At 44.0% G+C, this 72089-nt stretch overlaps 1 protein-coding gene across 4 annotated transcripts; it reads right to left on the reverse strand.

Moving 5' to 3' along the window:
- Positions 1–11248: 11248 nt before the first annotated feature.
- Positions 11249–58197, reverse strand: SLC13A3 (solute carrier family 13 member 3). Of its 4 annotated transcripts, XR_014549178.1 has the most exons (14): positions 57896–58197; positions 41295–41560; positions 37943–38106; positions 35021–35087; positions 33220–33405; positions 32708–32833; positions 28296–28388; positions 22033–22137; positions 20652–20749; positions 19602–19714; positions 17421–17582; positions 15781–15918; positions 12783–13528; positions 11249–12589 (listed from the first exon to the last, which is right to left on the reverse strand). XR_014549178.1 is itself a non-coding variant. In XM_083618697.1 (13 exons), exons 1-13 carry the CDS (start codon positions 58004–58006, stop codon positions 13346–13348), a joined length of 1812 nt encoding a protein of 603 aa, XP_083474823.1. In that variant the 5' UTR covers positions 58007–58197; the 3' UTR covers positions 11249–13345. The 4 variants fall into 4 exon arrangements, 3 of the variants coding, with proteins under 3 accessions (XP_083474823.1, XP_083474825.1, XP_083474824.1); XM_083618697.1 differs by having other exon boundaries at positions 11249–13528; XM_083618699.1 differs by lacking the exon at positions 57896–58197 and adding an exon at positions 43881–44398 and having other exon boundaries at positions 11249–13528.
- Between the last annotated feature and the right edge of the window lie 13892 nt (positions 58198–72089).

Genomic DNA, 72089 nt, shown 5'->3' on the forward strand with positions numbered 1-72089 from the left:
AACAAGCATATTGGCTTTCTTCAATGTCCTTATTTATTTACTTCTGCCGTGGACAAACATTGCTATTGATGCTTTTTATGGCTTGTATATTATTTACGTTCTGCATTTCCTTTTACAATGGGAAGTTTCTTTGCAGCCTCACAGTATTTACTTTCAAGAAGACAGAACAGGAAACTTCAAGTTTCGTTAAGGAAGTGAAAGAAAGAAAGAAAGTTTTAGCTGTCCCATTAATTTTCATTATGAAAACCCCATTCATTCATTTAGTTATTCATTCAAATCGCATTCATTTTTATTCATTTGTATCATTCCATTTGTTTCCTATGCCTTTCAATGGGAGACCCAGATGCTCTTCTGCTGCCTGCAACTTCTGTGATTTCCATCCAACTGGCACAAAATATTCAGATAGTCTGCTACCTCTCCAAGAGATTTTTTTCACCTGTCAAATTTCAGCCAAATGGAAAGGGCTCCATTTTATAGGTGCGTTGAAATGGCATGCTAAAAGTGCATGCATGCATGCATTGGATATGCACACTTCTTCAAACACCAACACACAGGCAATCAGCTTTAATGAAGTGAAGAAAATATTCCTGGCACACATACATAACCACCAGAAAATCTGCAGCCCCATTACTCGCAATGGAAGGAGCAGAAGAGTGTGCCGGGAGAGAAGGGACAGGCAAAAGCTGTCCACATTCACCACTTGCCATGGGTGGGACAGAGAGCTCTGAAGTGGTGCATTGAAACTAGCATCACTCTATGGACAGAGGCCAGTGGAGCTGTCCATAGTGGGCAGAGGGACATTACTGACTCATCCAAGACACAGGACATCGGTGTTGGGTTAAAACAGGCCACAACATTTATCAATTACAGATATAAGCAAAGGCATTGGGTATGTATCTGGAATCAGCCAGCTTGCCTTCTGGTTGGTCAGTAGGCCGGGCCGACCTTTGATTAAGGGTCACCTTTCAACATACATCAAATCAGGACAATCCCTTCAGAACCACTATTTGGAAGGGTGCTATGACCCATCAGTCCCTGTGTGGGCTCCCAGACAGAGACATCACTTCCTGGACCCCTTTAGTGGCTCATCTAATCCCTCCCCCTCCCCCAAGTATGCCCCCCCAACTGCAAATAACACAGTAAGCACAAAAGAATAGGACAGATATGGGACTAGTAAGGAATGGCCTGGAAATACTCAAAGGAACGGTAAATAGGTGACTGAGTGAGGACTGTTTTGGAACAAAGAAAGGTAAAAAAAGGTAAAGGACCCCTGGGCGGTTAAGTCCAGTCAAAGGTGACTATGGGGTTGCGGCACTCATCTCGCTTTCAGGCTGAAATAGCCAGCGTTTGTCCACAGACAGCTTTTCCAGTCACGTGGCCAGCATGCCTAAACCGCTTCTGGCGCAATGGAACACCATGACGGAAACCAGAGCAGATGGAAATGCTGTTTACGTTCCCGTCACAGCGGTACCTATTTATCTACTTGCACTGGCGTGCTTTCGAACTGCTGGGTGGGCAGGAGCTGGGACAGAGCAGTGGGAGCTCACCTTCTAATTGGCAAGCCCAAGAGGCTCAGTTGTTTAGACCACAGCGCCACCCACAGAGCAGCAGAGGAAAACACTCAAGCCCTCTTTAGTCATTCACAAACTCTCTGTGAGAATTGTGCAAGAGGAAAAAGCATGTTCATCCCACCTCCTCCATTGCACCCCATGTCACGTCTGTAGCAAGGGAGCCTGCATGCCCCTGCCACTGTACACCTATGTATTGCTGTGGACACTTGATGGGTGACAATGCATGAGCATCTACTTGCAGATGGTCTTTATCAGGACACCTGTGTTGCCAGGTGTTCCAGGCAAGCTAGTGGTGCAGCTCTGCTCTCGAGTCATCACAAAGAACCGCCTGGTTATCTTTACAGGGTTAATTTCACTTTCCACGTTCTCTTTCTTCCACTCCTTACATCCCACATAAACTGTCTCTGCTCTAGGAGGAAACCAAGGCCACTGACTGAGTCACAAAGGTGACATTTGAAACTCCTTTGTAACTCTGGCATGTGTTTCTTTACTAGTGACAAATGAACATGACAGGCCCCATTTGTTTCAATTTTCCATTCATTTGGAATTAATACATTTGAAGTAGCTATGCATTTGCCAATGTACAGGCCAAACAACTTGGAAGAAAAATGCTGCAGAGGTAGGTGCAAAGTATAGTCAACCCTCCCCAAAGGAACGGCAATCTCCTTGCACCCCACAACTGCTCCAACCCCCCCAAATAACACCCCAGTTTCTTTCACCAGAATCATGCTACCTGCAGTTGCCATAGAAATTGTTTTATTGGGTACTTCTTGTGGGGATTTAGACAAAGACAAGTATGAAATGGGGAAGTGTAGTTTGTTAAGAGTGCTGAGCTCTCATGCAATTCCCAGGGAAGAGGAATGGATTGTTAACTAGTTCTTTTGACATATTTGCAGGCTTGAGATGGGGAGAATAGAAAGGGAGGTGGAAAACCCAAAGAGGGGAGAGCTAAATATTTTTTTTTAGAATTTACAGGCACTTTCAAGGGCAGGCAATTGCAATGGCTTCTCTTTGCTTTGTAAACACCCCTCTTTTTTATTAAAAAAAAAGGTTTTACTGCCATGAGAAGGCAGCAGAGATCCTGTCCTGATCATGGACCATTCTTGCCCCATCATGCATCTTAGGAAGGGCCCTTTCTCATGATTTAGCATCCTTTCAGGTGCATGGCAGAGGAGGTGGAATGGCTGTACAGCAGTGGTTTCACGCACACACCACTGGGGATGGGCAAATCTCTCTATTTCTCATTTTTCCAATCAGAAGTTCAGTTCTCCCCATTCCCACATTGTGGGGGGGGGGAATTAAGTGTTCATGAAAATTCATTAGCAATTTTGTGTGAATTTTGCAAAGCAGCTTCCCTAATAGCAGTGGCAGATTTGTGGCTTTCATATTTCAGAAGTGCCCTGTGCAACACTAAAATTTGATGGCCCCCCCCACCTCTCTCCTTCTGTTCCACATCATTTTTGTGGCTCCCTCTTTCCTCGATGCCCAGTGTGGATGAACCAGCCGCTCTCCCCTAAATCCTCCTCTGCTAATAGGATGCATTTCTGCATGTTATTTTCAGCAATATATGCATTTTTATTCACACTTTAACCTAGTATATGTACTTTTATGGACATTTATTGGCTGGAGAACTGCACTGAAAATTCAAAGGTGTGCGAATACTCAGGATGGCTGTGTATTTCGGCCAAGTGTGAATTAGGTAGATCTGCCTTTAAATGTCAACTGTATCAAAGCTCTAGTCCATCTCTGTGCCCAAGGGGACTGATGTCATGAGAATTAAGGTGACCTGGGAAAATTTTATTTCCCAGACTCCCGGGTGATTGCCACAGTGTTCCAGATGACAGGGAGGGAAGTTTTGCGCCAAACACCTCCGCTGAGAACTTCCCACAGCTGCTATCAGGTAAGTCAACAGGGAGGGGTTTCATGGTGTGGGGGTTTGTATGGAAGGTGCAGTTGACAGCGGATTGAAAGGGAGGGAGGGGGAGGCATAGGTATTCCATCTCTGATTCAATCCATACAGTAGAAGGCTATTGTGAATGGATATTGCTCTTGTCACAATGAAGGCTATTCCATTAGTACAATTTAGCAGGAGTGCTAGAAATTATCAAGATTTCACCTCTGTGGAACCAGTGGGGTCGCAATGGGGGGTGGGGGGCGGTACGCCCCGGGTTCCATGCCTGCGGGGGTGACAAGAATTCACCCCGCAGGGGCTCGTGGCGGCGCAAGCAGCAGAGCAGAGGATCCTTGCGCCGGCAGCAAACCGCTAAGTAGAGCGCATGTGCGGCGTCGCATGCATGCGCTGTACGTAGCAACGCCACACATGCGCTTTATAGCAGTTTGCCGCCAGCACCGTACGGATGGTGCCCGGATCCCTCCGGCGCTGCTACAGCCATGTTTGTGGCTGCAGTGGCGACGGAGGGATCCTGGCACTGTCCGTACGGCGCTGGAGTGGCGCCGGCGGCAAACCACTATACAGCCATGTGCGGTGTCGCTACCTATAGCACATGTGTCATACGTAGCGACGCCGCACATGCGCCCTACGTCGTGACGCCTGCCCCAGGTGTCACGACGCCTTCCTTCGCCCCTGTGTGGAACCATTTCCCCTGTCAAAGGTGTGTCCCAGGCTTGTGGTTTTGAATTAGAATGCTGCTCAACTTTATTCAATATGTTTTTTTGTTAATGAATTACTGTTCTCTTTGCTCACATACTCTGTCCTGCTGTGACATTTTTGTTCAGAGCAATTTCCTTTGCAATTTCTTTGGACATAAAACTTCCTTCGTGCTTGCTTCCACACCACCACCAAGCATCCCAGGCATTTTTTATTTTTTTAAAAAAAGCAACTCACAGGGAGTTGTCAGAGTCAGAACTTGACACGGCTGAGCCCCAGGAAGTGTTTTAAATGTCAGCTCCTGAAACAGCGATAGCAATGAAGAAAGTAATTCTGAACACATTCAGAATATTTCTAGATCATCATTACTGGGCAAGAGCAGCCAGCGCCCAACACCTTTGGATAAGGTTTGCAGGTCCAAGGATTTGACTTCGGGTTAGACTTGAAACCCAGCAGCTCTGTCATGAGGGGATGGAAGTCTCACAAAACCAGGCTGCTAAACATCCCCACAGACAAAAGGATGCATCAAGGACGGTTTCAAAAGAGCAAAATGAATCGATATGATTTCTCTTTCTAAAAAAGCATATAAGCAATTCCTGGTGGGTTCCCGATAGAATATGAATAACTTCAACAGAGTGAAAAAGGGTTAAATATCCACCAATCCAAGGTGTATAAAACCAGCCTACATGGATCATTCACTGAAACAGCTGGTTCAAAACAATGCATCTTTAAGCTAGGGACCATATTGCTACAGGATGTTGCACAAACCATGAGGCTAGATGGATTTTTAAAGGCTGGTGTATGTATGTGAGACAGATACTTATTTTGTTCTACTTGATCCCTCCTCTATAAAGGTGAGGAAAGGGCTTCAGCCCAGTGGGAGAGCACGTGCCTAGCATGCAGACAGTGCCAAATTCATTTCCTGACATCTCTAGGGTGACCGCTTATGCAATAGAGGAAGAAAAGGTAGTGATGGAGGAGGAGGATGTGGTAGAGGTGGAGAAGAAGAAGAAGCATCACCAAAAAAAGAAGGCATGGGTTTGCTTAAAATGTGCATGTGCTGATTAAAATGTATGCAAATTCGTAACTATAATATATAAATGGGGGCTGCAGCTGCTTGCCCCATCTCCCTTATCAACCAACCCCCACTATGTACATCTTACCCAACCCCTTACAGCTCCTTCAACACTCCTTCTACTTGCTAACCCCCTACCTGTTGCCAATCTCCATGCACTCACAGCTCACCCAAAATTCCTCCCTCCCCATCCCCACACAGCTCGCCCCAATCCCAAGACCCCACTTCTTTCACCGCCCACCCTACATTGCTGATAGAAATATGCATTTTGATATATTTGAAGGTGGCTATCATATCTCCTCTCCGTCTCTTTTCCAGGCTAACCATACCCAGCTCCTTCAACCATTCCTCACAAGGCTTGTTTCCAGACCCTTGATCATCTGGGTTGCCCTCCTCTTCACATGTTCCAGCTTGTCAATATCCTTCTTAAATTGTGGTGCCCAGAACTGGACACAGTATTCCAGGTGTGGTCTGACCAAGGTAGAATAGAGTGGAACTATGACTTCCCTTGATTGGGACCCTATATTTCTGCTAATACAGCCTAGAATAGCATGAGCTTTCTTTTGCTGCTGCATCACTGTCAGGTGGATGCCAGCAACTCCCACGGCTGGTTGTCCAGGAAAGTACAAAGACAAGGAATGTTTCTTACCATCCACTTTTTATTCAATATTCACAGAGAGAGTCTTTGGAACACAGCCTCTTTGATAATGACATTGTCCTGAGTGAATCTCCACCACCTCTATCTCTCCCACTCCCTCATGCATCATCCCTACTGAAAAGCACCCTCTGCCTTTGAGCTCTTTGCTCTCCTACTTTCAAGGCTTGCTGGGTTCTGGGAGGAAGAGGGGTCTGGAATGCTTTCTAAAGACACAGTGTCCATCAGCTGTCGGCATCCCCGGGGCTTCCTCTTCCTCTTCCCCCTCTCCCATTATTCCCCAACTTTCCCCTTCATCTGCCTCTGAGCTGTGACCTCCCTCAAATCCCTGTTGTAATTCTGAACTGTCTTCCTTTTCTCTGGAAGGGTCAAACTGGGGAAGCTGTCTCCACCATTCCTCCTCTGCCCAGCCCCTAACAATCTCCCTGTTAATCTCCTCATGTTAAGCTTGTGGATCGAAACTCTTGATGGATCCCTGCTCTCCCTTTGGATGGCTCTTTACACTGAACGTGGACTAAGAACCCTTCAAACAGTAAAGTGTCCCTTGCAGGAGGACATATGGCCGACCTAGACATCTCTAAGTAGGGCTGGAAAATAACCCAGCAGAGCTGCTGTCCTTCAGTGTGGACAATACTGAGTTAGATGCATTCATCGTCTTAGCTTAGCTTGATATAAAGCAGCTGTCTTCCAAGATTCCATAGAAAAAGCTCAGTACTTGCCATCCTGCCCATGGATACTGCTGCCAGGCTTCTCTGGCCTTTATGTGTCATCTTCACTTTATGTGGTTTTTGTGTCAAACACACCACTGAGTTTGACGCATAAAGGGTGCAGCTGTCCTCAGGCAGCCTCTCTTGGGGGAGAGGAGCAACTCTTGGGAAAACAGCAGTAGGTACTCAAGCATCTCTGGATCAAGACCACTGGGTTTTAAAGCATTTTGGTTCAGGGTGAATTAGTCGTATCCAGAAGTTCTAACAATCCTAATTTGCACTTTGTGAACCAAAGCTATGCTTTGAAATTCACACTTCTCCAAATTGTGATGCGGTTCTCCAGTCAAGAAGTGTGTGATATATATATGTGTGTGTATGTGTGTGTGTGTGAAAATAGTGTACAAAATGGCATATATTCAAACTGCATACAAAAAAATGCAAATGAGGAACAAGAAATATGAAAATGCATTTTTCAATGCAGACTTTTTAAAAAGAAAAAACTGAAATGATGTGAAAATGTGGCAGACTAACTTCAGAGTCAAAAAATGGGGGGGGGGGGAGGTTTAAATGGAGATTCATCGATCCCTGGTTGTAACCTGTCAGCTAAGTACACCACAAGTCAAGCTTGTGATATAGTCAATCACTGCTGATTGTGGAACATTCCCGCCCCCCCATACCCTACCATTGGATCCAGGTTCTATCCTTTATTGAGATTAACATTTACCTAGACTATTTCCCTAAAAGGTATTAGTTGTGTATGATAAATGTGACTTGGAGTAGATTTATTCAGTACCTGTGCCCTTTCTTCCAATGAACTCATTTATTCACCCTCTCTGGCTGATGACTAATGGAAAAGTTTGCACAGAAGACTATTGGGGGGGGGGGAATTGTAGATGTTAATCAGGAACCCCCATGGGTCCCTTCACAAAAAGGCAGAGGGGGAAAGCATGGATCTTTTAAAATGCTTCTTCCATTCTTTGCACAAGCCCTTGGTGATTTAACACAAAATCCTGATTTTCTGGAAAGGCTAATGCATGTGAATGAAACATTTGTTGCCAAGAGTTTAATTTCCATCTGTGTGAAGCAACTCTGACTCCCTGTGGCCAGATGTTGTTATTCCACTGCAGTGCTGCCGGCTGAATATGGCCAAAGCTAAAAAGGGCAGAATTTAGAGAGAAGACCTGCAAAGGAACTTCTGGGGAAATAATTTATCATGTATCAGATGCACCAATTCAGCATCCTCAAGACTGGCAAGCCTAAACGGGTTATACTTTCCCCCCTTAAACCCCCTGGTGGACAGGCAACTGGCATAGACCAAATGAGGAACCACAGTGGTACCTCGGGTTAAGAACTTAATTTGTTCTGGACATCTGTTCTTAACCTGAAACTGTTCTTAACCTGTTCTTAACACTGTAGCTAATGGAGCCTTCTGCTGCCGCCGCGCTGCCACCGCATGATTTCTGTTCTCATCCTGAAGCGAAGTTCTTAACCCGAGGTACTATTTCTGGATTAGCGGAGTCTGTAACCTGAAACATCTGTAACCCGAGGTACCACTGTATTGTGCAAATCCAACGCAGCTGTTAGACATTCATTCTGTGTACAGATTAATGTGTGAAGGAGCCATCAGCATCCAGCCAGCTCGACTGGCTTCCAACCAACCATTCAAGGTTCCATCTGAACAGGAGCCTAAAAATAGTACATTTTAACAATCACTATCTCGGCGTACTTCACTCTCTATTCCAGGGGCATTCGCAAACATCTTAACAGGGCACTACCATCCAAGTTCTGGTAGTGCAGCCTCCTTAAAAAGCTTCTCAGGTGTGACTACTTGCTTTAATATTCTCTGCCAAAATGGGACAACAGAAGCTCATCTGGACAATACACAGACATCCTCATCATCTAGCTCTGTTTGCCGCTGCATCCTTTGCTTTGAGAACCTTTGCAAAAGAGGATCCAGCTGGGAGGCTTTACAAAAAGCAGAGGAGCCTGTCAAATAAGCTTTGCGTCTTCCCATTATGGATGTCAGTCACGGCTACTATAATGTTACTGCTCAATCTGTTCCCAGTCAGGGCAGAAGCTCCTGATCCTTTGCACAGCAGCCAGAGCATTGACTCCATCTGGAACAATGGCATGGGGCTCGTGGAGTTTCTCCTCTGATGAGAAGACCCCAAGAAGAGCTAAGAGGGCTGCCAGGGGCAGGGTATGTTGTGGCTTTTCTTATGTCACGTGTAGATAGGCACATGGTGGTGTGGCAGAGGGCCCTGAATTATCTGGGTAATTGCATAATGAACACTGACGGGCACTTTATAAAACAGGGAGAGCTAACCTTTCTTGGCCCAAGGGATGCAGCTCCTCTTGGCCAACCCCTGGAGATGCATGTCGGCTGTGGTTGTGACCACTTTGCATTTCTGCCAGTGTGGTGTAGTGGTTAAGAGCAGTGGACTCGTAATCTGGTGAACCGGGTTTGCGTCTCCACTCCTCCACATGCAGCTGCTGGGTGACCTTGGGCTAGTTACACTTCTCTGAAGTCTCTCAGCCCCACTCACCTCACAGAGTGTTTGTTGTGGGGGAGGAAGGGAAAGGAGAATGTTAGCCGCTTTGAGACTCCTTCGGGTAGTGATAAAGCGGGATATCAAATCCAAACTCTTCTTCTTCTTCTTCTGCATGCACACATGAAGATGTCTGCCTCTTCAGCTAATTCAGACAGATATAAGAGGTTATCCCCCCCCTTTTCACTCATCAAATGATCAGTCTGATGGCTGGGGAGAAGGTGCTTCCCCCCCCACCAAAATTGGCAAGGTCTTGGTGGTGGCAGGAAATTAGGGGTGGGTGGACAAATCAGCTCCCTAAACTAGGGGTTAGTCACCCCCAGCATAAAATCAAGTCGTAATTCTTAATGTGCGCTCCGGGGTCAAAACAATGATAACAGCAAACTGGCATTTCCATTACAACTCAAATGCCTTATCCCTATAACCACTTTAGATTATCACCTAGGATTGGGGCGGATGTATTAAATCTGCTAAACAGGAGGTGTGTGTGTGTTGAATCATAACTTTGTGTTGTCTGCATGACAATTATTGGATTTTGATAATAACTAAAGTATAAGATTTAGGAGGGCTATAATCATACTACTTACAATACCCTCTTCCTGGATATATCTGCCTCTGCAGCTGTGCACTATTACCAGGCGCTTGGGCAATTGAGGGTTTGGAATGACTAAACAACCATTAGAAAAGGAAGAAAGAGAATATTCCCAAGTGAGAGTTAAAATGAAGTAGCAGTAGCAGGCACTGGCCACTGTTGAAGGACATACAAGAATCCTGGGGGAGACGGGACAAGACAGAAAGAAAGTTTGTAGATTTTCTGGTCTTGCCCCTGTGCTTTTAATTGTAATTCAAAAAGTAGATTATGTATGAATTGTAATTCATACACCCTATTCCTGGAAAATTATGCCTGCTTCCATTTCTGCTGCCCAGGGCATAGCGGCAGGGCTGGTCACACAAAGGTAGAAAGCTAATAGTGGCATCTGGTAGACATTGGGGCTAGTGGGGTGGAAGACATGGAGCCCAAACCACAGGTGTAGCCAGAACAAATAAGAGGCAGACCCAACTCTTTCTCATTTTGTCCCCATCCTCCTTCTCCCTGCTGCATTCTACAAAGGGAAACAATGAGACAAAGGTGTAGGAGAAAGCTGCCAGGCAGTGCTGCTCCCTCATCTGGTTCTAAGTAAGGACATAAGCTGGCTGGCTAAAAATAGACTGAGGCCCCCAATGGACCTGCTGCCATGCAACCCAAAATAGATATGGATACTTGCAAAGTTGCCCTAAAAGCTATCAATGCCACTATACACTTTAAAATACAATGGTTTCAATGGCTTGGCCAACTATCTACTCAACCCTATGCATGTTTATTCAGAAGGTCAGCATGATTTATGCTCAAGTAGTCTGAGCCTAGGGCTTGCCGATCAGAAGGTTGGCGGTTCGAATCCCCGCGACGGGGTGAGCTCCCGTTGCTCGGTCCCTGCTCCTGCCAACCTAGCAGTTCGAAAGCACATCCAAGTGCAAGTAGATAAATAGGTACCGCTCTGGCGGGAAGGTAAACGGCATTTCCGTGCGCTGCTCTGGTTCGCCAGAAGCAGCTTAGTCATGCTGGCCACATGACCCGGAAGCTGTCTGCGGACAAACGCCAGCTCCCCCGTCCAGTAAAGCGAGATGAGAACCGCAACCCCAGAGTTGTCCATGACTGGACTTAACGGTCAGGGGTCCCTTTGCCTTTACCTAGTCTGCATAGGATTACATCCTAAATTTTCCATTGGGATACATTTCTTTTTGAGTACTGTCTCCTGTAATGCTCATGTACCCATGACATTGTGCAGCAGGACAGACATAAGCGCCACACTTTCCCTAAGACTAAGAAGTGCAAGAAAGAGGATGATGAATGCATTGCATTTCCAATTCTCATAATGGTGAGGCTTGGGCAGCAAAGAGTGATCTTAGTTGATGATGCTTAGTTGATGATGCATTTTTTGTGCGCTTGGCTTGACCTCTGGTTACACTTGTATCCATGATGCAATTTTAATGCGGTTTTCAAAGCAGCAGCAACTGTGATTAAAGAGAAGGAGAGAGAGGGAGATGTAGATCTAATGGCTGTATTCACCAGCTGTGGTCCAGGAACAGATCCTGAATAAGGCAAGGCAGCAGAATTACAAAGCCACTGAATCTTTCCTTCTGCATCACATCAAGAATTCGCTTTTAAGCCTCCTCCCCAGCCCCAGCCCCAACGCAACTTCCAGTGTCGTATCTTTCAAAACATGCTTTCAGCAGTGATATTTCATTAACAATAAGTCCATTTCTTACAAACACACACACAGCGTCAAAAGGTAGAATTTGCATTACAGAGGTGATTAGAATCACTGTCCATTTACAAACACTTTCATTGAAAGTACCCAAATAATCAGTTTTATATAAAAAGAAATCAAAGAATCAACCCCTCCCCCCCTTAAATCCCAACAATAATAATCCTCTGGAAATGTCCACTAAATTAGCACATCTCTTGTTGGCATGCGAGTCTCCACAGTTTAGACTTTTAAGGTTTGCATAGTTAAGACCAATACAGAGAGACATATTTCACACAGCTAAGGGTGTACATTCACACCACTTATCCACAATTCTCAAGTCAGCATCAGCAGCTGAGTGACTTGCATTTATCACTTCTACAACCCTTCAGACTTCTACCACCATTATATAACTCATCCTCACAACAACCCTGTGAGGTAGGTCACAACCCTTCCCATTTGTTTGTGGCTGCTAGATGGTGAGCTGCCTTAGAGTGAAAGATTAAGCCCACTCAGGATGAAGACAGATGTAACATTTAAGAGCGGCGGTGTCAGTATAGAAGTGCCCTCCTATGGGCAGTGTGAACACACGTCTTTCTGTCCCAGAATGACCTCTGAAAAGCCAAGTTTGTATATTTGGTATGATTTAGTTCTGAACATAGGCAAAGCTACTTATGGAGAGCACCTACTGGCTAGCACCTGTGTTGTCACCAATATACTTCTCTAGAGTAGTCATTCCCACTGTTCTTACTTCATTTTTTGTAAGCTGTAGAATGAATACAGATAGGTCTAAACATATGTACCACTTTAAAATGAGGCAAGCTTATAAGCTTGGATCACAGTGCCGGGGAAGGATCTGCTACAGCCATGGTTAAAACGTCAGCCTTCATCCCAGTGAATTTTCATCATTCACCTGCAGTTCTACTGCTATATAGTATTTGGATTATGTAGTATTCTACAACATATGCATTTGGGATTGTTTATCACTGATATCTGGGTGGTTTATTGCTTCTGCTTATATTCAGGTTTTACATTGGTTATTTATTCCATTGAAACATAGTTTCATATTGTTTTGTATCCTTATATGTGAATTTCATTACTAATTTATTCTTCTTGTCATTCATTCTTTGTTCCATGACCTGAATATTTTGTATGTCTTATTGAGGGATCTTTCTTTTGGTTTATCACTACATGCAAATGGTACCCTGTACAAACTCCAGCATCTCCACCTACGACTGAGAAAGACCTTGACTAAGACCCCAGGGAGCTGCTGCCTGTGAGACAATACAGCAGCAGACAGATTATACTGAGGTATCTCTCTCTCATTCTCACTCAGTATAAGGCATCTTCCAATATTCCATTGGCTATAGGGGCATTTTGTGTGAGTAGTCGGGCTACAGACCACTATAGGCAGATTTTAGGATCATGGCTGTACAAGGTCTAACAAGACATGACGTTTGAATAATGGATATGATCTGATTGGGTATAATATGTGTATTAATAGTGTTCCTGACTTGGCAGTTTTTCCACAGAATCCACTGCAGCTACTTGCAGAGGGCTTGCAGTTCACAGTCACTGTTTATTTACACACAGTGTCCTAGGATTCACACTCAAAGGGTGGAATTAAATGCAGCACTAAGGTCTAAACCTACCTAAGAACTGCCTGATGGGAGGTTTTTGGCATGAAAGTGGAGAAAGTCTTCCAAGGCGCAAAATAATTATCCAGTGAGTACTCATGAATATTTATAAAAACAAACATAAAAGGAACATGGCAGTCCTGTATAAGGGGGGGCATCAACGACGCCATCACCTGTGCGTTCTTGTACTTTCTGTGGATCTAATTCAGTGCCCAAATTTGAAGGGGGAGTGCTCCTCCCGCAACAAGGTTGTTCTGTTCATAATTTGCTCATTGAGTTTAGAGTGACGTTCTGCACATCCACCAGCAGGGTCGTGTTTTCTGAATGGATGTTGGCCCAGTCAGGGAAGCTGCCCAGCTGAAAGATGCTCGTGGCCCAAGTGTTGATAGCCAGACTCAGAAACAAAACTCCCATCAGATTCATAAGCAGACCCGTCCTTGCCTGTGGAAGAAACCCACGAGGGGTGAAACAGATTTAGAGATCATGATGATCTGTGGCATCATAGAGCCCAACCCACTGTGTGATGCAGAAAACACAGCGCTTTCCAAAGTGGCTGTCCAAAGACTTCTGGGGAGGGAGAATCACAAGCCTTCTAAGTAATCGGTTCCATTGTTGAACTGTCAAGAAGTTTCTCCGAACAAGCCTCTACCCTCCTGTAAATTCATTAGAGCTAAACCTGCCTTCTGGGTGAATGGTTTTGTATAATGGAGAACAATGCATTGGGGTTTACAAATCACTCCTTTTTAAAGAAAGAGAGAGCCTGCTTCAAAGGGAAGCTGGTAAAGCTGCAAAGGAGATTTTGACAGGTGGGTGTCCCCCCTACCTGTCTTTGACCGTTTAACTAAATTATAAATGTGCATTCTATCTCTCCTAAGGTAGTATGTTGCAATTTCTTCCAACCTTCCTTCGTCTAGGCCTCTTCCTGAATGAAAAACCATCAGTAAAATTGTTCTAAGCATGTTTGGACAAATAATTCATACCTAATCAGAGAAGTCAAGAAAATTCTAGTGCTGGAATTTCATGCTGTTTCAAAGTCTGATAACAGGACAGAAATGTAACCAATGAGCATATGAGTGTACTACACATTTTAGGTAAGAGTAAGTGAGAAGATGTAAGTTCTTCTGCAATATCTGGTGGTGATCTGCTTGGAAAAATTTCATTTGGAATAATTGGTAAATTCCTGTTTTCCATCTCTTTTTAAACAAGGCTTTGGTTAGTTCATACCCTCAAGCCCTGGAAACTTGAAAACAAATGAAGAGTGACAGGAGCCAGGGGTGAGACTGCAATTACTTGTTAGTTCTCTGCTGGAATCATGTTCTTTGAATAGAATAAATATAGAAGCTTGCCAACAAACACGAGGATTAACTTTTCCATTGTCAGCCCTCACATTCGTGAGCAAACCTTATTGAACCTTAAAAATTGAAAATTTCGTTCACACCTAATTCCCAATTTCTTCTGTAGTACTGAAAAACTGCTATGGGTGCTTCCAGGGGGGTGTTTATTGTGGCATCAGTGCTCCTCATGGATGTAAGTTTATTGCAGTGTCCAAATGATGTCATTGGCATCAAAATGCCAGCCTGAATCTCACCCCACCTCCGAAAAAAACTGGAATTACTCTTTCCAGGTGAAATCCATTATGGCTTATTTGTTTAGTTATTTACCAAGCCTGTTGACAGGGTCCTGTTGGCAATATCTCACCTAACCATTTACAATGTTAAGCCCCAATTTGAAAGTACCCTTGGTCTTAGACACATATGAGTGCTGGCACTTTGCTGCTGAATAGGCTCCTACTCAGGCCTGCACTGAATGTTCGTCACAGCGAAACATTCAGGGTTTTGTTTTGTTCTTTTTTTCAGGGTGCGAGAAGAAATTCTCCCAAAGTTCAGGGGCAAATTTGGGAAGAACTGGTGGACCATAGCCCCTGGTCTGTTGTGCTTTAAAATCCAAGGCACTGCCCTCACTGTAGATTGAGCTGAGAGATTGGTAGCCTGGCTGCCATTTTGTAAACAAAGTTGAGAGGACGTGGATAGCGAACTAAGTGACGGAATTTGCCCCTTCTCACTTCCTCTCAGCTCCACTTTCAAAATGTTGTCAGGCAGCTGAACTTGCTAATGCCACCCACCCACAGCTAAGCAATTCCTGCAGAAACAAACAAACAAACCTAAATTTTAGTAATATTCTGCCCACATTTTGGAAAGGAATGAAGACTTTGTGAAAGTGGTGGCAGGGATGTGTTCTTCATCCAGTGTGCGTCTACAGTTGACCAGACATAATTTGGTGCTAACTTACTGCTGGAAGACCCAACAGTAATTTACTGTGACTGCAGCAGGAATAAACAGTTTGATCTTTTGATGACGTCCATCCTCCTGGGCACAAATAGTTGGATAGGGCATGCCACATTAGATATGCCATCACTTGCGTGAATGCAAGTAAGGTGCATGCCTTTTTATTATGTAAATAGCAGCCAAAGGGAAACCAGAACCCGACTGAAGCTGCTGTTTGCATCTCAAGGGATGCCTCCATTGGAACCAATGGGAGCTTCCCCTGAAATACAAATAGTTGCTCCTGAGAGGGGCTGTTTTGTGGAAGTTTGGCAGGGGGGGAGAGTTGAACACCCTTTCCTCACCTCCATGGCCTTCTCCTGCTCTAGATAATTAAGCTATTGATCGTGATTACTATGTAAAATTACTTACCATATCTTTAACCAGTAAGTGCCCAGAAGCAAAGGCAATTGAATTTGGGGGTGTAGAGACCGGAAGCATGAAAGCAAATGAGCATCCTATGGTTCCTGGTATCATTAAGTAGAGGGGATGCACTTTCAGACGAATGGCCTTAAAAAAAACAAAAGGGTGCGTGCATTATGATTTATTAGCTGAACTGTAAGCATCTCATGAGATTCTTGAAAAGACTGCAAAGAAGTTTTTGTGTGATCATAGTTTCTTCTGAAAGCTTCCACTAGATTTGGCATGGGAAACCTTTGTCCCTCCAGATGTTGCTAAACTACAGCTCCCATCAACCCTTCCCATTAGTCATGATTGCTGGGGCGGATGGTAGTTGCAGTTCATCTGGAAGGACAAAGGTTTCCCAACACCTGCTCTAGATGATCCTGGTAGAACATTGCTGGACCAGGAATGAGGAGCCTGCATCTTTTTCAATGTTGCTGGACTACAACTCCCATCATCCCTGATTATTGGCGATGATAGCTGAGGCTGATGGGAACTAGTGTCCAAGAACAACTTAAGGTCCGCAGTGTGGGAGTAATAAAAGGCTAGGGAGGAGTAAAGAAGCTGTGAGCTCCTCTCCAGCAAGCTGCATGTTTGTGTGGTCCCAGTAAACCAGAGTTTGGTTTATCGTGTTGTGTGAAACAGGCCACTTGAGATTTGTTTTCCATCATCACACACACACACACACAGAGAGAGAGAGAGAGAGAGAGAGAGAGAGAGAGAGAGAGAGAGCCTTCTTGAAATAGGCACAAGGAGTCTTATTTCTGGCTATCTGAATATGGGGAATTGTGGAAGAAAGCCCAATCATAACACAAAATCCTATTCAGCTGAGTCCAGAAGTTTCCTCAGGCAGAATAAGCAGGTCAGAAGAGGGCATGTTGTTCACTGAGAATAGTACATGTGGAGTCTGTGGGTTCAAAACCTGGCTGTCCGCCTTGAGTTGTCAGCCTAGTAATATTTTTCAGAAGTAAAGCTGAAAAGTACTTTTGAGTGTCCCACTAGTTACTCCACATGGAGTTGTTGTTAATGAGGGACAGAACGCAGAAGAGAAACCAAATGTACACCGCCTTGAGATCTTCGAGTGAAGGGTGGGATGTAATAATGATGATGATGATATAGGCCAACCTTCCTCCTACCACCCAAGATTAGGGTAAGCCATGAGTTCAACTTGCTAAGGAGTACCTCATATCTAAAGAGTTATTTAAAGAGTCTTCTACTCGAAGGTGTCCTCTATTTGAAGAGCTGTGCTGCCCAAGTCCAGTTCAAAGAACCATAAGAAGAAAGAGCAAGAGGAGCCTTGAAGTTGCCCATTAGCACTTGGATAGCAGACAGAACAGGCGTGCTGGTCACCCAGGTCAAATCTTCCCCGCTATGGTGAGATTAATTTCTATTTACATTATAATAATTTATGTCTAAATCTGCATCTATACATATAAATCAACATATATAAATTACCTATATATATTTCTCTCTCTCTCTCTCAATAGCAGCAATGGCCACTCTACCCTTAACTTAGTATGCTTGGTTGTTTGGCCGTAATAATAAACATTCATTCACATTCATACCTTTAACTTAACCCCTTGGTTGAAAGGTATGCATATGCCCCTTACCAGTTCTGCCAGGACAGGCAGGAAGATTATGATTGTGGCTGTATTACTTGCAAATTCTGTGAATAACGCGATCACTGCTGTAATGAGAATAACAGCTACAGCAGGAGGGAGGTTCTCCAGAGGGTCAAGCTGGCCTCCAATCCAGACAGACAAGCCAGACTCCTATAGCAGGGTAGAAAAATTATGTGTTTGTTAAATTTAAAGCCCACCCATCCTCTTAAAGGAGCCCAGGGCAGCAAATACACCATAGTTAAAACAACATGATTAAAAAATAAAACGACATACTAAAAACAAACATATAAAAACAATCACAGTTTGCACAAGTGATTCTATGATGGCTGATTCTTTCCTGTGTTTTTCAGCTCTTGTCATGAGATGATAACTCAGGAACAGATCATTTCACTTGCAATTGAAATTTAGCCTCCCCCCAGGTGCCATTTTAATACCCAAACTACCACATATATGCTCCATACATGGCAAAATCTTCCTTAGCACTGGCAGTATGGTACCACAGCATAGGAGAGCTTCCTCTACAGTAGTTTTGTCATCTTGTATGAGCTGTGGGACATTTGTCCTCTTAAAACACAAATGAAATGAAAGCCAACTCCCATGACCATTTTTGAAGCTGAACATTCACCACAAGATGACTTTCTCTTCAAATGCTATGTGGTGAATTTGGCCTTGTGAGGATACTAAGATTATGGCCACATCCTGGAAAACCCTGGTTTTGTAATGTTTCCTAGGATGACAAATTGTGAAAACACTACTTGGCCACTTTAGCATGTCAAAATGAGCAGGAAAACCAACTCACCACATCTGAAAGTATTGCTTGCTTTAGCACTTAGGCCCGAACTACACATTACATTAAATGCAGTAGTCGTCTGTGGGACTTATCTGATCTGTCAATAGCAGTGCAGTGCAAACAGGCTGGTGGGATTGACTCTAGTCTTGATTAAAATCACCCCCAACAAGCTATCATTTACCACAGGAAGAAACCTCCACTTGGGTTGAAGTAGGCCACAACATTTTAAGTAGACTTTGGCGAAGGCATTGGGTATGTATCTGACATCAAACAGCCCACCAGCTGGCAGATGAGAGTGCTGAGCTGGCCCTAGGTTGAGTGTTGCCCTATGATGTAGGTCAAATCATATTTCGGGTCCGCTGCCACAACCTCACCTCCAGGCAGCCTCCTGATAGGCTCATTTGAAAATGGTCCCCGGTCAGCTGACCCATGGCCGTGGTGGGAAGAAGCAAGCATTCCCTCAACGACCATTGATGTAAAATGGCTCTGGGCCACACTGCAGCTATGCTGAGCCCACAAACCATCACTTCTCAAGATTTCCAGGTAAGCGGCCATTATCCAGAACATTGTGTATGTGTGTAAGAATGGTTAAAAAAAGAGAGCTGGTCATGCTCCGAATTAGTCACACACATGAATGCAAACATGCGTGCAAAGTGGCATGTAGCCTGTTCTGCAGTAATCAAGCATCATGAATTGCAATGATGCTGTCATGGAGCCAAAGTCTGGAGCAGCTTAGCAATAAAACACCTGGTTTCAGAGAAGTTAACTCTTTAATTCAAAGAAACCAACATAGCACAGGTCTTGCCCCAAGGAGACAGTTGCGACGACTGAAGCTCCCTGCGTTCTCACCGCTCTTGAAAACTCCTCCCCCAGCTCCTTCCCCAGGAACCTAAGGCTCCTTCACCTTATCTCTCTTTGCTCTGCCCTCTTCATTCCTCTCAGTGTTCTGGGAGACCAGTGAGGAGGGGAGCTGGTCACAGCAGGAGGGGGAGGCCCCCTGGCTTCTTCAGCAGCCTGACCCCACTCCTCTCCAGCCTCTGCTTCAGCTTCAGATCCTGGACTGCCCTCTGCCCCAGCCTCTTCCTGCTCACTAAACCCTGTTGCCTCTTCAGCTTCTGTTGCCTCCTCCTCCCAGTCTGCTCTCCCCCTCTTCTCCCTCTGACCACTCATTGTTGTCCCACCAACAACCCCCTGGCTTTGAGCCTTCTTCCCCTGGGGGTTCCCTTGGGGGTCCCCCAGCTAGTGCCTCCCACCACTCCTCTGCATCCAGCCAGTCCGTGACAGGTGCCCTAAAAAACAACAACAACCCAGTCCCTTTAGAAAAGAAGGAAAGTGATGCATTATTATTATTTTTTACAGGCTGCATTCTAACAACATACCTCACATCCTTTTGCCATGGCAAAACCTCCTCCAAGCAATAGGATTATATTCCATGGTACACTTTCTTGGGCTTTTCTCCAAGTCAGCAAGGGCTGGTTCTCTGTGTTCGGTGCTAGACAAAGAGGTTTGTGAACATTGAGAGAGATTAGCAAACTTTGTGATCACAGCCTAAGGCAGGGAGGGGGAAGCAGTGGCCCACCAGACGTTGTGGGACTCCAAGTCCCATCAGACCCAGCCAGCAAGGGGAATGGTTAGGGATGATGGGAGCTGTAGTCCAGCAACATTTGGACATCCCCCTCCCCCTTTCATTTGCACTTTGGATCTAAGTTAACTGCAACGTTAATTTTCTACTCGCAGCTCAAAGATTGTGAGATGTATGGTAAAGGAAAACCCAGATCTCATCCATAAAAGGTCATAAAAGGATTTTTTTTGCAAAGCAAGGTACCCTATTTCACAAGAGAGGCCTTATTAACACATGAAGGCTGAACAAGAGATAGCTTCCACTTTTCTCTCTTAACCCTTCATAGAGCTATTCCTTGCAATTGCTCAAGTCCTGATATGGTGTGCTTTTGTTGAACAGCAAGCAAGTCACATAGTCTTCCAGGTTTTTAACTTCGTCTCTGTACCAATGTTCCAGATGTCTGTGAGCACACTGGTTTATTTCATACCATGAAGCACTTCACAGGCAGAAAAGATACCACCAGGGACGTATAGATGGGAGGCAGATGGTGTTTGGTTAAGCAGGGAGAGAATCTCCCAATCAGCACCAGAAAAGGATGAATATCTGTGTCCCTTTTCTAAAAAGAAAAGGGGATGAGTATTTTAATGCTTGGTTGGGACCCATTGGGACATCAGCAGCCAGCAGATGAGTCTTATTCCTCTGCTCTCTTCCTTGTAAGATTGTTCTCTAAGCTCCTCTATGGGTGAGTCATTCAGGAAATGGTGACCTAGTGACCCTGTACCTAGTGCTTGTTGAAGGCTAGTTTTATAGTCAATTCTACAGAAAGCAGAAGAACTGGGTCAAAGGGTTTCAAAAGCCAGAAGCTTACCTTTCAAGTCAAACCACCATTTAAGGGACGGCTTTTTCGATGGGAAGAAGAACAATATTGTCACTATTGTGACTCCAGTAACAGCATCGGTGACAAACCTAAGAGGGAGGGAGGGAGAATTTCAAGAATAAGTGTTGGAAGAGAAGAAACATTTGTCAAAGGAGACCAAGGTCAGTGACTTTGCTTGCAGATATCTCAGACTCAATTCCTGGAATCACCAGGGAGTGCTAAGAATTACTCTGGGCTCGTCCACAATTCTACTCCTCCCATGCCTAGAAAACACAGCTCCTAACAGCTTTCCATTTGTCCCAAGCTTTCTAGGTAATGAGTGATGTTGCCTTTGCCCACTGCCTTCCCCCAGAAGACTTGCTCTTTAGTGCTAAATCGGAACAAACAGCAATCTGCAGAAGGCCCAATTGCCATTGGTTCCGATTCAGTGCTAAACCGTAGGTTTCCTCCGGAGGAAGCAGTGGGTCAGATGGAAGTGTGAATGCAACTCTCTGTGTCTGAAACCCTGGAGAGCCACCACAAATCAATGTGGACAATACTGAGCTTGATGGACCAATGGTCTGACTCAGTGCAAAAGTCGTATTAGTGGCTTAAACCATTCTAGAGGTTGATTCCCCCACTATGTTTCAAGTCATATTTACACATGACTGTACGCACCAGAGAAAGAGCAGGGGTGTCTTCACCCAAGGCACATAACCTGTTCAGTTTCTGCTGTCATCTGCACATGCGCTCCCAAATGTACACACCTCAGCTTAACTGTGATGTGAATGTGGCCTTGAGTTCTCCATTTGGATTGAAGCTGGTTTGTGGGGAAATGCACGGAACAGCAGTATTTTTCAAGAAACTACAGGGTAGCTCTGCATCTTGGGTAATATGATGCAAATTCAGAAAAACAGAGGTGGGAGCACACCAGAGCCAGACTAAACGGCAATGTGTACACAGCCTGAGGCAGCTTCTATGTCCCTATCTATCTTCAGATACACTCACAATTTGTAAATCTGTTTTTAATCTGTGAGTTACAATCCTAAACTAGGCAACTGTTCTACTAGAAAACTAACTGTAAGCCTTGAAAATGCAACCTGAAGAGAGAAGCAAGAGAAAGCACATGTCTCTCAGGAAGGTTAACCAGCTTCAATTTGACTATTGATAGCTGATGGATTGACTACTGATCAAAGAGGCCCACAACCACAACCATCTCCCAAGCTTAGGGGACTGGGAATACTATGTCTGCCCCAGGCAAAAAAGAAAATCTGAGAGAATCCCTTGAGATGAACATTTAAATGAAACATTAATGCTGGTGGGGGGAGTTTTGTGTGGAAGGCGGGATGGAGAACAAAGGCCCGACAGAAATATACAGAAATAAATTTCTTACCCTGGTGTGAACAAGCTTGCCCAGCCTGGGATGAACTTAGGGTCTCTGGAGAATAGCAGGATTGCGAATAAGCAGAAAAGTACAAATACTGCCTGTTCAGCAAACCTGTAGAGGAAGGAAATGCAGTGAGTCATTGTAATGAAGACATCATTTCCCCCAATCTTGCCTGAGGATGAGCTCAACTGTGACCAGTAGGTGGAAATCTGAGGAAGGCTAGCAGTGTTGCGCAGAAAAGATCAAAAGGGAATTTTGATTGTTTCAGAACAAAATGCAGAAGTGGCCTTGGGCTAGATACACATTTCCAAAATTAAAATATAACCCAAGAGGCAGCAAATTTTCTATTGCTAAAGTTCATAGAGGGGAATTGTAAAAGATACATAGGAGAAGATATTTGTGTTTCAACATATCTCCACAGGCATTTGGGTTAACAACTTGGGCCTCCCATGTTATAACTAGTAAATCATGCAATAAGAAGAAACACATGGTTGCTCAACTTGATTGTGTGGTGTGTGTTTTTTACAACGATGAATGTGATAGAAAGCAGAAGAGTGATCATTTGTGGGAGGTTTCAAGATTCAATGACCACAGACTTTAGCCCATTTCAGGCGCGCGCTCTCTCTCTCTCTCTCTCTCTCTCTCTCTCTCTCTCTCACACACACACACACACACACACAGAGAGAGAGAGAGAGAGAGAGAGAGAGAGAGAGAGAGAGAGAGTGGCAGGGACAGAGCCTGCCCCCTTTCCTGGCTGCCTTAGTTGTGTGTGTGTGTGTGTGTGTGTGTGTGTGTGTGTGTGTGTGTGACATTCTAACCACAAACAGAAAATCATGAAACAATAATTTGAAATCTCAATTTTTGGAAGTTGAGGACGGAATAGGATGAGAAAGATACCTTATAATGGGGCATCATTAAATTGTACTCTTCTCTTCCTGGTTTTACATAACAAGAGAAGGTTAGGAACCAAATTACAAAGCGAAACATTAGATTTAAGGAACAAGAGATACATAAACCATTTGGAAGAAATCTGGAGTTGCTAATCAAATTGGCCACGGCTGGTTTAATAGACTTTCTGTGCTCTTAGAATGGAAAAAAGGGCCTTTGATTCTTACAATGATATTTCGCAGGTTGCTGGTTTATAGTGACATGAATGCTTCAGTGGACACTAATCTTTCATAATATCCACCAACGGTGAAAAGTGCTTTTCCCCCAGATATGTTCAGGTTCACCCGATTTCTTTATTTTGCAATAGTTACGTGATGCTTAAAAAAATAATAATACAGCAGTTTGCAAGGGGGGGGGGGGAGAATGCAACCTTTGTAACTGATAAAACAGAAGAACAAAATCAACAACTAAAATCAGCCTGCAGCAGTTTTATCAGATAATAGTCTCAAAGACTATCAGATGAGTTTTTGTTACTTTTCTAAAAGTAGCCAATGATAGTAGCCAAGCATGCCGCCTCCCAGAGGGGTTGGGGCAACTGGTAAGAAGGTCCTATTCTGAAGGTCCACGACTGGATAATTAATTGATGGAACTATGAGCAGGATCTGTTTAGCAGCTCTCAAAGGGCAGGGAAGAGAGGATGCTCTGCTTGTACTCCACACTCAGATTGTCTAGGGCAAGTGTGGGGAATCTATAGCCCCCCAGATATTGTTTAGCTACAGCTCCCATCCGCCCTAGCAAGGACAACTTTATTAAGGCATAAGCTTTTGTGGACCAGTAAACTTGTCAGCATCTTAAAAAGCAGAGACATCACCTTGCCAACAAAGGTCCATATAGTTAAAGCTATGGTTTTCCCAGTAGTGATGTACAGAAGTGAGAGCTGGACCATAAAGAAGGCTGATCGCCGAAGAATTGATGCTTTTGAATTATGGTGCTGGAGGAGACTCTTGAGAGTCCCATGGACTGCAAGAAGATCAGACCTATCAATTCTTAAGGAAATCAGCCCTGAGTGCTCACTGGAAGGACAGATCCTGAAGCTGAGGCTCCAATACTTTGGGCACCTCATGAGAAGAGAAGACTCCCTGGAAAAGACCCTGATGTTGGGAAAGATGGAGGGCACAAGGAGAAGGGGACGACAGAGGACGAGATGGTTGGACAGTGTTCTCGAAGCTACCAACATGAGTTTGACCAAACTGTGGGAGGCAGTGGAAGACAGGAGTGCCTGGCATGCTCTGGTCTATGGGGTCACGAAGAGTCGGACACGACTAAACAACTAAACAACAAAACTTGTTATAGAGATGAACGCTAGTCCATGAAGACTTACGACACAATACATCTGTCAGTTTTTAGGCTGCCACAAGACTATGGTGATTGACAGGACAGACTGGTCAGCAGTAAACAGTGTTCACATCAGTGAACACAACAAACCATTTCACTGATGCTAGCAAGGAGACTTAACTAGGTCTACAGCATCCGGTTATTTGTGAGTGCTCAAATACAGTAACAGCTAATGAAAGTGCCATTTTAAGAAATGGTTAGCACCGACTATATCTGAAAAAGAAAGGACTGGTTAACACTAAATGATTTAGCCCATAAAGATTTTAACAGCCATTTAATTAGAAATGCATTATTTAAAGTCTGGAGCAAGTACAAATCAAGACTGGAGCCAATGATACCATGGTGGCTCTCACCTCTAGAAACCCATGCCATGGAAAAACTAAACATGAACAAGGAATGGGCAACATATAGAGATTTGATAATGGAAGATCAAGGTAAATTAAGAATAAGACCATATGAAGAAATAAGGCATTATGTCTCCGACAGATGGCAACATATACAATTTGGAAGTATCTTTAATTCGGACTCGAAGGAAGGCTTCGCTAAAGAGAATTCATTAATGTATGAAACACTATTTTTAAAAAAAATACTATCTAAAATGTATAACCTTTTGCTAGATCTGGACCTGACTGACGAGGAAGTGAAAGAGACAATGATTACATGGGCGCAAGACTTTGGCCATACAATATATTTAGAGCAATGGGAGAAGCTTTGGCAGGAAAATATAAGATTTACCGCCTGTAGTACAATAAAAGAAAAATTCATCAAAATGTTCTACAGGTGGTATTTAACACTAGTCAAATTAGCAAAAATTAGCAATCCCCACGGAGAGCCTCAAGGTCCATAAATAACAACACCCTTGTGGTCCCAGGCCCTAAGGAAGTTAGATTGGCTTCAACCAGAGCCAGGGCCTTTTCAACTCTGGCTCCGGCCTGGTGGAACGCTCTGCCTCATGAGACCAGGGCCCTGCAGGATCTGATTTCTTTCCGCAGGGCCTGTAAGACAGAGTTGTTCCGCCTGGCCTTTGGCTTGGAGCCAATTTGATTCCCTCCCTCCCTCCCTCTCTTTCTTTTTTCTTTTCCTTCTCCTCCTGCGATGAGGCTACATTTTAATATTTTAATGTTCCATTATTTTAATGTTGTTTTTTATTTTTGTTTTTAAGTTGTAATCATTCATCTTATTTTTATTATTGCTTGTAAGCCGCTCTGAGCCCGGCCTTGGCTGGGGAGGGCGGGGTATAAATAAAAAATTATTATTATTATTATTATTAAAAATCTATAAACTGAAATCCAGCCTATGTTGGAAATGCAACAAGGAAGCTGGAACAACAATGCATATGTGGTGGAGTTGCACCCCAATTAAGTACTTCTGGGGAGAAATACATGAGGAGTTGAAAAAAATGCTTTAAATCCTATTAATGAAAAAACCAGAGGCTTACTTACTGGGCCTATTAGGAACAGAAATACCGAAATTAAAAAAAAGAATTTTCTTATATGTGACCACTGCAGCTAGGATAGTAATAGCATCTAAATGGAAAGCTAAAGAGCTACCTACCAAGGAGGAATGGATTCTTAAATTAAACGAATATTTAAAATTGGCTAAATTAACAGCATCTATATGACAGCAGTCAAATAAAAAACTAAAAATTGAATGGCAACGCTTTGACAAAATACTGCTCTTAAAAATACATGCTAATATGCTTAGACTAAGAATGTAAATGCATCAAAACAATAATCTATCAAAGAGATATATATGTATATAGAGAAAATAAAAACAATCAGAATGCAGTGATAAGGGTAAAATTGATTCCAGACAAGACGAGTAGCGGTTTGAGGGACGCTAAACAGGGTGGTGGGTTTGTTTTATTTTGTTTATGTTTTTTTCTTTTGAGATATTGTATAATGATTTAATGTATAATGATTTAATCTTTCTTTTCTGTTATGTATTATTTCTCTTTCTCTTTTCAACTGTGTGACAGAAAATCTAAATAAAAAGTTCATAATAAAAAAATTAAAAATAAAATGCCGGCTTTAATGTGATATGCAAAAACAAAACAAAACACTAAATGATTTAGAAAGCCAAATCCTCTTAATTTCCCCCTTGCAATCTGCATGCAACTTTTCTATCTCTCACAGAGACTACATAAATGATCATTCATGACATCTTGTCATGGACTGATTGGCTGCAGAGGAATGGTGGGAGGAAGCATGAAAGAAGGCTCAGATCTGAGGGATTGGTGGTGGAATAATGATGAGTGGTCAGAGGGAGAACTGAGAGAAGACTGGGAAGAAGTGTTGAAAGCTGACGAGGTAACAGTGCTTAGTGAGCAGGGGGACTCGGTGGCAGAAAGCAGTCCAGAATCAGCAGTAGAAGCGGATGCTGGAGAGGAGGGAGCCCAAGAAGCAGAGATGAGTCTGGCTGGTGAAGAGGCACGGGTCTCTCCCCCTCCTGCTGTTTCCAGCTCTCCTCTCCACTGGTCTCCCAGAGCCAGGAGAGGCATGAAAAGAGTGGAGGCAAAGTTAGCTTCATGCAGGTGCAGTATCAGATTGTTTGGAGAAAACCCTGGATAAGAGGGGACTTCTGCAGCTGTGGGGAGGTGGGCAACTTCAGTTTCAGCAACTGCTTCATGGGAGCAAGACCTGCTGGAGATGGGTTGCTATGCTCCTTAGGCCTCACACTCCTGTGCAGAGCGTGTTTTTGCTTTAAAAAAAAGAGTTAACTCCAACTCGTTGGTGTAATTTACTGCTGGCTCACTCCTGTCATGGCTTCAGTGCTTCATTTGTCTCTGGGACTGTTCGTGAGTGTGCTACAAATGCTTCCAAATGCACTAGACTGGCTAATTAGAGAATAAGTTTGTTCCTTGCATAAATAATTTAGCAGAAGTAATTAAGCAGCCCATCATCAACTGTAAAGTCTCCAGTTGACTCTGCAATTTAGGATTTGCTTCAGAGGTATGGCCTGAGCTAAAGTTTCTTTCAGCTGCGGCGGAAGTAGTTGAAAGCTGTGGTGTTTGTAACAAACAAGAAAAATGCTTATCCTATGGTAACCGATAAAATGCAGAAAAACAAAACTTTGGGGTTGTCAAAGGCAGAGAATTTCCCAGTAGTGATGTATGGAAGTGAAAGTTGGGCCATAAAGAAGGCTGATCGCCGAAGAATTGATGCTTTTGAATTATGGTGCTGGAGGAGACTCTTGAGAGTCCCATGGACTGCAAGAAGATCAAACCTATCCATTCTTAAGGAAACCAGCCCTGAGTGCTCACTGGAAGGACAGATCCTGAAGCTGAGGCTCCAGTACTTTGGCCACCTCATGAGAAGAGAAGACTCCGTGGAAAAGAGTCTGATGTTGGGAAAGATGGAGGGCACAAGGAGAAGGGGATGACAGAGGATGAGATGGTTGGACAGTGTTCTTGAAGCTACAAACATGAGTCTGACCAAACTGCGGGAGGCAGTGGAAGACAGAAGTGCCTGGCGTGCTCTGGTCCATGGGGTCATGAAGAGTCGGGCACGACTAAATGACTAAACAACAACAACAACAACAACAAGGCAGAGAAACCTGTTGCCCTCCAGATATTGTTGCATTGCAACCCCTATCAGCCCTGACCAGTATGTCTAATGGTGAGGAATGGTGGGAACTAGAATCCATAAATACCTGGAGGGCCATGGAATAGCCATCCATGAACTAAGGAAACTGACCCCAGACTACAAGACAAACAAAAGAAATATCACACACATATTTAATTATCACACACAGTGGAACTAAACGCTACCTTGGTGAATGTGTGCTCCCAAATCTGAATGTGATGAAATAACCTCTCTCTGTGTGTAGGAGAGAATTAGCAGATGGGAGAAGAGGGTGCTTAACCCTTCACACACACATAGAGACACACACCAATTTCCCCCAGCAAATTCTGCCTCCCCCTGCCCAAGGCCATTTCTCCACCCCACAGTCAGGTTTAAACTTGTATTGCTTTCATTGTGACTTACTTTATTGGTCCCAGCTTCCGATAATCATCCCTTATCACTGTCCTGGCTCTGGCTTCTGCATCAGCTCTGATCTCCGATTTCTTTTTTCTCCAGCTCAACAACAAGGGAGGGAAAAAATGCTCTGTTCACACGACCTCAGGCACTCTCATTCATAAATATTACTGAATCAAACTATCTTGCAGAAAGCTTATAAATGGATTTAAGGTTGTTACATTTAGGAGGGCTTTTCCTAAATAAATAATTTCCTAAATAATTTCCTTGCTGCTGTTCAAATGTTCCAGTTTTTACTCTCTGTTTTGTGGTTTTAAGGTTTCAGTTTTATGCTCTTAATGTGATTTCAGTTTCATCCTTAAATGTACCACCACTAACTAAGAAACTGCAATAAAAAATTAAACTAGCAAATAGCTAGAATTGTACACTACCTTAGGACCATTTGCTAGGAAAGACAGTTAACTATTTTTATTTATTGGTCAGTTTCGCACAACACGATAACCCATTCTATGTTCCCAAATTCTCATCCTGTCATCAAAGGTAACTTCAACTTCTTGGCATTATGCAAAAGACACATCTCTTACAGTCACAGAAGAACCACCAGAGCATGTACTCATAGGAATGATTTGTTTTAAAAATCAGGGCAAATTCATTCTGTCTTCTGCAGTAATTCATCTCCTCCATGCACCCTCTCTAGAGATAGCCATTGTTAGGTTTCTGATTCAGAGAACATCAAAAATTAGGACGGCTCCATTTTTCAGGTGTTAGAATAGCCAGAAAACAAGCGAGTAATTATGCAAAATGTGCCACTGATGATGAAACAAAGCATAAGGAATTTTGAGGCTCAAAGGCTGAAATTCTAATGTGCTTCTGTGAGGCTCAGCCTTTTTTAGTAGGCAACTTCAGTGCCCATCTGCAGTTTGACCTGCCTTCTCCTCCACCCACCTCACACAATTAGCAGTCCATATGAAGGACAATTTCATCTTGAACTGTTTTCAGGTTAACAGCGTCATGCTGCTTAATACATTTCTGGCACTGCTTAGATTTTCATTAAACCTACAAAGCTAGTTTGATTCCATCAATCCCATAAAGTGTACCCAATGTTTGCGAACCAATCAAACATATGACTATGAACAGAATTCAGAAGGAAAGGGTCACTTGCTTGATTCTTTGGGCAAACTGGCATCTACTTTGAGTCTTTGATTTTAAAAAGTGAGGTCGTGGGGGGAAATCTATTTGCCATGTATGGTTTTGGTTTTGGTTTTTTCTTACCCCGTTTTCCTTTTTTTTTTTTAAAAAAAGGCCTTAAGCATCAATTCCTTTCAAAACAATTCAACAAACAGAACAGAAATGAGAGCCAGAGTACTCCAGTGCACATAGTTTTGGAATTTCACTTATGAGGCCCGAATTCAAATCCCTACTCATCAGTAAAACTATATGGATAGTCTTGGGGAAATCTCTCTCTTTTGACCTCAGTTTGCCATGTGTAAATGGGGACAGTTACTTATATATCCTGCTGAGTGGATCAGCAAGATGGACTATATATACATTTACATACCAATAAAAGTATTATATAAATTACTAATAGTGGTACACTTTGAAATAATGCAATTATTACACGTTCATAAGATTATAAGAAAAGCTCTGCTGGATGAGACCAAAGACCCATCTAGTTCAACATCCTGTGACCTATAGGAAGCCTGTAAGCAGAATCTGAATGCAACAGCAGTATATTCTCCTGCATTGATTTTCTGAATTAAATTGTACCTCTGAAGGTGCTATTCATCTTGCTGATGGAAAAAATAATGGCACTTCAATGAGCCATATATTTGTTGGAATTACTATAGCACTGCAGGCTTAAAAGGCTATGGGATGTCAGAAATGCATTTTAACAATAACAGCGTAAAGTGCACAATAAACAGAAATGGCTCATAATCTCTGTGCCACCACCAAAAAAATAACCCCCAAACAAACTCTAGCAGTGCCTCTTGTTTTAAATACTGCAAGTGAAGGAATATGGCAAAGTTGGAAAGCAAGTTGTAAGTACCCAGATTAGCAAAAGATTTACAATAAAACCATGTTACTGCTCAATTACTGATTAACACATTGTTTTATGAAATCACTGAAGTTTAATCCCTGTCAAATGTAACCTGTTCTTGGCCAAATTTCCAGCTATGGACTTTATATCTTAACCTACGTAACAGCTACAGTAAAAAGCATCATTCCCGGAAAAATACAGAACACAAGTCCCATACCATGCAGTGAAATGCACAAATCCCTGAATGGTGCAAGTGCAAAACAGTCAGGTCGAAATATCCCAGGAATTCAGTAACTAGTAGAATTATCAACAGAACACCTCTTTTAAAAAAATCTTATTCTTTGAACCCTGCTCTCATTACAACAAATTAGCAAAACTCTGTGGACCTCAACAAATCTGTACCAATATACACCGCCTTAAGGTCATTTGTGACAAGGCTGAGAAATTTCTGGGGCAATGAGATCACCAACTCAGTGGTCAGGACACCTCTGCAGTGATCTTGTGAGAGAATGCATCTGATGTGAATTCACAAGGGGAAAGGGTGAGCCTCTGAGGTCTGGTGCTCATGAAGACCACCAAAATATCCCATAAGAACATAAGAAGAGTCCTACTGGATCAAGCTACTCAGGGCCAGACTTGGGTAGTCTTTTGTAATATGGCACCATGTATGGAGCTGAAATTTGGCACCCCCAAATGGATCTTCTCAATTATGGATCATCCCAATTTTGCACCCCCTCGGCTCAGCACCCTGTGTGGGAGAACTGTCTAGACCACCCAGCACTGAAGCTATTGGCCCATCTAGTCCAGCATTCCCTTCTAACAGTGGACAAGCAAAAGCGCATGGGAGGCCTGCCAGCAGGACCTGAGGGCAACAATGCTCTCCTCATCCATGATTCCCAGCAAGTGGTATTCAGAGGCATGCAGCCTCTGACAGTGCAGGTGGAGGACAGCCTTATCTTCCATGAAATTGTCTAATCCTCTTTTAAAACCAACCAAACTGGTAGCCATCTCTACCTCCTGTGGGAGCAAATTCTATAGTTCAACAATATGGTGCTGTGTGGAGAAGTACTTTTGTTCATCCATCTTGCATCTTCCAACATTCAGTATTATTGGATGCCCAAGTTCTAGTACTAGGAGGGAGGCCTTTCGGCTTTCTCCACACCAGAATTCATTTGATACACCTCTATCTGTTTTCCTTGCTGAAGTGCTTATGCCAACTACAGTGGTACCTTGGGTTAAGTACTTAATTCGTTCTGGAGGTCCGTACTTAACCTGAAACTGTTCTTAACCTGAAGCACCACTTTAGCTAATGGGGCCTCCTGATGCTGCCACACCGCCAGAGCACGATTTCTGTTCTCATCCTGAAGCAAAGTTCTTAACCTGAAGCACTATTTCTGGGTTAGCAGAGTCTGTAACCTGAAGCGTATGTAACCCGAGGTACCACTGTACTGGGAAAATAGGAAAGGACCATTGCTGTAACAATGCTTCATAAAATAGGCTGGTCTAACAGCTCTGAGTAAGGAAATGAGTTAAATATGCATGCAATAACTTATTTGAGGAGAGATTAGAATTATTTAACTAATGTTGGAATTCTAATTGAAATGTTATTAAGAGAAACTCTTTGCCTTACCCATAGACTGTTGGTATTATGACATTTCCCCTCTTTTTTATGAACTGTATGATCTTTATTATCTGCGGTTGCTTTGCTTAATAAATTTAAACTTTATAAATTAGCTATCTTAAGTCATGTACATTAAAATGAAAGTAATTTTATTATCAGCTCTGCCTTAGTGCATGTGATGAAGTTTCCATATTATTCAGCTATCTTTAGAAGTGTGTTTTTATAGTGTGAGCTGCTTGGATATTTTTTCTTTAAAAATAACTCCTTTGTTTCTGAACACAGTGTCTTCAAAAGCGTATCTTCAAACTGGAGTTTTGTGGCCAAGCAAAAAAGTCACAAATTGTATTTTTCAAGTGCAAAAATAGAATTATTAAGATGTAACATGTAGAGCCTCACCCAACTTTAAAAGCAAAAAAGAAGGACCTGTCAATGAGATATTGTAAAAGACACATCCCATTTTGCCAAGCCAAAATGCTTGCCCTGATGAAATGACCCCATTAGTGCACTGTGTCATCTAGTTTTTCTTTATTCCTGTTTCTTTTAAAAAATTTATTTGCATTTTCAAAAACAGGAACAGAGAGTTTTTCTTGTGCAACAAGAGAGTACATGTACACCTGAAAGACAGGGGTGTTCCCAAGTCAAAAGAAGGATAGGTCCCTCATAAAACCATCAGATTTCCAACAAGGACCCAGCTAAACTGGTTACTTTGACCACAATTTCAATCAATGTTAAACCATACAAATAAATCAGACATGAAAGTACCTCAAGCTAATGCATCCATAAAGGAATGAGATCCAGAGCCATCCAAAAAGAAGGAACAGCAGCATTAAGGGAAAGGCAAACACAAACCAAGAGCCAAAATTCACAACGTCACACCCTGGAAAAAAGCTTTGAGAAGGAGAAAACCTGATTAATGTAAGGTGGAGAAACCCATTTGGATAAACTGAAGAAAGAATCTGAAATATGCAACCAAGGCCAGCATGTCATACAAACATCTCGGTTGTGATTCAAAACCACATCTAGAGGCTACCATTGTCACTTTCTGCAGCTCACGGACTCCCGAAGGGGGTGCAGAAGATAATCCATCTGTGTTGTACGAAAGGGACAACTATAGTCACAAAGATCTCCTCCTTCTTTGTCCTTGCCTAGGAATCACTTTTTTACTAGTTCAGAGACATGTGCAGTTCTTGGCTCCATAGCCTTGGGAAATCCCCATGTACATCCATTGTCAACACCAGCGTGTTCAGTTCCCCACAAGCCCTTTCCCTCCATACCTTTTGAGTTGTCCTGAAAGAATGAGATTTGGGGCAGTTCCCGTCAGCGTCGCTGTTCCACCAATACTGGCTGCATAAGGGATCGAAATGAGGAAGCCTTTCCATACATTCTTCTTGTGCTCTTCCTCCTTCTGTATGTCTGAGGAAACTTCAATTGTGACTTCCTTCTCCTCTGTCAAGTCTTTTCTTTAAAACATTACAAAAGGCAACTCTTGACATTTGTCATTTCTCATATAACTTAGGGCTCATTTGTTTGTTTTTGCTTCTGTATCTGATTGATTCCCCCCCCCATTTGCCAAATAATTTGGCAAGGGGACTCATTGGTCTTCAGTTGATGGAACAGGATCTACAGCAGGTACTGTTTCTCTCTCCTCTGCAGAATGAGCTGCATCTACCCAGATTCTCTCTTGGATCTATCTGTGAAAGGTAATCTGTGCATCCTAAAGTAGGATGGACTTGGGGAGGGGTCAAAACTTGGAGGCAGACCACATGCTTAGTTTGCTGAGTTTCCAGGATCATTTATACTTAAAAGCAGCATGGCTAGTAAGGGCCTCACCTTGAGAGCTAGAAGAATCATTGCCACAGTAGACAATGGCCTCATTTGGACATGGCTCTAAATAATAGTCTAGTGTTACATTGACATGTTTGCTCCCCACTTCCCCTCTCTTCCAGCAAGGCAACAACATCAAAAACACTTGCTTCTGTTTTCAACTAACCAAAGTTTGAGTTACGTCTGAACCAGGAACTGGAGTTATTTGAGTTATACTATATCCAAACAAGCCAGGACTATAATCTACTCCATGATCTTTACTTGTTCAGACAAGCCATAGTTAAAACAGCTAGCTGAAAACAAGTATGTTCATTTTCCTCCTCACAGCCACGCCAGAAGATGGGAGATGGGAGGGGGCAGGCACAAGTCTAAAACCCATTCATGCAGCACTAAACCATAGTTTTATTTATTAATCAAGCTGCAATCCTAAACCCAGTTACAAGGGAATAAATTAAGGTTACCAGATTTTTTTCAATGAATCCGTGGACACTTTTCAACTTCAAGGGATTTTGTATGGGGACTGATTTGTAAATCTGGGGACTGTCCCCGAGAAACAGGGACGTCTGGTAACCTTAGAATAAGTGCCCCTGACTTTAGTGGGTCTTACTTTCAAGTAGACACCATGTGATTGTGCTATTCCTTATTAAAATAATATCCAAACCCACCTTTCAGGGCACACAACCTTCTGAAGGTGGTTTGCAAAAAAAAAAAAGAAGAAGTTTTGAAGCACACAGAAACATCAAAACCACAATCCATAAATATAACGATTTACAATATCAGCCATTAATGTAAAGCCAGCAGTGGCTCATTCTCTCCCCCCCCCCCCCGAAGCCCAACACATTAACCAAATGTGGACTGGAGCAAAAATGCCTTCAAATATCTCTCAGAGACCAGGCCAAGTGTACTTCCAAAGACTTGCGGCAATTGTTGAAAAGGCTCTGTCCCTGGCCTAGCAGTTTTTACTGGCAGGTCAGATTTCAAGGCCTCCAATTATGGTAGGTCTGAGTGCAGCCAATATTGAACTTAGTCCCTTGACATAAACTCAATATAGTTACAATTTAGTGCAATGCCAAAGCAACTCTATAGCTTCCTTGGAGCACAGGTGGAATGCAGCAAGTGGCATAAGCAGGAAGATGTTAAATAGGGCTTTACTCCAAGGTAAACAGCCTTAGTTCATTCTCATGAAACAGAGGAAGAATACTTTGGTGATCACTGTCCTCCTCTCCAATGCAAATCTTTGTGTAAACTTACTCATCAACATTTGCTAGAAGCTGCATCTCAGTTGGCACGGTGTGAAGTTTATTCTGATGTACAGAGGCTGAAAAAGAATAATACCCAAAGAGCTTTTAAAAATACAGAGAAACATTTCCAGAGTCATAATGGCAGAAGGCGGTGCTACTATTCCTAAATCGTAACAGTTAAATATCCCAGCATAGTTGAGTTACAACAGCAGAATAAAAAGTGGGGAATGGGTATGTCTACCAACAGCCAGAATATGCAGCAGTAGAACTTGCTTTCAATTGGCAGGGTTGGTAAAAGTGCAATTTCAAGGCATCTTGCTGACACCTCCTTTGAAAAGGCTAATTTATGCATCCAAATCACCCATTTGGTGCTGTAGCTTCGCACACGTTTGAGTCTCTCATTCTGCACTGATCAGCTGGAGTTTCCAAGACTTCACAATTAATTAAACAATTAATTGGTCCAGTGAAGGGTAGAGTTTAGTGTGCTTTATATTTCTGCACTTCCGGGAAGCACGGAAAGATCTACCAGCTTAAAGCTGTCTTAACATAAACACAAGTTAAGCCTACAGAAAGGTTTCATAGCCAAAGGCAGCAGAGTGATAAATCAGCCCAAATATTTCTATGTTGTGGCTCAGAGTAGAAGAATAAGCTGCTGAAAGGAATTGCTGGTGCGTCCAACTCGCCGACTTGCCCTGTTCACTTATCAAACTGAGAAAGCAGTACCTGAGCAATGTACCAAAACATTATATACATCTCTAGCTATCCAGTTAATGTCTACCATTCTGTAAATGTCACTGCTTTGTGACACTTTGGATTTCTTTCTAATGGAGCAACACATCCATCTAACAGCATTTTTTATAAGTTATATAAAGTGTGCATGTCTGCTACAAAGGAATAACTCCCTAAAAAGTGATGAGGTTGGAAATCCTGGAAAGTCTATTTATTTGAAGTATTTGTTGTTCACTGTTCACTCAAAAGTCGCAGGGTGGCATAAAATAAAATCAACAATCAACATTTAAAACAAAATAAACAAATCAGCATCATAAAATCAGAGCCGCTTTCAGTAAAGTGCTGTATTTGGATTTTTCATTATTCCTAATTAACTAAAACTTTGGAGTTTGTTTTTTCTCTTGATTCCAGAAAAATCAGCTAGTTTTATTTACTGATAAAATGTTTCGCTTGCTTGATGAAATGTCTGATCTTGCCTCCTTTAAAACTTTATTATATTATTGTGTTTTCAGCAGAAGCTGAGGATGGGGATCATTAGGCACTGGGGTGCTTACTGTTCCGAATGGAAAAATTTCCATTTGGAAATGCTGCCCTCCTCTTACCCATTTCCCCACATTAAGAAGGATAGAACATTACAAGGAACACACCCAGCGGTCAAAGTCTGTGAACTCGTTTGCTCTGTTGTATCAGGTTTTAATACTGTTCAGTGGACCAGTGACTTCTGCATTGTCACTTCAGTGATTCAGCAACACTGACATTTCTTAATGAAGCAACGCAAATGTGTCTCGGATCCATGACAACCACAAAAAAGGGGAAGGGATTAAAAGGAAAAGAAAGAATTCAGATGCACACACATAGCGTGCCTCCTTTCCCCCTTCAGACTGAAACCATTCGCATTTAGGTGGTGTTCAAGTTGTTATGATGGAGAAGTGGTCATTCAGGCCTAATTTGGCCCATCTGCCTGTTTTGGGTAAACTGCACACTCCTTCCTATCACCTGATGCCATATGATGTCAGGTGTGGAACACTTAGAGGGATCTCCTATCTCTGATCCAAGCGCTATAGCGCTAGGATAAGAGATAAGTCCACCTGCCTTCATGTCTGTTGTGGGAGAGGGCATGGGTCAATGCATGCCTCAGTAAAGGAAATTGTGGACAGAGATGGGCCTGGAAAGGAAAGGAGGGACAGTGTCGTGCGTGGGGAGTCTGCCTCCCCCTTCAGTAACGTCACAGATTAGAATTAACGAGCAGTTTATCTTTTAGAGTCCTTTTTATTCAGGCATCAGGCTGCAAGCAAAAATCCACATCCCTCCACAAGGAGAGCAGTTGGCTACTCTAATTCTTCCCCCTTCTGTCTTGCGCAACATCCCAGGCGCCAATGGAAAGTCCCTCCTCCTCTCTGCATCCTTTGTTCTCTAAAACATTCGGATCTCCTAGTTTGTGGGGAGGGAGGTCCCTCACACTCTCTAATGGCGTCTGCTATCTGTCCCCTCCCTTCTGTTTCTCTTGTCATTATCTCATAGCTAGGTAACTCCTGTCTAATCTGTTCCGTATCTGTTTCTCTCTCTGCTTCTGAGACCGCTGGAAACAAGGGAGGCGAATCTTCTCCCTCCAGCTCCTCTTCCAAGAGAAGCTGATCTGCCTGAGAATGCATTCCCCAGTCCTCTGCTTCAGGCCATTCCCTGACAGATAGACACATTGGAAAATAGGAGAAAGGATCCTTACCAGCACTCTTTCAGAAACGGATGTGCTCTCACTAGCCATCACATGTTAACTGCCCTGCCCTGCCCTGCCAAAATATGGGAGGGGAGGCACTAGACCTCTATAGATTTATAAAGGACATTTATAAAATGGTGCAACCAAGGTGGAGTTGTTGGTGTGATGTAAAAGAGTGATGTCACTAGCACCATCCAATAGGACCATGTGACATTTATACAAATACCATCTACAGGGCACAGACTATCACAAAATATATCCTTTAACGGTGTACAGGGAAGCAGATGGCAAACCTTATTTCTCCAGCAAACTCAAAGTTGCCATTCTGAGCAATAGGGGAACTGCATATTTTCCCCCCAGCAACGTGTGCATTTACAAGTGGAATGTCCTATGGATGCCGTTGGAACACACCTCAGTAAAAGATGACTTTACATTTGTCAAAAATGCCATGTTTTATTAGCAACACCCAAATGAGCCGACCAGACCGACCTTGGCTTTCCTCATTTTCCCTCTTGAGGTCCCGAGATGTTTCCTTGTCTCCGAAGAGGCTCTTCAGAACAGCCATTGCAATAGGTAGCATCATAGCGGTGGAGGCTGTGTTACTGAGCCACATGGACAAGAAGGAAGTTGTTAACATCATTCCTAAAATAAGCCTAGAGAGAGAGAGAGAGAGAGGCCTCATACAATTAATCAGAACAAAGCTGTCTCAGTTATATTCTGTAAGAAGTCCAATCCTGTACAACTGGGATAAATGTTAATCTGATTACACAGTGCTGAAATAGTTATGTTTCCTCTCTATTCAGCAGTTTAAAAAGTTTGGAACTTTTGGAATGATTTTTTTCTTTAAAGCATGCCCGCCCGGCCCATACTCCAACCTTTAACACTATGCTTTCACTAACCCAGGCCTTTGACAGAAGCACTGCCATCATGAAAAATATCTGGATCCACCAGAAAAAAATTCATCAGCAAATCCCACGGAGCAGGTGACTGGGCTGCTGGAGGGGGACAGATCTAACACCATAGAAACAAAGCAGGCTGGTGCAAGAGGCACAGGTCGCTTGAGCTATCCAGATTGCTTAAGCTATCTGGATTAGCTTTGGTGTATTTATTTCCCCACAGGCCAGTCTAAGTAACCCTCCTCCTGCTGCATATGGTCATAGTGCATTTAGAGAGTGCTAAAGAGTTTACATATACAGTGCAACCTCAGAAGCCGAATGCCTATAAACTCGAATGTTTCTGGTTTTTGAGTGATTTTTGGAAGCTGAACATCTGCCGTGGCTTCTGTGGCTTCCAATTCACTGCAGGACGCTCCTTCAGCCAATTGGAAGCTCCGCCTTGGAAGTCAAACAGACTTCCGGAACAGATTCCATTTGACTTCCAAGGTGTATCTGTACACATTCTGTCCAACCCTGCAAGGCTAGGATTGCCATACGTCTGGACTTTCCCAGACATATCCGGAATACGGCAGTCGACTTTCCTTAAAAATAGCTCAAAAACTTCATTTATTTTTTGGAATTTGCTAAAAAAAGAAAAGCCCTACAACTTTGCCCTCCCCCGCCCAAGGAAAAGCTCAACAACTTTTCTGTCCGAATTTTCACTGTTTGAAATATGGCAAGCTTAAGCATGGCAGATCAGTTTTAATAGTTGATAGCAACTTGCCGGCTGATGGAGAACACTACTTGGCTGCCATTTTGTTTCCTCCCATGGCTCACAAGGCTACATTTTGTCTGGGAGGTCAGCTAGTAAGATACTAAGCAAACAAGCAAATTCCTAAATTAATAAACGTACCACGGTATCATTTATCGTATAACTATGAGGAGCCCTTTCAAACCCCACCTAAAGTCTAGCAGACCCCCTTTTCTGTTAAGCAGAAAATAGACGGTTGTTTTTCTTTCATAAACATGGAAATCGTCGTTCTTTGAGTACCCTGCTCTTTTGATAAGTGGTTTTGGAGCTCTGAACTCAGTAAGCTCTTCAACTGAGCCTCTCCCCATATGAGGTCCTGAAGGGAGACATTCAGTCTGACCATCTTTTAGAGCACCTGTCCATTCTTGAAACCTCCAAATTCCTGAACTTTGGGTGATTCCAGAAGAGATCAGCTTTGGGTGCCTTTTGACTGCACTCCCACAACAACCTGCAGCAGAGCTGGTCTCCAGGATGGGATCGTGGAGCCAACCTCCTGGCAGCAATGTTGCTCCTGCTTACCTGAAGAGTGTGCGAGTGGGGCAGGGCACTAGAGAGGTCGGGATGGTGTAGGTCCACCTGTGACTTCCTAACCTTACAGCCTCTTTGCTCCACCCTTACACCATCCCAGTAAGTGACTGTGATGCCATTGCTTGGAGGTTGGCTCTACCCAACTGACCTACTCCTGTCCGGTGGACCCCACCTAGAAAAACCTCATGGAGGCCATGGGAAGTCACTTCATTTGGAATTTACCCTAATGCTAAAATCCATATTCCTGTCAGGAGTTCAGCCTACACTCGAGTAGGACCCTGGCAGAGACACATGCCCAACTGGCATGTTCTCTCCCTTCCTGTTCGATCATTCGGGAGCTTAAAAAGCTTTCTTCAGCCCGAACATAGACTGATGCCAACCGACACCGGCACACTTAGGGATCTCGGAGTTTGCGCACCTTGCGTGACAGACCTCAGCAACTCAGCATTTTGGCTAATCTACTTTATTTACATATGAACACACACGGAGCACTGCAACATGGCTCCCTCCCTCTCTAGCATCAGACAGCAAAGAGAAAAAGAACAAAGGACAATAGTCCCACTTCACAGAACACAGTAACACAAACATCCTGTCTCCGTCACTTCCCACTCTGTGGAGTCAAAACATATGTGAGTGAACTGGACTCCTTGGCGGGTTTTGAATAAACAATCACAAACTTTTTATTGACAATAGCTAGTCAGATAAATTAAGGATCTATACAATTTTGTAACATGCAGAGAATAACATTTGTTGATAAACCAGAGAGAGGAGCTGAGGGAAGTCGGGAGGGGAGGGGGGTTACTTTATGGGGAGGGGGGAAATAGGGGGGGAATTAAGGATGATATGTTTTCTGATGAAATGTTTTGTTGAAATTCCTAATAAAAAATATTTAACAAACAAACAAAACATATACCGTCATGTGAAAGACATAAATCCCATGACTGCAATCATAGAACAGGAATTCTAACAGTTCTTTCCCCTATGCTTGGACACAGCACAATGAAGGAAAGGTATAACTCTCAAACCTGTGCAAAAGGCCTTTCAGTTTCCATTGGAATGCCGGTCTCTTTCGCATTCCCCAAGGGCAGAAGCAATCCAACACACAGCCTCTTGGCAGCAGCAATTCTTCAGGACAGCCTTCGATTGCTAACCATTAAATTGTCACTCCAGCTAACTTTCTCATTAAAACTCCATTTCAGGAAAAGCCTTGATTATTGTGTCAAGAACATGCTGCAGGACACCCACAATAAAACACCAATTTGGGCGGGCCCAATCCTAGTGATTCGTGGTGGATTTATTCTGCTTTAATTTGTTCTACGGTGTTTCCCCAGTGCTACCGCGTTATTGCTGTTCAGAGAAGCTATAGTGCAGCAGAAGTAAATAAAAATAAACCAGAATTCATGGTATAAAAAATATGCAGTTTCAGCAGGAAGTTACAGGATGTGCACTGAATGGAAATAAAGTAGTGTGACCACCCCAATGCCTTTGCAGATGCAGACAGTATTTTGTGGAGTGGCATGCGACCACTCCAACAGCACCATGAGGACAAATGAACATGAATGGCCAATGAAAAGGACATCTGGAGGGCCCCAAAGTTGAGCACAAGCTCATTGATTTCATTGGTTACCTGGCCGGCTGGACTCCCACCAACATAAGGATTCTCAGTGCAATTCTACGATGCAGATTCCACTCTTCAATGGCAGCCGCCATGATCAAGCCACTCAGGAAGAGGAAGTTGGTATCTAAAAAATACTGCGGGCAAACTTTGCTGGCTGGGAGGACACTGAGGAAGGGGAAGAGAATTATGGGAAGTAGAGCGGTCACAGACAAGGGCAGAGCTTCGGTGCACCAGTATACAGCCATCAACAGAATTACGTAGAGGCATTTTCCTTCCTGCAAAGAAATCAGATGATAAGAAGTAAGAGGCAATGTTATAAACAGTTTCTACTGCACTTGGAAAAGTGAGAGATCTCCATATAAACAACAAGAGAGTTCCACCATTGTAGGGCAGCCACTGAAACTGCCTCTCCATGTTCATTCACGCCATCAGAAACACCGTGCTCAGACAGCATTACCAGGAAGATGCCCTCATTCTGATGTGAGCAATCTGAAAAGGTCACAGAGAAGGAAGCTGTCTATGAAGACACATGATGCTTTGGGGGAAAGAAAAGGGGGGGAAACCCTAATGGAAAATGTTATGAAAAACACACATGGTCCCACTTTTCATATTCAAGAAATCAATTTCAAATCAAGCCACATATACTGCAACAAAGTCAACTGAAATTATTTCTGTATTCAAATGCAGAAGCAACCTCCATGAAACAGACCCTCTAAGTGTCCCTATTTTCTAGGGACACCCCTGATTTAGAGAAGCAGTCCTGGTTTCTGAGTTGATCCCAGGATGCTCTGCTTTTCTTTAGGATGTCCCTATTTTCACTGGAAGAATGCTGGAGGGTGTGGTGTTATTCGACCCCCAAGCCATCTGAAGGCAATCCTGTATAGGGAAGTTTTGCAATGTTTAATGTTTTATTATGCTTTTATATATGTTGGAAGCTGCCCAGAGTGGCTGGGACAACCCAGTAAGATGTGTGGGGTATAAATAGTAAAATTATCATTATGGAATGGGACGTCCCTACTTTCATTGGAGAAATGTTGGAGGGTATGATGAAACCCTCACCCTTATACATTTTTAGGCCTGGCTGCAGAGACACATCAACCCAGGAAATTCAAACGATAGATTTGTGCTGAGCCAAATATCTGACCAATGGCTTAGTCATTCATTCACCTTTCCTATTTCAGCTTTGGATTCCTAGAAACAAATCTAATGGAGCAATCAAATTTCCAGCCTTTCATTTCCAAGGTAAAGCACTGGAAAAGCAAAGTCCACACTGTCTGTGTGTCCATGTGGTGGTCTTGGTCAAAGTGCACCCGTCCCTAAGGAAATGAAGGAGAGATGTAGACAGCATCTTTTCTTGACCACCTTTGGCCAGATGAGTGTTGCAGCACCCTTCTGACCACTTCCAGATCAATGGACCAGTAAATGTAGACCCAATCATGTGAATCTGCTGCTCAGTATTGGGAAACTGAACTGCAAAATAGGATTTCTCTCCCAACAAGTTTCCCATCTGCTTCTCTAAAGCAGGGGGAAAGCTAACCAGTGGACCTCCAGGCACTGCTGGACTTCAGATCCCATCAGCCCCCAGCCAGCATGGCCAATGGTCAAGGATGATGGAAATTGTAGTCCAACAACATCTGCATAGCCGCAGGTTCCCCAGCCCTGCTCTGCAACCTCATGGCAGCCACCAGTCACCTTCAACCAGGCCTCTGAGTTAGACCACATGATTTCTGGAAAATAATTATCCCACTCGATTAAAGTTCGTATCAATTTTTTTTTTTGTCCCTAATACACACTTTCTTAGGAGACTTGTGATTGGGTTAATTTTCCAACTATGTAATGATTGCCAGAAACAGAGGATTTTTCCTCAGTTGCACAATCACCTTTTTTTATGACAGAGAAGGAAGAAGACCAGATTATTATAAGGTGGCATCCAATTAAGTTAGTCATGCCCATTAATTTCGATGGGTCTACTCTGAGTATGACTTACATTAGATACAACCCATATTTTCCTTCTATAGAGCACTACCAGAGCTTTCTTCCTACATATCTGAACCTCTAGTGAAAGCAAGGCCCATAGAGTCGATGTTGGTTATTGGGTGATGCCTGCTTATCTGGAAGACTGTCTAGAGGAGGAGGAGGAGGAGGAGGAGGAGGAGAGGTCCAAATCACACAATCCACCTGGTGGTTTCCTGTACAAATGCCACTGAAACAAATGGGATTCAGTTGGTCCTCACTAGCAACTGAGACAAAATGAAGAAATCTGTCTTCATTCAAATGCAGAAGTTACATCCATGAAAAGCCATCAGCTTTAAAGGCCAGATAATTTCAGTTCTATTCTTTATTTGATTCATATATTGCTTCTCCCTGACAAAACAATTTACAGGAGCCTTGATATACAAAATACAGTATGCAATATTGATCCATTAAAACAAACAATGTGTGTGTGTGTGGGGGGGGAATCATCCCTCATAATAAAAAATTATCCTGTCCACAGAAGAATACAAAAAATAAACATCCATAAATCAAATTGTTAGTGCTCTCCAAATAATTTATTTGATTTAAGCAAAGTTTTGAGGGATATAAAGGTAAAGGTACCCCTGACCGTTAGGTGCAGTCACGGAAGACTCTGGGGTTGCGTTCTCATCTCGCTCTATAGGCCGAGGGAGCCGGCGTTTGTCCGCAGACAGCTTCCAGGTCCTGTGGCCAGCATGACTAAGCCGCTTCTGACGAACCAGAGCAGCACACGGAAACGCCGTTTACCTTCCCCCTGGAGCGGTACTTATTTATCTACTTGCACTTTGATGTGCTTTCGAACTGCTAGGTTGGCAGGAGCAGGCACCGAACAACAGGGGCTCACCCCGTCATGGGGATTCGAACCGCCGACCTTATGATCGGCAAGCCCTAGGCTCTGTGGTTTAGACCACAGTGCCACCCGCATCCCTTTTGAGGGATATACACCCCCAAAAAATATATAATATAATGCCATGGTGCATCTACATCAGCACAACCGGACGCTTTCATCTGCCCCAGCAGCAACAAAACATGTCTCTCCCATATCAGTCTCTACAGCCACTGCAGGCATTGCTGCCTTCCAGTAGTTTGATTTCACCCCCAAAGGCACAATCCTTCATTGTCTCTCAAGACAGATGGGTGCCAACAATATTGTATCTCCCAGGCAATTCAAGCAATCAGAAGAATGGTTGCCAGGAAACATATGAACTCACCTAACTCACACCATTAAGCACAGAATTCCTGCCTAATGTCTACAGGTGGCCTCTGTCTCCATTTTCTATGAAATCCTCTCTTAGTTTGAAGGTGAAAATATGCACATTTTTATTTATAGGTAAATATCCTTGCAATCTTTAAATTCTATTTTCTGTCATTACAGGAACTGAACATTCTTTTTACATTTATAAATCTAGCTGTCAAAGTGTCATTCACATGTAGTTCACTATGATCATAATTATTAGGTTAAATAATAATAATAATAATAATAATAATAATAATAACTTAACAGGAAAACAGGCTAACTAATTTCTAGACATTAAATTGGTTAAGAATGGGTGATTAATGGGAACAGAACAATAAAAAGCCTGTGTTATTCTGTCATTTTTTTCTTCAGTAATGCACATCCTTCCTTTCCATCACATAGACAAGAATAGGTATTCTGAATTTTCCCCTTATATATACTGGATTTATAAAGAATTTACAGGCTTAAAGTAATGATTAAATTCACTACCTCCTTTATTAATATTAATAAAATATTATCAGCTGCTGTGCAATGCCTTGTTTTAATATTCCACAAATCATTAATACCCATAATATTCCCCCTCTCCCCTTCTCAGATTTTGCTATGGTAAAATTCCCTCTGTGGCCAAACTGTCATAGGAACAAAAAGGATGCACACCTTAGTACTTTTTAATCAAAGTCATGGTTGAAATAAAAGCTGCAACATGTAAGGCCCAGCCATGTGCTCCACTGACTGGGGAGGCTTAAGAGCCAGTTTTGTCAATACACCTTTCAACTGATGTGCAGCGACTGGGCTCAATAACTGGTTCTGCCCTGACTGGGCTAGGCGACAGGAGCACTTTCAGAGACCTTCCAATCCTCGAAAACAGGTCCCAGTGCACTGGACTCACAACTATCCATTGTGAGCACCAGACTCATGCAGAGTATAAATAACACGGAAGCTAGCTGTGAAGCATAACTCCTTTTATTTTTAATAGCTACTAAAAGGGGCACAGGTGGCACTGTGGGTTAAACCACAGAGCCTAGGACTTGCTGATCAGGTCGGCGGTTTGAATCCCCGTGACAGGGTGAGCTCTCGTTGCTCGGTCCCTGTTCCTGCCAACCTAGCAGTTCGAAAGCACGTCAAAATGCAAGTAGATAAATAGGTAACGCTCCAGCGGGAAGGTAAACGGCGTTTCCGTGCTCTGCTCTGGTTCGTGAGAAGGAACTTAGTCCTGCTGGCCACATGACCTGGAAGCTGTACGCCAGCTCCCTCGGCCAATAAAGCAAGATGAGCACCGCAACCCCAGAGTCGGCCACGACTGGACCTAATGGTCAGGGGCCCCTTTACCTTTACTACAAACTAAAGAACTACTGGCTAGCATGAGTGCTACATCTCCCACTCAGCCATCTAGTCACTACATAGATAAAGACTCTCTCCGCACAGAGTCAGGCAGTCAGTCAGGAGCAGAAAAGTAGAAGAGCAGTTTCTGCCCCCTCCTTTCTCAAAACATCAGATCAGAAGATTCTTGCAACGGGAGGGGTGAAAATATCAACAAGTTTAAGTGCTCTGCATTGGCAGATTTGGGGTATATGCCAATGGTAGAATAGCATCATCATAGTATATGCCTACCACCAGCAAAGTGCTAAAGGTGAGGAATGGAATGGAGGTTTTGACGAAGGCGCAAATCTAGGGTTCATCCACATTTTCGCTTGCCCCATATTTTGATTGTATCATGTGAGAGCCAGTGTGGTGTAGTGGTTAAGAGCGGTAGTCTCGTAATCTGGGGAACCGGGTTCGCGTCTCCGCTCCTCCACATGCAGCTGCTGGGTGACCTTGGGCCAGTCACACTTCTTTGAAGTCTCTCAGCCCCACTCACCTCACAGAGTGTTTGTTGTGGGGGAGGAAGGGAAAGGAGAATAGTAGCCGCTTTGAGACTCCTGAAGGGGAGTGAAAGGCGGGATATCAAATCCAAACTCTTCTTCTTCTACCGCAGCTATGCCTTGGGGAAATCCGATCTTACCCACTGAATTGGATCGTATCAGATGTGCGGAAAACTTGAAGAGGGATTTTGCTTCAATTCACCAGGTAAGATTGTATTTTTGCAAAGTGCAGCCATGGAACAATGTGAAGAGCTCTGGGGCCCAATGGAATTAGCACACAATGTGATCAAAATAGGGGGCAAGCGAAAGTGTGGATGAAGCCCCTAGTCTACATTCTAAACTAAGTCCAGTTCCTCTCCCAGTCTCAGTGCCTGCAAAACTTTACAGAAAGTGATGTGGTGTAAGCTAACACTTTCCCAAGTTGTGGACTTGTAAAAGGGTAAGAGAGTATTGGGAAATGATATATAATAAATGGGAAAAAAATTAAAGTACCTTTCCAAAAAAACAACAACCCAAAGTCCTTTTTGTTGGGAATAATTCAGAGGGAAGTTCCCAGGTGTCCAAAAGGGTTATTTATGTATGCCACTACTGCGGCCCGTGTTTTGCTAGCCCAAAAATGGAAAACGAGCAAGGTCACAACCAAAGAAGAATGGCAACTTAAACTGATGGAATACGCACAGCTTGCAGATTTAACATATAGAATAAGAGAGCAAGAAGAACATACATTTAAAAAAGACTGGAAAATGTTTATGGGTGAAAATTGTGCACATTTAAAAACGCTGGAAGCATTAAGATAAATTCAACAGTGTAAATAAGTTCTGATGGTTGTAACAATGGAATACTGAATGGTTTAGTTCATGTAAAATATGCAGGGATGTATGGTATGCAAAATGAACCATGGAAAGGGAAGAAGGGAAGTCATTGATTTAAGGTTGTCTAAATGAATATTTTGAAATGTAAATTAGAAAAAAATAATAAAAATTATACATATATAAAAGAAACATTCCCACTGAACTAAATGAATAGCCACATCCACTGTGTCCCCTACCTCTTCTTGTTCTGCCTTCCCCACTGTGACAGAGCAAAGTACTCCATCAAGCCTTAATCCCTGAGAAGGAACTCATTACTCAGATGATAAAGCAGCAAGGCATGTGGAATGTGTGGTCACCAGACCTGGCGCTAGCTATCAACCAGGTTGGGCATTGGCGAATAATCCCAGGGGCTTGGAAGGGCCATGCTTAATCCCCTGCCCTCTGTGCCAGGGCCCCAGGTGCTTCTCAGCAGTGCGCTGTGGTGCCACTTTTGAATGGGAGACAAGCTTCTGGGCCTCCTGAAGTCTAGCACCAACACAGATGCTCACTTTGCCTTCAGGCCTGGTCAGGACAGATGGCACCGCAGTCTCAAATATCACAGAGGAGTAAAATCTGGATATCCGTAATTCCGCAGTCAAGCGGTACTAAAACAGGCAAAGAAGAGCAAACAAGAGCACATGCAAATTCAGCCCCATGATTATGTATGCATTCATGCATGGGTCCATGTCAGGTTCACGTAATTAATGTCACATCTATTTTGGCTCTAAGTGGGGTGAAGAAGGATGGCGGCTAATGGATTGAAATTGAATCCTGACAAGACAGAGGTACTGTTCTTGGGGGACAGGGGGCGGGCAGGTGTGGGGGACTCCCTGGTCCTGAATGGGGCAACTGTGCCCCTAAAGGAGCAGGTGCACAGCCTGGGAGTCATTTTGTACTCACAGCTGTCCATGGAAGTACAGGTCAATTCTGTATCCAGGGCAGCTGTCTACCAGCTCCATCTGGTACGCAGGCTGAGAGCCTATCTGCCCGCGGACTATCTCACCAGAGTGGTGCATGCTCTGGTTATCTCCTGCTTGGACTACTGCAACACGCTGTATGTGGGACTACCTTTAAGGGTGACCCGGAAACTACAACTAATCCAGAATGCGGCAGCCAAACTGGTGACAAGGAGCGGCTGCCGAGACCACATAACACTGGTCTTGAAAGACCTACATTGGTTCCCAGTACGTTTCCTAGCACAATTCAAAGTGTTGGTGCTGACCTTTAAAGCCCTAAATGGCCTCAGCCCAGTAGACCTGAAGGAGAGTCTCCATCAAAGATTAAAAATACATTAAAATGTCACACATTAAAAACTTTCCTAAGTCTTCAGATGTCTTCTAAAAGTCTGGTAGTTGTTGTTGTTTGACATCTGGTGGAAGGGCCTTCCGCAGGATGGGCACCACTACTGAGAAGGCCCTCTGCCTGGTTCCCTGTAGCTTTGCTTCTTGCAGTGAGAGAACCGCCAGAAGGCCCTCGGTGCTGGATCTCAGTGTCCGGGCAGAACGATGGGGGTGGAGACGCTCCTTCAGGTATACTGGGCCAAGGCCATTTAGGGCTTTAAAGGTCAGCACCAACACTTTGAATTGTGCTCGGAAACGTACTGGGAGCCAATGTAGGTCTTTCCAGACTGGTGTTATATGGTCTCGGCGGCTGCTCCCAGTCACCAGTCTAGCTGCCGCATTCTGGATTAGTTGTAGTTTCTGGGTAATATCACAAATTTTATGGTCTGTTTTTCAGTATATCTAAAATCCTTTGCTTATTAGGGACTACCCCACATTTTCTTCAAAAAATTGTTTTGCACAGGTAACTACCATAGAGTTTTCAAAATTTTCAAAAGTAGGTCCATGTCTTGGCTGTTGAAAAATAGGGAGTCTACAGTACTTAGCTAATTGGGAAGCACTTCTCTGGAGAATCTATTAAGAAATAAACGTTGGAGCCCCTGAAAGCTGCATTCCCGAAATACAAGAGTTTGTAGGGGGTGGAAGGAGCCCCCTTCCTCCCTCCCCACATTTGCCTGCAGTTTCTTATCAGCCTTCTGCTAGTTTGCCCCACTTTAATTTGTTTCATATTTATTTCATCTTTGCTGAAATTCCAGCTCTGTCAGGCACCTCCTAGCCACGAACTGTTTTTGTGCCAGCTGGCCACTATAACAACTACTATTTTAGAATTGGTGACTGCTCCAAAATCAAGGAGCTTCTAGGAGCCACAGGTGAGAGATGAGTGCAGGGTGGGGACCAAAGGTGGACAAACTGCCCCAGAAGGAGCACAACATGTTCCCCACCAGAGATACTACCCTCATCCAATGCCCCGTACACAAATATGCAACATAAAGGACCCTGTTGTAACCCAAGCCTGCACAACCTGTGATCCACCAAGCGAAACGCAATCAACCTGGTAGCCTGAATATTTTTCAGGCTCAAGTAGGAAGTGAAACAGGAGGATTGGTAAGCTTCTAGGGCAGGGTTTGGAACCTGTAGCCCTCCCAGTTTTGTTGGACTCCAACTCTCATCAGCCCCCAGCTAGCATGAGTGATGATGAGGGATGGTGCGGGATGACCAGGGATGGTGGGAGATGTAGCTCAACAACACTGAGAGGGCCACACGCTCCCATCTCCTGTCCTAGTGCCCCCATAGATGTCCTATGGGTTGTGCTCAGCTTGGCAGTCACAATTGCATGGGTCTACTGCAGTGCAGAAAACCAGAACAGAACAAAACACCTCTGAGATTCAGCATAAAATGTGCCAAAATCCAAGTACAGCATGAGTAATACAATACCTATTATTCATCTGAAAGCTGAGCTCTGTTTGATGAGAATATTCAGCAGTTATAAGACAGCTCACACCTCTACATTTGGGCTTACAAGTTCAAAAAGCATTAGAATCTAATAAAGCTGTTTATTCAGCTAATGTATGTGTAGCAAACTAATACAATGAGATATTTACAAGCCCCCAAAAGGAATTAAAATATCCATTATGTAATCCTATTTCTACTCTTTGAGACAAATGAAACTGTACATAGGCACTTTGAATTACCTAAATTACCTCAAGAGCAGCAACAAAAGGAAATTATGAACAATAAAACCCTAAAGGAGCCCTTCCATCCTACATGCTGTGGTAGCAAATGAAATTTCACAAAGCCATCTTATTCCAGTGTTGAGGATACAGTGAGATGAGGAATAAAGTTCTGTGTCTACAGAAAGACAGCACCGAAGTAGCTGTCCCGAGTAGATATGCTACATGGGAAATGACCACAACTTTCATCAGGCCTGTTTGTTTCAAGCACAGCCCCATTCTCTCCTCTGTGCTTCCTTCCCATCTCTCCTGCCAGAACTAAAGATATTTTGTTTGCACCTTGGGTGAATTAAATCCTTCCCTTTTGACTTACTGCATGCTGAGCAGCAGAACATTCAACAGCGCATAAAATGATCACAAGTAGATTGAGGTGCTAAAAATATCTGCCCTTTATAAATAAAGCTTAAGAACTAAAGGTATGTCTAGCTGAACACCCTCTTTCCCAGGGGAAACGCCTCTGGGAAGCCCAATTGCAATGGGGAAGGCAACAATAGCCCTTCTGGTAATTTAGAGACCAAGGGCCTCTGAAACCTGGATGCTGCATTTAGGGGCATACAGCATCAGCATCAGCATCATTTTATATAGGTAAAGGACCCCTGGATGGTTAAGTCCAGTCAAAGGCAACTATGGGGTGCAGCTCTCATCTTGCTTCAGGCCAAGGGAGCTGGCGTTTGTCTACAGACAGCTTTTCCGAGACATGTGGCCAGCATGACTAAACCACTTCTGGCGCAACTGAAAACACTGTTTAGCTTTCTGCCACACTGGTACCTATTTATCTACTTGCACTGGTATGCTTTTAAATTGCTAGGTTGGCAGAAGCTGGGACAGAGTGGATTCAAACCGCCGACCTTCCGATCGGCAAGCCCAAGAGGCTCAGTGGTTCAGACCACAGCAGCACCCATTTGACTGGGTTGCCTCAGCCTCAGCCTCAGCCATTCTGGGTGGCTTTAAAACACATTCAGCACAATGACTTTCCCCTCAAAGAACCCCCTCACAGAGTGACAATTCCCAGCGAACTACCATTCCCAGGATTCTTTTAGAGAAGCCATGTGTCTTGAGAGTGGTTTAAATGTTGTGGCAGACATTGATAAAACTTACCCTCCATGAATAAAAGGGTCCCATTTTAAAGATAGCCATCACATCTTGCATATGGCAGCAAATGCCATTAATTAATCACACATTGTTTAAAGCACTTCCTTTTACCTGCCCCTTTTACTGGAAGTCCCCAAATTCTAGCATTACAAGAGATGGAGAACTGCTTATCTCCATTCATTTTTTTCCACATCACGCATACTTGTGTAAGCTTCTATCACATCTCCCCATGCTTGGCTTTTCTCCACACTAAAAAGCCTCAAGTCTTTGTAGCCCTTCCTCATAGAGAGCGTGTTCCACAAGTCTGATTGTTTTGGTTTCCATTTTCTGCCCCCCATTCTGCCTCAGCCCAGTATACCTGAAGGAGCATCTCCACCCCCATCATTCTGCCCGGACACTGGTTTCCATTTTCTGCCCCCGCTAAATGGCCTTGGCCCGGTATACCTGAAGGAGCATCTCCACCCCCATCATTCTGCCCGGACGCTGAGGTCCAGAGCCGAGGGCCTTCTGGCGGTTCCCTCATTGCGAGAAGCAAAGCTACAGGGAACCAGGCAGAGAGCCTTCTTGGTGGTGGTGCCTGCCCTGTGGAATGCCCTCCCATCAGATGTCAAAGAGATAAGCAACTATCTGACATTCAAAAGACATCTGAACATTCCCTGTTCAGGGAAGTTTTTAATGTGTGACATTTTAATGTATTTTTAATCTTTGTTGGAAGACGCCCAGAGTGGCTGGGGAAACCCAGCCAGATGGTCGGGGTACAAATAAATTATTATTATTATTATTCAAATTTATTGACTGATGGATTGCTTTCTCCCATTTGCAAATCTGCCCACGCTCTGGACAGCTGGCAGAGAGTGGAAGGTTCTCTCTTACCTCTTCTGGAATGCGCGGAATATTGCCCATCCATCAAGCTGCTAAGCTGCCACTGTGCATCTTGTTGTCTAAGAGAACATTCATCTCAGCAGGTTAAAACACAGCAAGGTCGTTCATCACCACCACCCGCTGTGTTTCAAGCCACATTTTCACTGTGCTGTTCACGTTAAAGGGAGTTGGTGGGGGTGTCTTCACCCAACCTGCAAGACATTTTTGGTTTCCCTGCCCCTGTGGCATTCCCCATGAAGTCCTAATTCATTAAGCTGTCATGTGCGCATGTGCACTCATCTGCACATGCTCAGTGCCTGTTGTGGTAATGTGAACCTACCCTTTACTCTGCTTCTAGTTTTCTAGTTGGATTGAAGCTGGTTTGCAAAATAATAATAATAATAATAATAATAATAATAATAATAATAAAATGCATCAAGTAGCCATTTTTGTCAAGAAACTACAGGCTCAATAAGGGACGCGGGTGGCACTGTGAGTTAAACTACAGAGCCTAGGACTTGCCAATCAGAAGGTTGGCGGTTCAAATGCCTGCGACAGGGTGAGCTCCCGTTGCTTGGTCCCTGCTCCTGTCAACCTAGCAGTTCAAAAGCACATCAAAGTGCAAGTAGATAAATAGGTACCGCTCCGGCGGGAAGGTAAACAGTGTTTCTGTGCACTGCTCTGGTTCGCCAGAAGCGGCTTAGTCATGCTGGCCACATGACCCCGAAGCTGTACTTCAGCTCCCTCGGCCAATAAAGCGAGATGAGCGCCGCAACCCCAGAGTCGGTCACGACTGGACCTCATGGTCAGGGTCCCTTTACCTTTACCTTTTACAGGATTGATATGGATTGGCTAACAGTATGCAAAATCAGTTTCAAAACTAACAGTGGGAGCCTACTGGATGCAGAGTATGTTGTAATGTGAACATACCCTAAAACCAGACCTCAGCTTTCTTTCTGAGCCATTCACAGCACTGGGGCAAGCATATTTTTAACTCCAGCACCCTGCTTGCCTCTGCAGTTGGGCCAGTCTTGACACAGACTGTAAGCTCCTTGGGGCAGGGACTTTTGCCAACGTTGCTTTGTAAAGAGCCATATACACTGATGAAACACTCATAGGAATCACAGCATCCTGGAAATGTGGTTGCGGAGAAATGCATTGGACCTAACATCTCTTTTTGGCAAAAAGGGCTTTGATAGGGAAATGTGTCCAAGCAATATACTCAAGAAACAAACATGTACTAATTTATTTATTTTTTCAAATGCCCATATTCTTTACAACGAAGCTAGAAAGTTAACAAATCCACAACCAAAGAGGTTGAACAAAGTCCAGAGGTGAGAACAGCCCTCCTAGAACATTCCCCTTCCAACAGCCCCTTTCTAGTTAAGCTAATGGCAAGCGCTGTTAAACAGATGTGTTTGCATCTAATATGTACTTTTGGGAACATGCATATTGCATCAGTTGGGATGGGGGAGTGGGTTGCAGGGGGGATTTTATCATTTCCTCCCTTGTGAAAATCACTCTTCTGAAGCAGGTATTTCCTTTGGGAGAAATCCCCCATTAGTGCCAATCTACTAAGGTAGAAAAGAGTTGCAATTGCTCTCCATGCCTGCTCTGATCCCATAAATTAACAGCTTTTCCTGTCCTCCACCCTCAAGCTGGTTGCCTTAAAACACACACACACACATTTGAGAAGCAAATATGCATTCAACATCATGTGTAGCTTAGTCCTTAAGAACAGAATATACTTTGAGCAACTATGGGTATTTCCATACAGGTGTTTATTGTGGGATCAGCGTTACTCATGCATGCAAGGTTTTTACAGCCTGCACATGGCAGCATCAACACCAATATGCATTTTCCACCTCCATTTAATCTGCATTTACTCTTCCTGCTGAAAAACCGATGAATTTTAAGGGGGCGGGGACACCTGTTACCAATGACCAGTTTGCAATATTTGAAAGGCTTGTTTGCAACATTAAAACTCTTGTCTGGAATCACACCTCCTATGTGATGAACAGGTTTCATAGACTGGCAAAGATGCCATGCACTGGATCCAACATGGGGCTTGGAGGCAGATGGGCCAGGTTCGAATCCCAGCTAAGTCTGACCTGCCCCAACTTTCCCTAGCTTTGGGAAGTGGTGGAAGGAGCTCAAAAGTGCAATATGGTGGGCCAAATCATATATGTACATGCCCCTTTGCTTGTTTTCGACCCATTTTGGTTTGACAGATTTGTGTCAAGTTAGAGAAAGTCCATCAGGAAAACAAGGCTGCCGAAAGCTTCACTAAACAATTGACTCAGAAATGTCATCTTCCCATTCCCCATGTGACATGGATGATATTGTAAACATTTCCAGTGAATCTGTAGGGCTCTGCCGAACAAACCAGAGCGACGTCTGGAGGTTGGTGGGGAGGGATGAAGCAGAGAGCTCCTGGTTTAAGCTGTGAGCTGAGAGAACCTATTCAATTCTTGATGTGGAGGGGGGAATTTTCCATGATAGCTTGCCCTGTTTGATGGGTGGGGATGCAGCTGAGAGCGGTATCAATATGCCGTGGAATAACAGTCCTGTATGTCTTCAGGAATGGCAAAGATGCAAATAAAGGCACTGTGGGAGATGCATAATAGCTTGGAAAACAGAGGTGGTGAAATCCATGCTCAGCAGCATAGACTGTCCAAGAGCGAAACAGACAATAATCTGGCAGAGATTTAAGCTTTAGGGGCAGAAGCTGTGGACAAGACCAGAAAGAAAAGGCATGTACCGCTGGAGAATGAGAACTGTGTGTCCCAGTTGCAGATCCCTTCCATGCCAATGAATGCAGCTCTGAAAGCCCAGTCCAAACTTGGCAAGGAATAAAAGGGGAGGTGGACCATTCTAAGCCACAGGGAATTGCTTAGAAAGTTGCCCATCAGCCTTGCCTTATGTATCTCCACTCCAAAGAAGACACATGATTCTCAGGCTGCACACTTGCCTAGGTGTAAACCCCACAGTGCAACCTCCTTCCAAGTAAACATGCATAACGTTGCATTGTTCATCCTTTGTTGATCAGGCCCTCTGGAGCATCTGTGAAAGAGCACCTTCTGTATAAGCTGTGAGGGGAAGCATTTTGGAAGCAGGACCAAGAAACAGGAGCAAAGAATGAGTGATGTGATGCCTTTTATTGATCTGTGTAGCTTGGAGAACTGCAGGAAGAAAAACTGCCTGGAAAGGGCATTCAACGGGGCAGCAGTGGACAAGGCCTAGGAGTTTCTCCAGGGAATTATTTCCCTGTGATGTTGGTGACAATGAACAAAGGGCAGCTCTTGAAGCAAAGTAAGCTAAATATGCTTTGTGAGGATTTTCTGTTACAGAATGGAGTATTCTCCAGTAACCTGGGCTAGGTGTTACTTTTCTGCAGCAGAGATGGGGACCCCATGTTGTTGGGCTCCAATTCTCATTCAACATGCCCAGTGGTTAGGAATGGTGGGAGTTCTAGGCCAGCAACATCTGGGGGCGAATCCTATTGTCTGCCCCGGATAATGACAGATGGATCATGTTACCATCAAAAAATGCACTGCAACAGTAATTGCGGGGACTTTGTAATGACAGTAATTACAAGGGTGGACTTTGGTAATCTTTGGTAGTATGGTGCCCTGACAACCCTCAATGGATCTTCTCCATGCTGGATTTTCTCAATTTTGCACCCCATCGGCTTGGCGCCCTGTGCTGGGGAACTGCCTGCACTTCCTTAAATCGGGTGCTGATCCTGTATTGTAGACTCAAAAGTCTGTGATAATAAGAGACTTCTGAAAAAGTATAAGATGAGGCAACTATTTAGTTGGGGCAGGGGGAAAGATTGGCTTTGGGGGAAGCAGTGGATCACTTGAGCTGTATATGGTCAAGGTGACATTTAAAAGTGACATGATGTTAATCTGGGGAGTTGGTCCTAGGGTTACAAAGTGGCAACAGAGTAAAGGCGAAAGGGAATTTTTTAAGAGGATGATCATTTCGTTTGGAGGAGGGGATATTCCTTAAAGGGGGCAAGTAGGAAAAGGTAATTGATAAGGTAAAGGGAAGGGGTAGAGAGTTGGGTGGGACAGGGATGGATTTTTCTACGGACAGCAAACCAGCCGATTTCTTGGAGAAATACTCTCCAAAACTGAGAAAGGGGTTTGGGTTTAGTTCATTGTCTCCTGCAGACAACCTGTTATGTACTGAGTTTTATATTTATTGATCATTCCTCCCAATTTACTTGCACAAAGCTTAAGCAGAGGTTAGACTGTCTCTGGTCATTCTCAAGCATTCATCCCAATTTGAGGGGAAGTTACACAGTAAGCATTCATTCAGGCTTGCTTGTGCAATGTTTATGCGTCTTCCCATTAATCATTCGGCCATCCCACACTTTCCCCCACCACTTTCTCAATAGCAAAAAGTCCAATTTTTTTAAAAAAGGTGGGTTTGTTGCATGCAGTCAGCAGAGCAGTTTAATCCACTTTAATTGCACACACATACATTTCTGATAGGAGCTTCAATCCCACCCACCCCCAAAATAGTAACAGTCTGGAGGTAACCTGAGTTCCCTTAAGGACAATGAGCATGTGGTTCCTTGGTTGGAAGCAACATTAAGTAGGAGATGACAAAGAGATGATGGACCAGAACAACCATCAGTGTGGCAACCTTTGGAGGATGGACTATAGGTCAGCAGTAGAGCATCTGCCTTGAATGCAGAAGGTGCTGGGTTCAATCCCCAGCATCACCAGGTAGGGCTGGGAGAGGTTCCCTATCTGAAACCTTGGAGAGCACTACCATTCATATTGAACTAGATGGACCAGTGGGTTTGACTTGGTCTAAGGCAGCTTCTTATGCTCTTCCTTAACTTAGGTTTCATTAGGAGCCACAGTTCCCTACAAGTAGTCAAAGTGCAGGGAGCAGAAGGCAAGGAATTGCTCTTGTGAAATATATGATGGGAATATTGGGGAGTGCAAAGAGCTGCTGCTTGAAGTTATTTGGGTTGGCAGGATAGATATTAGGGAAGCAGAGAATAGCGAGAGCAGAAATCGTAGTATTATCTTGACAGGGATCAGGGAGGTAATAGGAGTTAGGGCAGAGGGCAAGGAGCTATTCCCAATAGTCTGATGACTGTGGCTGAATGAAGGAATTATTTGAGTACTTTCTGCAGGAAACTGGTTTTCTAAAGGGAGTGCAGCCTTTCCAAAAACAGAAGATGGGGAGGGTTCTTGATGGGAGAAGGGACTAAGAAAGGGAGGGGGTGTTAATTGAGTTGGAGACTCAGGTGGTGCTAAGGATAGTGGGTGACACAATGCTGTCCCCCCTCTTCATGATAAGACACCTCCGCCGACTTTGTGACAATGTCAACAGACAGAAAGTCAACAGGTGAAGCAACAGGGAACTCACCGCCTGTTGAAGCTCTGTCTGCTGCACAGCTGTTGAAAGGAAGGAAAGGCTCCTTGCAAAAAAGGGGACAGCGCAAGATGAAATGGTCTGGTGGCTACTCTAGAAGCAGGAGTGGGGGTACAGCCACTTTTGACTAGGGCAAAGAAGGAAGTGGGGGGCGGAGAGGAGGAGGAGGAAGCCCCCTTGCAGGGTGGCTTTTACGGGGGGGCGGGGTGGGGGCAAAGGGTTACCTTGGGGGGCAGGCTGAAGAGGACAGGCAGCAGCACCAGCGGGGTGCAGAGCAGCACCAGGTAGCGGCGGATACTCCACACTTTCTTCACTAGGGCTCCAAGCGCTGCCATAATAACCCGACCGGACCGGCTTGGGAGAGACCGGCCGCGGCGCCCGGGCTGCCGCTTTATCCCGGGGGAGGGAGGAGGGCGAAGGAGGCAGGGCTCTTACCTAGGGGCGGCGGCAGGGAGCACGGGGCTCGCCGTCCGCCAGCCCGACCGAGTCCCACCTCCCGCTCCATCGGCGCATCCAGAGAGCCAGGAGAGGGAGCCGCGGCCGTGACCGCCGCCTCCTCCTCCTCCTCCTCCTTCAAGGGACCGCCTCCTTGGGGCTGCCCCCTCGGCCACTCCGCTCCAGCCGGAGACCGAGGAGAAGCGAGCAAGCGGCTCATCGCCACGTGGAGCGCAAAGGAGCGCAGCTTTGGAGCCGGCATCCGCCGAGCGCGCCGCGCGTCCTTCGCGCAAGGCGCGCCAGCTCCAAAGTTTCGCTGCACGTGGTGGACCACGGAACTTCCCCTTGGCTGCTGTGGCGCCAGGACAAAAGTTGTGGTAGTGGGGAGGCAGGAAAGGAGGAAAGTGAACAGCCAGACCCGCGGATTCAGGGGTGTCAAGTTGAATAAAGGGGGGGGGCAGGTAAGCCCCCTCAAATTTTTGGGGGGCGGCAGCGAAGGGACCTCGACTCCAAGAAGTTGGCTCCTATGCACGGATTTGTTATTTCTCCTCTCCAGTTCTCTGAACAGAGTTTAACCTGTCAGAGGCTTTCGTTGTTGCATCTGACCCTGCCATTTTCTAGTCTCTGGAGGTGAATATGTCCTGTGAGCAGTCCCCCCCCTTGGGGAGAGGTGCGGTTCCTTCCGCGTCCATGGAATGCCGTTTTCTAATTGGAAACCTTACCTTTTGACCCAATCTTTATTTATTCATTTAGAGCGTATGGGCCCTGTTCTTCAGCCAAAGAAAGAAAGAAAGACTCCCAGGGTGGCTTACAATAAGACAGTGCCTGCCCTTAGGCTTACAATCTAAAAGACACAGCACAAAAGGAAAAAGGGACAGGGGTGGGAGAGGAAAAAGGCAAACTCCACTGCCAACCCTTAAAAGTTAAGTAGTAGTTCTTACACTGACCAGCCTGGTGTTGTGTTTCCTGGAACAAACACTGCAGGCTACTTCCTAACAGTACAAGGTTAGTTCTTGGTAATTTAAAAATAAAATAAAAAAATTCTTATATTCTGAAAGAAGTCACCTTCTGCCTGATGATGTGAATGAACTAATATATACTGACAATCTTGGTCCAACTGCATTGGCTGCCAATGCGTTTCAAAGTGCTGCTTGGACCTATAAAGCCTTAAACGGCTCAGGGGCCAATTCTTGTGATGATGGGGCTGCCCTCAAATGCCTCCACATTGCAGCTGCTTGAAAAAAAATCAACAACTCAGGTTGCTTTTACAGGCTTGTCATGCAGATCTCCTAGTATGTGGCTTGACTCTGTGCCACTAGACACATGTGCCAGCAGGAAGCTGTATGCTTGGTCCTTTTTAAAAAACAAACAAGTGGAGATAATTGATCACTCAAATTCTGTGCATGGCAATTCTGAAACATGTATTCTTGCACTTTTGCAAGCACTTGCTCTCTCCCCCCCCCACCCCCGCCCCCGGTTTCATTTTGCTCCGGCTGTTCAGGGCCCATTCTCTGACCCACTGTCAGAGTGTAGTGCTGTCCGGGCACGACTTTGGGGCAGAAGTTTCAGGCTCCACAACAAAGAATGTGCAGAAGGCCTGGCTTATCACATCTTAAAGCAAGTGAAGTCATACACATTACCATCTATTGAGACACCCTCACAAGACAACTGAGCGCAGAGTCTAAAATTAGCTAATGGCACCACTATCTGGTCCCCTCCCCTTTCCCCTGGCTTTGCCCCTCCCCAGTGCCAGATTTACGTATAAGCTAAATAAGCTATAGCTTACTGCCCCACCCACTCTCTTGAGCCCCCCCCAAAAAATTAATGAAAAAATGCTGGATGTACATTTCCCAAATATAATATAAAAAACAAATAAAATAAAACCTATATACAGCAACAGTGTTTTGTGTTGTGTAGGCTCCTATGATGTAAGTAGTGGGCCCCGCCTGCTAGCCTGCTCCCTAAAATATCACTGGTTTGCTCATTTCTATATACGGAGGTACACAAAAAACAGCGACAATTAGTTGTTGACAAAGGACAGCTGGACATATAAAGGGTCCCCTTACCTTCAGTAGCTTAAAGGTAAAGGTAAAGGGACCCCTGACCATTAGGTCCAGTAATGACCAAATCTGGGGTTGTGGTGCTCATCTCGTTTTATTGGCCGAGGGAGCCAGCGTACAGCTTCCAGGTCATGTGGCCAGCATGACTAAGCCAGTTCCAGTTTGTCAGTGTCCTTCTTGAACTGTGGTGCCCAGAACTGGACACAGTACTCCAGGTGAGGTCTGACCAGAGCAGAATACAGTGGCACTATTACTTCCCTTGATCTAGATGCTATACTCCTATTGATGCAGCCCAGAATTGCATTGGCTTTTTTAGCTGCCGTGTCACACTGTTGGCTCATGTCAAGTTTGTGGTCAACCAAGACTCCTAGATCCTTTTCACATGTAGTGCTCTCAAGCCAGGTGTCACCCATCTTGTATTTGTGCCTCTCTTTTTTTTTGCCCAAGTGCAATACTTTACATTTCTCCCTGTTAAAATTCATCTTGTTTGTTTTGGCCCAGTTCTCTAATCTGTCAAGGTCGTTTTGAAGTGTGATCCTGTCCTCTGGGGTGTTAACCACCCCTCCCAGTTTGGTGTCATCTGCAAATTTGATCAGGATGCCCTTGAGTCCATCAGCCAAGTCGTTGATAAAGATGTTGAATAAGACCAGGCCCAAGACAGAACCCTGTGGCACCCCACTAGTCACTCTTCTCCAGGATGAAGAGGAACCATTGATGAGCACCCTTTGGGTTCGGTCAGTCAGCCAGTTACAAATCCACTGAGTGGTAGCATAGTCAAGACCGCATTTTACCAGCTTCTTTACAAGAATATCATGGGGCACCTTGTCAAATGCCTTGCTGAAATCAAGGTAGGCTACATCCACTGCGTTCCCTTCATCTACCAGGCTTGTAATTCTGTCAAAAAACGAGATCAGGTTAGTCTGACATGACTTATTTTTCAGAAATCCATGCTGACTATTGGTGATCACAGCATTCCTTTCTAGGTGCTCACAGACTGTTTGCTTAATGATCTGCTCCAGAATCTTCCCTGGTATTGATGTCAGACCGACTGGGTGGTAATTATTTGGGTCCTCTCTTTTCCCCTTTTTGAAAATAGGGACAACATTTGCCCTCATCCAGTCCGAAGTTTCAGGCAGGCATGACTCTTGTAAAGACAACTAGTAGTAGAAACAGTAGAAAAGATGGCAAATAGAATATTAGATACAATTGGAAAGGCATATACCATAGACTTCCATGGACCCAAGTAAGAGGTGGAAGGAAGTAATAACAAAGTAATAACAAAATAAGTAGATAAGTAACATAGTATTTATTTTCTTTTTTTGTTTCAGGCAGGCAGGAGTCTCCCCTAGCCCAGCCTGACAATGCCAGGGCAGAGGCAGTTTTAGGGTGGCACAACTGGTGCGTTCTCACTGGGCGCCACACAGCAGAGGGTGCCAAAACAATGCTTTAGAATGGAGCACAAGAGGTGGGGTTGCTGAATTTTAGCATTGCATAGGGCACCACTGGAATCTGAGAGCCCTAAGTCCACCACTGGCCAGGGACTGAACTTGGAACCTTTTTGCAAGCAAAGCATTTGTTCTACCACTAAGCTACAGCCCTTTGCCTACTCAGTATTTAGCCCTCTCACCATTCAAAAGCTCAGAAGTAGAAATATACATTTCAAAGTTGCCTCAAATCAGGATAATACTTTAGCTTTCTTAGCACTTGTATAGTGCTTTCGAGTGCTCAAAGGAATCCTATTATTATTATTATTACTGTATTATCATTATTATTATTGAATCCATAGCAGTGACCAGAGGAGGAATGACAGATGGGAGGAGCACAGAGAGAAGAAACGCCATGGTGCATTGGCTGTAACACAACAAGACCGCCTTCATCTGCCCCAGCTGCAATAAAACATGTCTCTCCTGCATCAGTCTCTACAGCCACAGCAGGCGCTGTAACCTTCCAACAGCTTGACTTCACCCCCAAAGGCACACCCCTCCATTGTCTCCCGAGACAGACAGATGTCAATATCATATTATTATTATTATATCTTTATTTATACCCTGCCTTTTTCCCTGACAGGCTCAAAGTAGAGTACAGATAAAATAACAACTAAATGCACTGGGGGGTGGAATCAGTGAAAAACAATTAAACATTAATAGAATTAAAACTCTATCTGTCATCTGTCTATGATCTATTTAAAATATACAAGCAATCGTAACAAAAACAGCACAGCATAAGCCCCTTTCTTAAAAACTGTCATTTCCCAAACATCTGTTGGAACAAGAAGGTCTTCACCTGCCAGCAGAAAGATAGCAAGGAGGGAGCCTGTCTAGCTTCTCAAGGGAGAGAGTTCCAAAGTCTGGGAGCAGCCACCGAGAAGGCCCTTTCCCATGTCCCCACCAAGTGTGCCTGTGAGGGAGGTGGAACTGAGAGAAGGACCTCTTCTGAAGATCTCAGAATCCAGGCAGGTTCGTATGAGGGAATATGGTCTTCCAAATAGCTTGGACCTAAGCTGTATGTAGATAAGCAGATAAGTCAGTATCCTTATTCCCCATATGAGAGATGGGAGACTGAGAGAGGATGATTTGATCAAGATCACGTAGTCAGTTTCTGGCAGAGTTAAGATTCAAACCAAAGGCTTTCAGATTCATAGCTCAGTCTCTTAGCCACTGTGTGACATTAGCTGTTGGTTCCTCTTCTTGAGATATTTATCCCTGCCTTGAAATGCTGAACATCCTTCCTAGATGTACTGGAGCATCAAAAATTCATGGGTTGCAAAGCGTATCACAGATGGTCTTTACTGCCACAAAACAGATATGAAGATGATTGCTCCCAACATGAGTACCCTATGAAGACACTAGCTATTTAAAACATTCCTTTCTTTGAGAATGGTTTTGCATCACACCCAGCATGAAGTAAGGAATGGAAAAGTTTAGAATTAAGGCTCCTGTGCCAGAAGGCCAATGAGATTACAGAGAACAAAGGGAGGTCGCTTTTGAAAGAAACAGAGGCTTAAGGGGCGAGGGGGAGTCATCTGAAAGCAAAGTTACACATAAACCGCTGATAGAGGTGACCTACAAACAGGCTTCCTGCGGTAAAGGGTTGGATGAACTGTTGAACATAATATCCGGGTTAGAATTTCTTTGGTAAATGGGTATTTGGGTTTTGTCTATTGATTAACTTATGCCCTTCCGAGCAGCGGCAGCAGAATATAGGACTGTTCCAGGTGCAAGCTCGAGGGGGGTGGATGCTTCACCTTCTTGAGTTGACGAAGCTCTGCGTCAATCCTTTTTCTGCCCCACGGCAATATAGCAGCCATTGGCACTACGATGCTTGCGCTGGGGAAAGTGCCTTGCAAGAGGCTTGGGAGCGTGCAAAGGGTGTGGAGGAAAACGAATGCAGGACCCATGGACAAAACCTAGCCTCTAGTTCCGAGGGCAGGGACAGCAGCTATGTTTTCCTCCTGAGATGCACAAACTTGACTATAGCCAAAGTTCCCCCACCCCCAAACTCTGGAATCTTGTATTAAGGGCACAGTTGATTGGTGGAGCATGTGCTCTGCATGCATAATATTCCAGGTTCAATCTCTTGCATCTCCAACTAAAGATTCTAGGTTATGGTCTGAAGGCACATGAGGCCACCACTTTGCCAAAGCTAAGCAGGACCACGACTGGTCAATCCCTGGATGGGAGACCACTTGGAAGCTACACGTGTGAATGATGAAAGAAAGGTGTGGTATGAATGTAAGAAAAGCAAATAAATACATAAAAATAAATATCAGGAAGCAGAGTTCAGAAACATGTACAGTGGTGCCTCGCAAGACAAAATTAATTCGTTCCGCGAGTTTTTTCGTCTAGTGAATTTTTCGTCTTGCGAAGCACGAAATCCCATAGGAATGCATTGAAATTCAATTAATGCGTTCCTATGGTCAAAAAAAGTCCAAACAAAGCCAAATTTGGTACAAAAAGAGTTTATTAAGTGCTCTTTAAAGTCACACATACTGTAAAGAGCATTTCAAAAATTGAAGGAACAATAAATTAAGTTTCTAAACATGACAGAAAAACATTTAAAAATCAACAAAGTGTACAGTACATTTTCTAAGACTCTGGGGGACAACTTGAAGAAGGTTCCTCTTCCACTCTTTGCTTCTTGCTGAAGAACCTGTCCATGGTCTGCTGCTTCATCCGCCTTTTCAGCACCTCCCTGAAAGGCGACATGACCCTCATATCAAAAGTGTTCACAAGGTCATGTGCCAGGTCCTTGTCAGTGTGGTGCCACTGTGCAAAAGCCTGCACATCCTTCCACTTCAGGCAAATGTCCCTCAGTTCTTTGGAGGACAGCCGTTCCTCAGTTGCTTCCTCCTCTTCCAGCGAGGCCTGCTCCTGCGCAGCCTCTGCCTGCAGTTCGACCAGCTCCTGGGTAGTCAGCTCGTGGTTGTGCTCCTCCACCAGCTCGCTGACATCCTCCTCTGTGACCTCCAGGCCCATGGTCCTCCCCAAGGAAACAATGTCCTGCACCACTGTTGACTCTGGTGCATCAGAGTCACTTGGTGCCACACAGTCCGGCCACAGGCTGCGCCAAGCGCAATTCAAATTTCTCTGGCTAATCCCATTCCAGGCCGTGGTGATCATCTTCAAGCAGGTGACGATGTCGAAGTGGTCCTTCCAGAATTCCCGCAGGGTGATGTTGGTGCAATCAGTCACCTCGAAGCATCGCCTGAAAAGCTCCTTGGTGTAGAGTTTTTTGAAATTGGCGATGAGCTGCTGATCCATCGGCTGGAACAGTGGCGCGGTGTTAGGCGGCAGGAACATGATGCTGATGAAGCTGAACTCCTCCAACAAGTCCTCCTCAAGGCCTTTAGGATGAGCAGGAGCATTGTCCATCAGAAGCAAAGCCTTCAGTGGCAGGTCGTTGTCCAGCAGGTACTGTTTGACAGCAGGGCCAAAAGCAAGATTGACCCAGTCCACAAACAGCACACGTGTGACCCAAGCCTTACTGTTGGATCGCCACATGACACTCAGCTGCTCCTTGTCGACCTTGTGTTTCTTGAAGGCCCGTGGGTTCTCCGAGTGGTACACCAGCAGGGGCTTGATCTTCAGATCCCCGCTTGCGTTGGCACAGAAGAGCAGGGTCAGACGGTCCTTCATGGGCTTGTGGCCAGGCAACTTGGCCTCCTCCTGTGTGATGAAAGTCCTTTTGGGCATCCTCTTCCAAAACAGCCCGGTCTCGTCGCAGTTGAAGACCTGCTGTGGAACGTAGCCCTCCGTCTTCACAACCTCCAGGAACTCCGCTGCAAAGTCTTCAGCCGCAGGAACATCAGAACTGGCAGCCTCTCCATGCCTGACCACGCTGTGGATTCCAGATCTTGTCTTGAACCGGTCAAACCAGCCTCTGCTTGCCTTGAAGACTTCTGGCTCGCCTGAGGTTCCTGGCTGTTCCCGGACGAGGTCTGCGTGCAAGGCCTTGGCCTTCTCACAAATGACGGCCTCAGTCACTGTGTCCCCTGCACGCTGCTTCTCTTCTAACCAGATGAGCAGCAACTTCTCCACCTCCTCCAGAACAGCTGGGTGGTTCTTCACGATCCTGGTGACTCCCTTGGCTGCATCAGTCGCAAGGATCTTCTCCCTCATCTTCAGGATGGTCCCGATGGTCGATGGATTCTTCCCGTACTTCCTGGCGAGGTCTGTTACACGCATTCCACAGCAGTCTTCTTGGGTCCCATGGCAGCACAGCTCCTACCTTCGCAAACCCAAAAAAACAACAACAGTGCTTCACATCCAACAAATTCAAAAGCACCCAGCCACCCACCACACAGAAATTTAAACCCAGAACCAAGTCCTTGAATTCCAAACACCCCAACCCAAAATCCAAAAACCCCCAAAAAAGTTTTAAAAGTTTAACTTACCAAATGGCTGCAAAAGAAGTTTTGGAAAAGCTTCAAAAATCACCAAAGTCTTCAAAAACCTCAAAAAAGGCTACCACACCGCATGCTATGAGTTGCTCCTCGAAGTCAAGTCGCAACTGCACCTCTTCAAGCAATGCACCCTGGGTATTGACGGTTTTACGAAAAAGGAAACAAACTTGCAAGACGTTTTCGTCTTGCGAAGCAAGCCCATAGGGAAATTCGTCTTGCGAAGCAACTCAAAAAACGAAAAACTCTTTCGTCTAGCGAGTTTTTCGTCTTACGAAGCATTCGTCTTGCGAGGTACCACTTTATTTCTGATATCTTGGGATGCTCTTACCAGTTGAATTAGAAAATGCTTTGTCTAGAATATTGACCAATAGTCTGGCTTGACATAAGGTGCTGCTTTATCCTGAGCTGCCTCTCCCATTTCTCACATGTTACCAGAGACAGGGAGGGCATCATGCCTGAGTCCAGAATCAGGCAGAGGGAGGCAATTGCAGCACCAACCTCCCACCAGCCATTGCCCCTGAAGCCGTGGGCATTCTCCTCTGTTGGAGATCAGCCAGGAACCCATAAACCAGCATGATGCCCTCAGCTAAAGTTGAAGTTGCTGTTCCTTTGTCAGTGTGGAATCAAGAGGCAAGTGGAAGGATCCTAGTCGTGGGCGATTTGACCATTAGGAATTGAGGCATCTGAATGTGTGATGGGCAGGCAAGGAATAGGGTGAATTGCCTGCCCCATGCAAGGTTGTAGATGTCTCCTAAATAGCCTAGTGTATAGTGCTAAAGAGGATTCAGGGCCACTGGCACCAATGACATGGGGAGAATGTAGCTGTGAGGTCGTGGAAATGAAACTTGGGTTGCTAGGTTGTTTTAGACGAGGGTTCAAAGTTTTGAAGGGATATTTTAGGAACATAAGGAGCTGCCTTAAATGCAGTCAGACTATCCATCTTCTTCTTCTTTGGCAATCACTAGTAGCTGAATAAGATTGTCTTCCATAAACACAGTTTTAACAATGAGTCCGTAAGTGACTGTGGAGGCCAGTTCTGGATCCACACATCCTTCCACAGTGGGGACATAGGTTTCCGGGTGGGAGCTGATCACGGTGAGGGTTTGCCAAGCGTGCCTTCCTCTTAGTGCATTTCTTCCTTTCGCCCTGAGTTCAAGTGTCTTCAAAACTCATGACACCTTTGGTAAAAGCTGTTCTCCAATTGAAACACTCACAGGCCAGTGTTTCCCAGTTGTCAGTGTTTATGCTACATTTCTTTAGATTTGCCTTGACAGAGTCTTTGAACCTCTTTTGTTGACCACCAGCATTACACTTTCCATTCTTAAGTTTGGAATAGAGTAGTAGCTTTGGAAGATGATAATCAGGCATCTGCACAACATGACCAGTCCAACGAAGTTGATGTTGAAGAATCATTGCTTTGACACTGGTGATATTTGCTTCTTCCAGTACACAAGCATTAGTTCTCCTGTCTTCCCAAGTGATGTGTAAAAAATTTCAGAGACACCATTGATGGAATCTTCCGAGGAGTAGGAGATGGCCTTTATAAGTGGCCCACATTTCCCAAGCATACAGTAAGGTTGGTAGTACAATAGTTTTGTAAACAAGCATTTTGGTTTACCTGTGAATGTCCCGGTCCTCAAACACTCTGCACTTCAATCGGGAGAAAGCTGCACTTGCAGAGCTCAGGCGATGCTGGATTTCAGCATCAGTGTCTACCCTTGTGGAAAGATAACTGCCCAGGTAGGACTATCCAACTAGCTCTGTATTGCCCACACTGTGTGACAGTGTCTGCCTAAGATTTCAGATGAGATTCTCCCCATCCTATTTGTAGATGCTGGGGACTGAATCTGGGACCTCCTATTTGCAAGACAGATGCTCTACCACTGAGCAAAGATCCTTCTCCTTAAAAAGCCGGTCGCAAACTCTAAAATGCAATTAGAGTGCCAAAGAAGTTGCGGCTTTCAGCAACCTCCTGGTATCATCAAGTCTCACAAAGTGGGTTCCTGCAACTCCCAGGCAGCACTGCTTCCCCTCTCACTGAATAGGGAGAAAACTGTCGACATGAAGGGAGATGAGACGATTCCTTTTAAGAGTCTAACAAGCAAGAGAATCCCTCACTGCAGGGACGTTGGGCAAAGGGCAGAAGGCAGCGTTTCCATCCCATTCTTCATAATCAACTTGAAAAAAGAGATCAAAGCGCTGAAAGATGAGAGAGAAGAGGATAATTATCAGCCGAGTCTCCCCTTCTGCCTTTGCTTATGTGTTTGTGAGGGGGGAAATGAGAAAAACAAAATAACCTGATCTCACCTTTCAATCTCACAGTGTCCTCAACACATCATAGAACATCTTTCCAGACACTGATGAAATAAACCCTACATCATGCCTGGAAGACAGGGGAGCTGTATTAGACAGAAAACAAGCTACCTCCTTCATAGATAATTGCCAATAAAGAGAATTGGAGATACTGGACAGGCAGAATAGCTAATAGATTCAAGTATAAAGCAATCAGAAGTAAAAGCAATTCTGGGTGGGGAGAGGACCCAAAATTGGAGAGCATCCTCCTAAGCATAATTGCTTATTATACTGGATGTGCACAGGGTGAGGCTGTGATCTAGCAGGTGTGCCCAGTGAATTACTGAGATTTTGACGGAACCTGGGAGACAAAGGGCTAATTTGGTCAGCCCAGGTGCAAGACCATATCCTGTGAACTGTATTCACCAGACTCTAAGAAGGATGTTGGCAAATCAGAAATGACTCAAAGGGTGGCTACAAGGGTGGACAGAAATCAGGAATGTTGTATGTTTGGCTCTTATTCAGCCCATAACAAGGAAAAAAATCAACATATGTATCTTTCTCTGTGCAGAACAACTGAACCTATTAAAAATCTGCCTGTCATGTAGCTCTTAAAGGTGCTCTTATTGTTCATCCAAAAAATAAAGCTTTATGAATCAGAAATACTTTTATAAATAAGAGTCTTCAGCTGTGCTCAGGTAGCATTTTGCTATCCAGGCCAGTCTTGGCCATTCTTTCGAAATGGTTCAGATCTTCAGAAGTTGGTTGGTCATTCTCGTCTCCTGGCCATGAAAAGCTTTGCCTGCTCATTTTTTTCAGATAAAGCTGCTGTTAAAGGCACAGAAGGAGGGTCAGACATTTGGTGGAGGGGAGATGCAAAGCAACCCCAACTCCAGTCCTTGTTTACTCTTCCAGCTGGTTGGCATCCATCTGTCTTGGGAGACAATGGAGGAGTACACCTTTGAGGGTGGAGTCAAACTGTTGGAAGATTACAGCATCTGCTGTGGCTGTAAAGACTGATAAGGGAGAGACATGTTATAAAGATGAATGTATTGCCAAGAATGTTATTTTTGTTTCAATCATTGCAAATTTTGGACAAAATGGATTGTTTCAAGAAGTGGCAGAGAGACATTTCTAGATTTGTCTGGCAGGGCAAGAAGCCCAGAATAAAATTTAAAATATTAACTGATGCAAAGGAAAGAGGTGGATTTGCCCTGCCAGACCTTAAACTTTATTATGAATCAGCAGCATTCTGCTGGTTGAAAGAATGGCTGCTTCTTGAGAACACAGACATTTTGGATTTGGAAGGTTTTAACAATGTTTTTGGGTGGCATGCATATTTGTGGTATGACAAGGTTAAAGCACACAAAGCATTTAAAAACCATATTGTCAGGAAAGCATTGTTTAATGTCTGGTTAAGATATAAAGACTTACTTGAAAATAAAACCCCAAGGTGGTTGTCACCGATGGAAGCAAAGGCTCAGAAAAAGCTCAATATGGAGGCCAAATGGCCGAAATATTGGAAAATTTTGGAGCAAGAAGGAGACAAATTGAAATTGCAGAGTTTTGAGAAATTAAAAGATAAAGTGCGAGACTGGCTTCACTATTATCAAATAAGGGAGGCTTATAATTTGGACAAAAAAATTGGCTTCCAGGTAGAAAAATCAAAATTGGAAACAGAACTGTTAGACCCCAAAACTAAGATACTTTCAAGAATGTATAACTTGCTACTGAAATGGAACACCCAGGATGAAATGGTTAAATCTGCTATGATTAAATGGGCACAAGATGTGGGACATAACATTATGTTGGCTGACTGGGAACAGTTGTGGACCACAGGTATAAAATTTACGGCATGTAATGCCCTAAGAGAGAATATTATGAAAATGATATACAGGTGGTACATGACACCAGTCAAGCTTGCAAAAATCTATCATTTGCCCGATAATAAATGTTGGAAATGTAAAGAAAACGAAGGTACATTCTTTCACCTTTGGTGGACGTGCCCAAAGATCAAGGCTTTCTGGGAGATGATCTATAATGAAATGAAAAAGGTATTTAAATATACCTTCCTGAAGAAACCAGAGGCCTTTCTCCTGGGCATAGTCGGCCAATTGGTGTCAAAGAAGGATAGAACTTTCTTTATGTATGCTACAACAGCAGCAAGAATGCTTATTGCAAAGTATTGGAAGACACAAGATTTACCCACCCTGGAAGAGTGGCAGATGAAGGTGATGGACTATATGGAACTGGCGGAAATGACTGGCAGAATCCGAGACCAGGGAGAAGAGTCGGTGGAAGAAGATTGGAAGAAATTTAAAGACTATTTGCAGAAATATTGTAAAATTAATGAATGTTAAAATGATGCTGGATTGAAATTAAGTGGCATTAGCAACAAGGCCAATAAGAATATGTAAAAATGGATTGATAATGGATGAAAATATATAGTCATAATATGTTAAGATATAGAGTTAAGATAAATGAAAGAGGGTAAGGATTTGCTGAACTGAATATGTGAACGGGAATACAAAAAAGGGAGGTGTGAGGAGGTCAAGGAAACAAGCAAACGAGTTTAAAGATATGAAAAAAATGGATTTGTTTTTAACTTTTTCCACTTATTTTTTTGTTTTTGTTTTTTCTTTTTCTCTTTTGTATTTTGTATTTTCTTTTTTTTCCTATGTATTTCTGTATTTTTTGTATTTTTCTTTTTTCTCTTGTTTTCTTTTTATTCTGTAAATTTCTGCTTTTTGTAAAACCTTAATAAATATTTTATAAAAAAACAAACAAACTGTTGGAAGATTACAGCATCTGCTGTGGCTGTAAAGACTGATAAGGGAGAGACATGTTTTGTTGCAGCTGGGGCAGATGAAGGCTAGCTGACTAAAACAACCACTTGTATTAACATAAAAGAAGTCAATTCAATTAAAAAAAAGGAAATGTGAATTATTTTTTCCGGGGGGGGGGAGATGGAGGCACATCAGAGGTATTTAAATTATGATACTAATATTGATAGGGATTTTCACATCATAAAACTAGTATATAACTCTTTCTCTTCCTCTTTTAGGGCATGTAAATAATCCCTTTCACAACAAACATATTTCTGCATGGAAATTTCCATTTGGAATGCCAGTTTTAAAAACAAAAGAAAAAGCCTTGACCACTATGTTTTTATTAATATTATTATGACAAGATCAGCTCAGTTGAAACAGCAGTTCCTGCTTCCAAAATACACACACTTCAAACCAGCAACCTCAACACGCATGCCTCACTCCCTACTGCTTTCGCCATTCCAATCTTGCTCATAAATATATTCCTTCCTGCAATGGCTTTATTGTCATTCCTCACAAGGCTGATTTGTAATCAGCTGATTGGCAACTGAAGTCACTGGAATCTTTAGTAGGCCCATTATAAAAGCCGACCTATCTCTCAGCATGGCTGGGACCTTCAATGCAGAATGGACAAATATCCTTTTAGACGTAGGGCTCTATATCTTCAATAACTGCATCAAGGTGAGAATTTTAGCATTTGCACCTTGACATATTACTCACGGCTGCAAGTGTTTAAGAAATGTCACCTGCTAAAACCCCATTCTTTATGGAACCACAAATGGAAAAGGAAAGTAACAGTATTGAAGGAACTTAACAATTAGATGAGTTGTCTTATCTCAGTCAGGAGATCTTTGCCATGACTTACTACTGAACAACACGTTCCTAACCATGTCTAAAGGTA

Source organism: Podarcis filfolensis (genome assembly GCF_964270895.1).
Source record: "Podarcis filfolensis genome assembly, chromosome: 6".
Taxonomy (NCBI): Eukaryota; Metazoa; Chordata; class Lepidosauria; order Squamata; family Lacertidae; genus Podarcis; species Podarcis filfolensis.

Excerpts from the sequence above, each read along its gene's own strand:
- SLC13A3 (XM_083618697.1), bottom strand. The coding sequence starts at position 58,006 with ATGGCAGCGCTTGGAGCCCTAGTGAAGAAAGTGTGGAGTATCCGCCGC. Across the intron at positions 38,107-41,294 it reads GTGGGAGTCCAGCCGGCCAG|GCTTATTTTAGGAATGATGT; the intron begins GTAACCAATGAA and ends CTCTCTCTCTAG. Across the intron at positions 15,919-17,420 it reads TGCCTGTCCTGGCAGAACTG|GCCATTCGTCTGAAAGTGCA; the intron begins GTAAGGGGCATA and ends GTTTTTTTTAAG.